This window comes from Salvelinus namaycush, chromosome 19 (assembly GCF_016432855.1).
Source record: "Salvelinus namaycush isolate Seneca chromosome 19, SaNama_1.0, whole genome shotgun sequence".
Taxonomy (NCBI): Eukaryota; Metazoa; Chordata; class Actinopteri; order Salmoniformes; family Salmonidae; genus Salvelinus; species Salvelinus namaycush.
In genome coordinates this window covers 40,477,486-40,549,574 of record NC_052325.1, presented here as the reverse complement: position 1 = coordinate 40,549,574, position 72,089 = coordinate 40,477,486, and the positions used below count along the sequence as shown (strand labels likewise).

The window sequence follows — 72,089 nt, the reverse complement described above, 5'->3', positions numbered from 1 at the left end:
CTAACTTAGCTAGTTAGCTAACTAATGTAAACTAGCTAGCTAGGTAATTCGACACTGTCAAAAAACTAACAGTTTACTGAATACATTTTTTTTTTTTACTATAAGTAGTATTGTATGACTTACTTACCCGTTAGCAGTCTGGTGGTCTCAACTCAATTCTGCAGGCAGCTGCCAGCTAGGCTAGCTTCTGATGATGCCACCAGAGACACGAGGCTGAGCTACGAAGCTGCTGTCCATGAGGCAGACTGTCTTCTGGCAGTGCACTGTGCAGCAGCAGGCCGGGGGAGGGAGGACAGGGGTCGAAGTGTGACGCAGTGACGGACGGTCAAAAGCGGCTGGCTGGCTATGCATTTATTTTCTTTCACATTAACTATTATGAAAAAGATACATTATTGATTTATATGAATTGTACCTAATGTAAAATATCAGATAGAAGCATATTATGCATACTCGGAAGCATATTATGCATATGCGACTCGCGAGGGGGGACAAGTTGGGAGGCCAGCAATTGTATCAGGGTGGCCGTGGTCCTCCCCGGCCACCCCATGGCAGTGCCACTGTAAACAATAACCAACTCACCAAGGAGCCCTATGGCTGCATTGATCGCATTTAAGCCCTGAACGATGCCTGACAGGCAGCATTGTCTCCTAGGCTGTGTGCCACAGCCAATCGCATGCAAGGAACAATGCAGCTAACTTGGCTAGTAATTGTGAGCTAGCTAGGTAGTTTTGTTGGCTAGCAAGCTAGCTTGTTATCTATGCTGGTTGTTAGCTTGCATAACTGATATATATATAATTATAAGGGTCACTTCATGTTTTGTGGATAATTTTACAATTGACAGTGGGTGAGCTCCATTGCTGACCAGATTCACCAGTTTCAGAGGCTGGTAAATCAGGATGCTGCCTTGTAGGCTGTTTTATAGTTAAGCCTCTGTGCAGGCAGATTAGCTGTCAAAGCTCTTGATCATATATATAACGGACTGACTGTTAATCTGCCTGCAAGGAGCTTTACAGATGAAACAGCCTACAAGACAGCATGCTGATTTATCGGCCTCTGAGGCTGCTATTGAATCTGATTGCCTGTCAGGAATGGAGCTCATCCACTCTGTACATGTCTATATTATCCATAAGTTTCCCTTACAAATATACACATATCAATTATGCAAACTCACAACCAGCATAGTTAACAACACTACCTAGCTAGCTCGCTCGCTCACAAGATTAGCGTTGTTGCTTGCATGCGATTGGCAGTGGTCTGGGCTGCCTGTCAGGCATCATTCAGGGCTTAAATGCCCCACGAGGGCTTAGCTCAAGGTAAGGGACATTGAGCTTACTAGCATTCCAACTTATAAACTGATAATGAGCTCCAAACACAAATGAAAGCATGATGTTAACATGAAATGTACCATCCCTTAGTGTAGCAATCAATAAAAACATATGCGCTGATCCACCGTGGGCTCTGACGCCTCAGCCATAGTGTCAATCTATCATCAATACGTCCACTCCTATTTATAAAGTTTATCTCGTGATCTCGACAAAACAACTTTTGTTATGACGTGATCATGAGACAATGATCTTGTGATCTCGAAAAAACTACTTTTGTTATATAGTGATCATGAGATAAATAAGTTGTGATGTCGACATAACGAGGGAATAGTTTTTTAAATTCATATGTCCTCTCTGGACATTTCCCTAGTGGCATAGAGCAGTAGAGTAGAGGTGCTTACAGAAGTTGCACACATGGGGAACATTTTTAGTAACGTAGGGTCCGAAAACAATTGGGCCTTTTTATAAATGCATGTCATGCAACTCTACGTAAATTTACATGACTGGAGACTTTGGCAGAATCTTTTTTAATACCGCACAAATGACCAAAATGGCAGGCTACTTTGACACTGACAAACAGAATCTGAGCTCAATAAAAACAACTTTGTCTTGAATCCATCAATAGCCTGGGCCTAGGTGTGTGGAGACACACATATTTACAATATGAGGAGGACATTATAGTCCTAAAAAAGCTTTCCAGTTTCATTGACTCACCCAATGATGCGCCGCTCACTCACCGGCGATGGCTGATGCACTCGTGCCAAAAGCTGATCTCTCTCTTGTAAATAATGTTCGCTCAAATGGCCTATTTGCAAGTTAATAAAATGTCATGGTAGCCTACAGCAGACAGATTCGAGTCTTCTCTTTTCAGCAGGAGCCATTTGCTTTCCGGCCTGTGTTTCCCGCAATTGTATATGCTGTTCACAGACCGCGTTCCTGACTGTAGACTATGCCTTGTGATTGGGCTCCACACAATCCACAGCTAAGCAATTTTTAAAAATTAGCTATTGATCCTTTGTGGCTAAATTATAGGCCTACTCTTGGTGCAGTAGGCTATTCTGAATGATTTCATTTATTTCTGAACAGACAGCAGTAATTCTATTACTTTGACAAATGTATTTCAATTGATCAGGTGTCCTGCAGCACCTCCAGCACCCTTACTGTGGCTATGATTCTATAAGGAAATTAATGATGAAGTGCTGCTGCATATCAGCCAACCAGACCGAATATTGATGATGTAAATCAAGTGATATCAAGTGTTAATCAAATGTTATGCTGCTATGGTTTGTCAGTACTGTTGACATTTAAACTAGATAGCTTGTTACACACACTCGACTGGTGACCCGCATCACAAGCCATGCATGTTTGGATACCGGGCGTGCGCAATATCCGTACAGGGTTGACTGGGTAAAATGCACAACCAGGTGCACATGAGCTCCGTACAGGGCAGACCAACGGATGGGTGGGGGGTGGCGAAACTTGACGACTGGGTTCAGAACAACAACTACAAGAACTTTATACAAAAAAAGAATGAGTGACCACCCAATATTGAGTGGAAGGGCAAAGTCCCAGGGGGTCTGCCATAGGTAGACCCCTATCTGTGCACATGCCTTGTTGTTGGTGATGGGTGCATTAAGAGGATGAAAAAACTCAAAACATTGGAGGTGATACAGAACTCATGTATGGATGCACGTAGCTGCCAAGAAAATCAGTGTGCTTTGCCTCAAAGTCAAGCAGAGTATTTATCACAGAATGCAGTTATTTGTTTTTGACCATTTTTTACATAGAAATCATTTTTCCCCTAAATATTTCTACTGCACTTTATCATTGTTAGCTCCCCAAAACGTTGGATTGTTTATTTGTTCTATTTTATTTGGGATACATTTGTCTGTTTTAAGGTTTCCTTAAACGCATACATCATGTTCATCACTTGTATTATTATAGTTTACTCATCATTAGCACGATACTTTATGACCAATTTTTTGCCCGATCTAAACATAAAGCAGAAATGATCCGTAGACATATAAAGGTAGTGAATTCTTTTAGAATGTTGACTGAATATCAAGTTTCTAGTTGATTGAATTAAGCTATTGTGAAAATGAGTCATATTTAGTCTAAAGATCTCCGAAACATCAAGCATTAGTGAATAAATCAATATGAACGATGTCAACAGTAAAATGGTATATAAACTTCTCATATTATTTAACCACTTTACTGTCCCATTTTGATCATCAGTCAAACAGGTATCCTAAATCGTACCCTATTCCCTATATATCACACTACTATTGGCCAGGTCTCATAGTAGTGCACTAAATAGGTAATAGGGTGTCATTTGGGACGCATACAAAATGGCTTGATATGGTCAACATGTTAGCTCCTTTAAGAAAGTGGAACAACTATTTGTTCTTCAATGGACTGTCGAACTGGAGCAGCTAACATGTGTAGTGTAAATAACTAACGCTGTCAATCATCATAGTAACTGTACATACAGAACCAATTATTTTTCTAAGATGCTGTAAAACTTCAAAGCCCCATTGAAATGTAAAACGTGGCATGGTTATGTATTTTAAGGCATTGCTGTGCGCTGTTCAGAAATATCAATGAAACACTGTTATTGCTTTCTTGGGGTTTATGAGGTTCATCAGCTCTACCATCAACACAAACCCACAAATGACCTAATGGACATTACTGTACATGAGAGAGATATTACTCTGTTTCATTTGTTTTTATGTTGAAACTATATCAATGCTTGAACACTGTCATTTCTATGCCTATTGTTTGTTTGGCATTCAGACTCGAATTGAATGAACTTCATATATATTTATTGTTTATATTTTGACCTACTGTAGGTTATATTTATGTGCATGGTACTACAATAGGAATGTACTATAGATTGTGTTTCAACTTTGAACTGTTACACTGTACATTTATTGGTCTAAAGTGATGTATGTTACCTGTTTGTACATTTTTGTAAAAAAAAAAAAAGAAGCAATAAAAAATGTTTAAAAAAAGGCTAGATGGAATCATGCATTTTGTTACTGGTACAAATAAAACTGTGAACAACAATACATTTGTTGTTGATTAAACCTTTCTGTTGAAACTTTTAAGGCCCCAGTGTGTCTTCCTTCTTATCTCTAATCTACTGGGAATGCATCCAAAATGGCACACTATTCCGTATATAGCGCACCACATTTGACCAGGGCCGATATGACATCTCACAGGGTCTCCGGTCTAAAGTAGTGCACTATATAGGGAATAGGGTGCCATTTGGGACTTAACGCTAATATCTGCTACTAGGAAGCTGGCAGCGCTTTTAACCATGGCTCAATAATAGGCTCATTATACTGTAGGTGTTAGGTCAGGGCTAGGGGTTAGGCTATGGACGAAGTCCAGATAAGACTGGGGCCGGGACAACAAATCTCTTGACAACAAACGATTTCACACTAATTTGGTTTATAGAGGCCGTACATGGCTGTATAACTGTCTCAAAGGCCATTTGCATAATTTGTATGTAACATTTCGATGCCACAACTTAATTGCTTTACTGTATATTTCTATTTTCCCCGCCCACGTCAGAGAAGGGGAGTTTTTTTTTTAAATGAACATTTGTTAACCTCCCCAAGGCAACCACTCCAGTGTAATTAACGACTCCTCATGGGGCCCAATCTGAGTTAGGCTGAGCAACACTTCAGCACCTCTGCACAGCGGTAGGCAGCAAGGCACTCCGAGGCAGGCACACTAAGCCAGCAGCAATCAGCCAGGCTCACACCTTTGGGCAGCTGCAGGGACAGACAGATCTGGACATATGGGGATAAGATAGCCACACAGGGCTGCCAGTGCATTACAGGGTGAGATGGTTTAAAATAATGGCCTAATGGAGACGTTATCTGACTGGGCTTGCTGTGGCTCTAAGAGGTAGAGCATTTTTCATTTAACCTTTATTTAACCAGGCAAGTCAGTTAAGAACAAATTATTATTTTACAATGACGTCCTACCCCGGCCAAACCCTCCCCTAACCCGGACCAATTGTGCACCACCCCATGGGACTCCCGATCACAGCCAGTTATGATACAGCCCAGGATCAAACCAGGGTCTGTAGTGATGCCTCTAGCACTGAGATGCAGTGCCTTAGACCGCTGTGCCACTCGGGAGCCACTGCATGATCAGTGCCCCTCACCATGGAGACAGCCATGGGTTTAATGCTTTTTTTCGTTTGTCTCCTGTATCATCAGGGACACACTGTAACACAGAAAGGATTGCAATTCTGACATTGTTACGGGATTTTTGTGTTTAATGACTAAAATATGTATACATTTGACTTAGAATTATAACTAAACAGAATACTACTATATTACTGTAAGAATGAATCTTATTATAATCATAATGTTGAATGTTATGTGTTCCTTGTTAGAAAGAATGGGTTTATCTTCAGACAGGCTAGAATGATGTCTCTACCCAGGGAGGGGAAAGACCTTGGGTTGGTTGCAGATAGTTTAACAGGTGGCAGACAGTAATGAGAACTCTAACTATACTGCCATTGTATCCGAGAGGAGGATGGACATTAAAACCTATGACATCATCTTTATTATATAACCTGATGTAAAATGTATTATGATCAGTACTCTCGAGAATAAACGCTATTGATTGATTGATTTTAAGACTGGTTTCTGTCTATTTAATGCTGATAATTATCTTACAAATTCTTATGTATGGGCAGAGTGTTTTAATTGAATTGGTTGATAAACATAGGAAATAAAATTCCTTTAACAGACATGCCTGCTTTGGAAAAGCCTCAATACTCACACGATTCATGGACCGTTATACACCAGCTTCCGTGGTTGTGATTATAGAGACATTTCACATCCATTGTCCTGAATCATATCAAAATCAAATCAAACGTTATTTGTCAAATGCTTCATAAACAACAGGTGTAGACGAACTATGAAATGCTTACTTACGGGTCATTTTCCAACAATGCAGAGATAAAGAAAAAAGAAAGTGACACAAGGAATAAATACACATTGAATAACGAATAAAAATAATGATTAAAAATAACATGGGTATATACAGTACAGGAAGTATGTACCAGTACCGAGTCAATGTGCAGGGGTACGAAGAAAGGGCAGTGTATTAGTTACTACAGCACTCGATGTAACGCTCGTCGTTGGAATGAGGTGAGGACCAAAGCGCAGCGTGATAAGTGTTCATCATTATATTTATTAAACAAAGAACACCAAACAAAATAACAAAGGAGAACGAAACGCAACAGTTCTGTAAGGTGACATCCACTACACAGAAAATAATCACCCACAAAACACAATGAAAAACAGGCTACCTAAATATGGCTCCCAATCAGAGACAACGACTGACACCTGCCTCTGATTGAGAACCATACTAGGCCAAACACATAGAAAATGAACAATAGAACTGATAAGGAAATGTGTCTTAATAAATGATTAGAATGTTACACTCCTGAAACCATAAGTCTGAAACCATGTGATTGTATGAAATTGACTAGCCATATGATTGTATGAAATTGATTTGAATCATTAGATTATTATAATGCATTTATGTAAGTGTTAGAATCATTCAATTATTATAATACTGTGTGATGGTTTTAGTCAGGGGAATAATAATATATCCGGGAGTATAGTTCTTAGTCAGAATCAATGTTTTGGGGACAATGTGTCTAGTATTTTGATAACAGACTGTCTGTCTGAGCCAGATTCGGGGCGACCTTGGCTGGGACACTGAGAACTTCCCAGTCCCAGGTCTCTCCCTATCTTAGGGGGGGGGGGGGCAGGAAGTCGCTATTCTCACCCCTAAACTCTATTGGCGGGCGGATTTGATGGTTTGTGTGGAAGTATGTGTGTCACTATAAATTGAAGGTCTTTGTACTGTGCACGTCAGAACGTTCCGTGAATAAACGTTTAACTTTTGTAGAATGGGCCTCGGTCTGTTTTATTTCTATCAGTATCTTACAAATCCTGATAGCGCGGACTGAGTAAACAAATTGAATTGGTTAATGTACAGGAGATCGTAATTCTCTTATCAAGAACAAAACATTGAAAAACCAACATAGAATGCCCACCCCAACTCACGCCCTGACCAAACTAAAATAAAGACATAACATAGGAACTAAGGTCAGAACGTGACACTCGACTACTACATTCACCATCCCCTTTCCCACATAGAAATAACTAGATGCTTGCTTCTTTTTATAACACGTGCCGCTATTCACATGATTAATTTTCTTTTCTTCCAAATATCAAGTGGGTGTAATGACTACTGTATGGCAAGATGAAAACATCCTCACGATTGAATGCATGGGAGGAAGGCCACGGTCCTATACAGTGGCTTGTGAAAGTATTCACCACCCTTGGCATTTTTCCTATTTTTTTTCCTTACAACCTGGAATTAAAATATATTTTTTTTAGGGTTGGGGGGTTTGTATCATTTGATTTACACAACATGCCTAACACTTTGAAGATGCAAAATATGTTTTATTGTGGAACAAACAAGAAATAAGACCCCAAAAAAAGAAAACTTGAGCGTGCATAACTATTCAACCCCCCACCCTACCCCAAGTCAATAGTTTGTAGAGCCACCTTTTGCAGCAATTACAGCTGCAAGTCTCTTGGGGTATGTCTCTATAAGCTTGGCACATCTAGCCGCTGGGATTTTTGCCCATTCTTCAAGGCAAAACTGCTCCAGCTCCTTCAAGTTGGATGGGTTCCACTGGTGTACAGCAATCTTTAAGTCACACCACAAATTCTCAATTGGATTGAGGTCTGGGCTTTGACTAGGCCATTCTAAGACATTTAAATGTTTTCCCTTAAACCACTCGAGTGTTGCTTTAGCAGTATGCTTAGGTTCACTGTCCTGCTGGAAGGTGAACCTCCGCCCCAGTTTCAAATCTCTGGAAGACTGAAACAGGTTTCCCTCAAGAATTTCCCTGTATTTAGCGCCATCCACCATGTTTCACTGTGTGGATGTTGTTCTCGGGGTGATGAGAGGTGTTAGGTTTGCGCCAGACATAGCGTTTCCCTTGATGACCAAAAAGCTCAATTTTAGTCTCATCTGACCAGAGTACCTTCTTCCATATGTTTGGGGAGGTGTTTGGGGAGTCTCACACATGCCTTTTGGCGAACACCAAACGTGTTTGCTTATTTTTTTACTTAAGCAATGGCTTTTTTTCTGACCACTGTTCCGTAAAGCCCACCTCTGTGGAGAGTTCGGCTTAAAGTGGTCCTATGGACAGATACTCCAATCTCCGCTGTGGAGCTTTGCAGCTCCTTCAGGGTTATCTTTGGTCTCTTTTTTGCCTCTCTGATTAATGCCCTCCTTGCCTGGTCCATGAGTTTTGGTGGGCGGCCCTCTCTTGGCAGGTTTGTTGTGGTGCCATATTCTTTCCATTTTTTAATAATGGATTTAATAGTGCTCCGTGGGATGTTCAAAGTTTTGGATATTTTTTTATAACCCAACCCTGATCTGTACTTCTCCACACTTTGTCCTTGACCTGTTTGGAGAGATCATTGGTCTTCATGGTGCCGCTTGCTTGGTGGTGCCCCTTGCTTAGTGGTGTTACAGACTCTGGGGCCTTTCAGAACAGGTGTATATATACTGAGATCATGTAACAGATCATGTGACACTTAGATTGCACACAGGTGGACTTTATTTAACTAATTATGTGACTTCTGAAGGTAATTGGGTGCACCAGATCTTATTCAGGGGCTTCATAGCAAAAGGGGTGAATACATATGCATGCACCACTTTTCAGTTTTAAATGTAAAAAAAATATTTAAACAAGTATTTTTTTCCATTTCACTTCACCAATTTGGACTATTTTGTGTATGTCCATTACATGAAATCCAAATAAAAATGCATTTAAATTACAGGTTGTAATGCAACAAAATAGTTAGAACGCCAAGGGGGATGAATACTTTTGCAAGACACTGTATGTGTTTGTCCTCTCTATCTCCTTGTGTCTGATATATGCTTGATTGTGTGTGGGTCTGCCAGCCTCTCTCTCCCTGCTGGTGCTCGATATATGGGATTCTATTCAGTCAGAGAAGTGAATCCAATAATGGGGAGAGTGGAGGGATAATCAGTGCTCTGGATGGCCCCTTTCTTCTCACAGAGGACCAGAGGAGGACGCCTGCCCTTAATTGTTATGGGGACCTGCGCTTCCACTGTGCCCGGAATGAAAAGTAGCTTTAATTAGAGATGGTGAGGCTAGACTCTGTGGGAGACTGGGGAGACTGATCCATTGCCACAGGAGAGGTGTCTCTTTGTAGTAGTACATCAATTCAAATGTACAGCACTTGGCTGCGTCCCAATTCAAATGGCCTATAGGCCTAGTGCACTGGGCCCTGGTCAAAAGTAGCACGCTATATAGGGGAATAGGGTTGCCATTTGGGACACAGCTGCTAGATAACCTGCAATTTACGTGGTTTTGCAATCCTTGGTGCAATCTGGATATTGGCATGTTGAAGGGAAGTGATCATAACGAGGAGCCTTGTGATAATAGCCATTTAAACAGTAAATCAGTGATGAGGAATAACCTTGTGATAATAGCCATTTAAACAGTAAAACAGTGATTAGGAATAACCTTGTGATAATAGCCATTTAAACAGTAAAACAGTGATTAGGAATAACCTTATGATAATAGCCATTTAAACAGTAAAACAGTATGATAATAGCCATTTAAACAGTAAAACCGTATGATAATAGCCATTTAAACAGTAAAACCGTATGATAATAGCCATTTAAACAGTAAAACAGTGATTAGGAGGAGGAGCCTTGTGATAATAGCATTTAAACAGTAAAACAATGATTAGGCAGAGAAGTTATGCTTCTAACTACAGTTATTGTGTGGTATTCAATCTTCAATCAACAGTGCCCAGTTTTTCAAAAGTTATCTGATCAGATTTTGGCATTCGGATACGATTAAAGTCATAGAAATAAAATGAAAAGAACCAGAGTCCCCATTCAAGAGAATGATGGTATATTCATTTTATTTCTATGCATTTAATCCTATCTGATTGCTGAAAACCGATCAGATAACTATAAAACTGGGCCCAGAGACTGCTGCATTAGCAACAAGCCCTGTGCTGATATTGTAGAGAATGACAAAATCCATATACGACTAGCTGTTCCATATACGACTAGCTGTTCCATATACGACTAGCTGTTCCATATACGACTAGCTGTTCCATATACGACTAGCTGTTCCATATACGACTAGCTGTTCCATATACGACTAGCTGTTCCATATACGACTAGCTGTTCCATATATGACTAGCTGTTCCATATAACACATCCCTGCAAAATGACTGTTTACTAAAGTATGATTTCCTTTAGTATCATCCAGGGTTTTTTATGTCTTAATACAGTATCTTTGTATGAAAACTGATATATGAAATTATTTGAAACGTAAAATGTATCTTATTTCAAGATATTTTTTTAGATATTTTACCTTAATCGTCACATTAAGATAAAATATATTGAAAGTTATTGAAATAAAATAAATGACTTGTAAAAAAAAATCGTCTGCAAATGATGCTAGATAATTTAGCTTTGGTGAGAAAAAACACACAAGAAACTCAAATGTTAAGCTAATTATCACTCAGTATAATATATGTAGTCTTGCTTAGATATCCCTTTTTTTTTTGCAGTACAGTAATTATTTACTGTATTCAACAATGCATACTATATATAGCATATTATGGATTATGTTATGTTAATGAAGGATGGATGTTCTATATAACAAAATCATCCCAGCTCTTGGACAGATGTTATTTGATAACCACAATATGTTGACAGTTTCTTGTCTGTCTCAGTTGCTCTATCTATTTGACCCAGTTGTGATGCTCCATGGAATCACTCAGGGATACTATGGTATCCACCACATGCTCTCATGTTACATGACAGAAGAATGTGCGATGGCCTATTATTGCATCCATATGGAGTGGCCATGGCTGCATCCTAATTGGCACCCTAGCCCTAGGTAGTGAACTACTTTTGACCCGGGTCCACAGGGCTCTGGTCAAAAGTAGTGCGCTAGGGAATAGCGTGACACTCGGGATGGAGATTGTGTCCTAGATAAAGTTAAAACGCCATCTTCGCTGAGAAAATCACAACCCATTTCTTTCATGGATAGAGGATTTTTGATCAACCTTGAGCTCCATTAGGAAATCAATATTGTCCCAACGAAACAAGGTTGTATAGTATTTCAAATAGAGGTAAACAGCATTGGTGAGAAATAGGGCTCCAAATCCATCAACCATCAAATATTAAACCAGCAACACGGCCCATGCAGTATCCCTGATCGGAGAGATTATGGGGTGAGATGGGAAATTAGAGAATGTCTTGTGAAGTGATTGGCTGTTCTTCCCAGCGAATGACCTCAAGTGCCATCTCTGCTGATATAAAGTGCACGATAAGTGCATCTCCCCTACATCTCTCTGATTAGATTATTAAATCAATCCCAGCCCTCCTATCAGGCCTTGCCCAGGCTATTTTTGTTAAATGGGTTACACAAGAACATCAAACTCTCTTCAATCAAACTCTGATGGGAGACGGTATATTGGCAAAAAAAATCGAAGTATCTTCAGTAGCAAGAATAACATACCCTCACAGGATTTCTCAATGATGTGAATCTGAAATACCAACCCTGATATCAATCATCCTTTTATATGTGCGATCACAGCTAGCGAATGTTTTTCTCTGTCCTTCTTGCAATGTGCATTACTCTCAACCCATCACCCATCTAGGATCATCTTGAGACGAGAACAAATCTGCACATCTTACAGTTAAGTGCACAATGTTGCACAGCTCAACAGCCTTTCAGTGTGTTCTGTGAAAAGACTCCGATCAACCTCTAACCCACATGTTCTAAGTACTTTTGAGTGACATGCAATATGAAACTTAAAATTGAAAACTAATCGTGTGTGTGAGTGTGAGGGTTCAAGGGATTGCTCACAATTAAAAGGATTATTCAGACGGCTTTTTCAAATTGTTCCTTGTCACTGATCTAGCCGGGGCCAGGCCATAAATAGCCAATGCAATAGCAGACTCCCTTGCACCACAAAGCCAATGCTAGCTGTGTAATTGACTTGCTTTGATTCTGATGTCTGTGTGGTTAGAGTAAATCCCCATCCACAAGCAGATGTTTTATCCTAACACAGTCTGAATTGGACAGGAACAATAGGACAGACGAGGGTAACACTTTACAGTCTTCTTATTCCTGCTGATGAACATCTTACTGTGTATCTAGTCTTCCACAGTGTAACAAATATCATGATCACTGTTGATCCACTGTACAACAACAGTTACACAGTAATAAGAACACAATAGGGTAATATAGTGACTCAATAAACAAGGACACAAATGTATCCAGTTAGGCCTGTGTAGCATGTTCTCTACTAAAAGTGCAGACTTAGTCAAGACCGTGTAAGGATGTCTGGCCTAATTTTAGCTGTGTCTGAAAATATAGCAATTAAATATCTCTAGCTCACAGCACAGAGCAGACGTTTTCCAGCCAAAGCTAACGCTTTGGTCTTTCCACAGAAAAGTATCTAAGTAGCCTATTCCTCATAATGAGGGGAAGAATATGTCACCCCATAGTCATTATAAAATGACTGAATGCTGCAGTTTGCTTTTCTTCTTCTTCTTCTTCTTCTTCAAATCAAAACAATTCAAATCAAATCAAGCTTTATTTATACAGCATATTTCAGACACGGAATTCAACACAATGTGGTTTACAGGGGAAAAAAACATGAATAAAAAGCAATGAAAATAAAAGCTGAAATATTTACTGCACAACAAACATAAGATAAATAATCTTCTTCATCTTCTTCTTCTACCTTGGTATAATGAAGACATTGGTGGCTGCTGTCTAGCATCCAGAGGCTTGAACTATTGCTTGAGACACATGCTGCTATTGTAGGCACATTAAAAGTGCACTGACATACAGGTCCGACCCAGTGTTAGCTGTTACAAGTGTTACAGTGGCTTGCGAAAGTATTCACCCCACTTAGCATTTTTCCTATTTTGTTGCCTTGCAACCTGGAATTTAAATATATTTTTTTGGGGGGGTTTGTATCATTTGATTTACACAACATGCCTACCACTATGAAGATGCAAAATATTTTTGATTGTGAAACAAACAAGAAATAAGACAAAAAAAACTGAAAACTTGAGCGTGCATAACTATTCACCCCCCCAAAGACAATACTTTGTAGAGTCACCTTTTGCAGCAATTACAGCTGCAAGTCTCTTGGGGTATGTCTCTATAAGCTTGGCACATCTAGCCACTGGGATTTTTGCCCATTCTTCAAGGCAAAACTGCTCCAGCTCCTTCAAGTTGGATGGGTTCCACTGGTGTACAGCAATCTTTAAGTCATACCACAGATTCTCAATTGGATTGAAGTCTGGGCTTTGACTAGGCCATTCCAAGACATTTAAATGTTTTCCCTTAAACCACTCGAGTGTTGCTTTAGCAGTATGCTTAGGGTCATTGTCCTGCTGGAAGGTAAACCTCCATCCCAATCTAAAATCTCTGGAAGACTGAAACAGGTTTCCCTCAAGAAATTCCCTGTATTTAGCGACATTCATCATTCCTTCAATTCTCACCAGTTTCTCGGTCCCTGCCGATGAAAAACATCCCCACAGCATGATGCTGCCACCACCATGCTTCACTGTGGGGATGTTGTTCTCGGGGTGATGAGAGGTGTTGGGTTTGCGCCAGACATAGCGTTTCCCTTGATGGCCCAAAAGCTAAATTTTAGTCTCATCTGACCAGAGTACCTCTCCCACATGCCTTTTGGCGAACACCAAACGTGTTTGCTTATCTTTTTCTTTAAGCAATGGCTTTTTTTCTGGCCATTGTTCTGTAAAGCCCACCCCTGTGGAGTGTACGGCTTAAAGTGGTCCTATGGACAGATACTCCAATCTCCGCTGTGGAGCTTTGCAGCTCCTTCAGGGTTATCTTTGGTCTCTTTGTTGCCTCTGATTAATGCCCTCCTTGCCTGGTCCATGAGTTTTGGTGGGCGGCCCTCTCTTGGCAGGTTTGTTGTGGTGCCATATTCTTTCCATTTTTTAACAATGGATTTAATGGTGCTCCGTGGGATGTTCAAAGTTTCGGATATTTTTTTATAACCCAACCCTGATCTGTACTTCTCCACAACTTTGTCCCTGACCTGTTTGGAGAGCTCCTTGGTCTTCATGGTGCCGCTTGCTTGGTGGTGCCCCTTGCTTCGCGGTGTTGCAGACTCTGGGGCCTTTCAGAACAGGTGTATATATACTGAGATCATGTAACAGATCATGTGACATTTAGATTGCACACAGGGGGGCTTTATTTAACTAATTATGTGACTTCTGAAGGTAATTGGTTGCACCAGATTTTATTTGGGGCCTTCATAGCAAAGGGGGTGAATAGATATTCATGCAACACATAACATGTCCATTACATGAAATCCAAATAAAAATCCATTTAAATTACAGGAACAGGAACAACACCAAGGGGGATGAATACTTTTGCAAGAAACTGTATGTTGGTGTTAGGCAGCCCCAGGCTCTGTGCTGTTTTTAGAATGTGCTAATTTGTACTATAAAGAGGTGTATGGAAAGCCGTGTTAACATACTGTACATTCATAGAATGTTTTATACCAATAATAGTATTTTTTATATAAAAAAGGATTATCGATATCAACACATTAACACATTAATTGCACTATAACGGTGACAAATGGTGCCCACAAACTGTTAGGCCCTACATAAAGCTGTCCCAATAGCAGTCACAACACCTTACCACTGCTACACCTGGCTATCAGCGGAGCCTTGTCTGGCAGCGAAACAGTTTATTCAGACTCGTTTACTGCCTTTAAAAAATATATAGCTGATATGGCTGACTTGCTGAAACAAATGTGGTTTCTACTGACAATTGAGATGTACAAACTATGGCATAAGGGGACGACAAGCGGATAAGAGGGAATCGGTAATTTTGATTAAGACGATGAGCGAGCGACGACGGACGTAGTCAATATAACTATTTGTTCTGCACTTTTGAAATGTACAGCGACAGAAGTCAGAACCGTAGGATAAATAAAGGGGCTATATGAACAGACAATGAAAACTCTTACAATATTCAATGATTACATTTCTCTAAAATAGGTTATAGGCACCACCAAGTTAGAACAGCAGGTAAAATGAATAGTTGAAAATAGACCAAATTATTAGGGTGAGGCACATGGGCTACTAACAGCTTACTACACAACATACACTTAGTATTACTTTCTTAGCTACAGTATACATATCCTCTTGGCATATTACATAATTTATGCAGCAGCATACAAGACATGTTTGTGCTGTGCTCACTTGAACAGGAAGGTGGCGCGGCGGTTTTTCGTCTGAAAATTTTGTCATCATACTTTGTCATCAAAGTCTGGCATTCTCTGGATTTATGGTGCTTTCAAGACAACTGGGAACTCGGGGTAAAAAAAGGTTGAATCATGATGACGTCAGTAATCTTCAGGTTGTAGCTCAAGAAAGAGGCCCGAGTTCCCGATTTACAATTCCGAGTTGGATGAAAGATCAAAACGTCTTTTCCCAGTCGTAGCTTGTTTTTCCAGAGTTCCCAGTTGTCTTGAACTCACTAAAGTCTGATTTTGCAGTTCCGAGTTAACAGTTGTTTTGAGCGCGGCACAAATCATGCTTCATTGACAGCATGGCCAATGTTGAATGTTTATAATTTTAAACCTGGAAAAGAGACCCTTAATCTTAGACTTAGACCCACACAGCCACTCCACTGAATAGCAGGCTAATGATTGCTTTGCAATGCTTGCAGTTAGCCACTGATTCCTTCCAAACCACTCAATGTTGAATTTGAGATTTCCAACTTGTTGTGTAATGTTATTGTCCAATGGCCGATGAGCACCAATACGTTTTATCTGTAATTTCTCTTCATTATTTCTATTCATATTATGACAAGGATTAAAAGCATTCGCCAGTAGATTGTTGACTTGATTCATGATGATGACTGCTAGTTAAGATTTTGAAGGTATGTCCAATCAAAGCTACTGTAGATATAACGTGATTTGATGTCATTTTATCTGTGTCCAATGACCTTGATCCTTCTTGGATGGGCACTTCTAATGTAACTCTATGGCAGCACTCAAGGGGCTAGAATTTTAGAGCTCTACCCTTAGACTTGGCGGTGACGTAGTGTCCCCATGAGTGACAGAACACAGACCCAATCCCAGCTCAACGCTTCATATTTTCTGCTGGCTTACCCCACCACCACAGAAAGTACTGAACTAGGCTGAAACACCTGCATTTCGGAGCTGCCCGACTCAAGAAAACAAAAAAGAGACCCTGTTTGTATGCGGCATTATTAACTCAAATAATCAATTTTTTTTGCAAACTCTCAGAGAAATAAGTATACTGCTAGGTTTTACACAGTATAATGAAACAAATAACTACAGTATTAATAAAGAAATTTACAGATGATACATTTGTGACATCAATATAAAAAACATTTGTATTTTTATTCCTCAATACAGCAATATCAGATCTGTATGTAAAACATTTACATTTCACATTTTAGTCAAGAAGATGCTCTTATCCAGAGCAACTTACCGTAAGTGCATTCATCTTAAGATAGCTAGCTAAGACACATGTCACAGTCAAATATACAGGATATGAACATTCCATTCCAGTTATATATGAACATTCCATTCCACTTTAACATGGTGTCTCTTTTTCTGAATAGCTTTTCTTTTCCAAAGGGTTGTACAGTATATATGGCAGTTTGGCTCTGTGTGTGGGGGTGCCAGTTTGCGATATGAGCAGTGCATCAGTTTTGCATAGTGACTTGTGTTCCCTCTATGTTCTCCGTCTCTGGGGAACAACAGTTTGCAATGAGTTTCAGCAGGTGGTGTTGTCTGCATAACCTGTTACTCTTTTCAGATTATGAAAGATATCTGCAGCTCTTGCGAGGAAGAAAAGCAATCTGGGAATAAAAGTGGAAGGGATGGGGTTGAGGGGGGTGAGGCACTGGCATGTTAGTGGAGGTGACCGAGAGTAATAGAGAGTGGAAGAGATATCAATCATTGTCCCCCAAGACCAAGTACATGTAGAGATCAGGGCCTGTATTTGTCAAGCGCCTCAGAGTATAGTGCTGATCTAGGATCAGGTCCTCCCTGTCCATTATGATCTAAAAGGTTCTGAGTTGCTGAATACACTCCCAGGTCTGCTTTCCAGTTAGCTAATAGCTACAGTGTGACTGGAGAGAAAGAGACATTCCACAGAGTTTTTTCATATCCTAATTTATCCTTGTTAAATCCCAGACATTACAGAGGGTTTGCTTGAATTTAAAATGTAAATGCATTCAGTGTATCGTATGTATTCTATAACACAATTGAGGAATGGGTCCATTTTCTTACATCAGATTGTAACGATAGTCTATGTCGTCCTCCTCATCGGACGAGGAGAGGCGAGAAGGATCGGACCAATATGCAGAGTGGTTAGTTTCCATGGTAATTTAATAACACGAAAACAATATGCGATACAAAATAACAAAATGAAACTACCGTTACAGTCCCGTGTGGCGAAACACTAACAAGGAACAAACACCCACAAAACACGGGTGAAACCCCGGCTGCCTAAGTATGATTCTCAATCAGGGACAACGATTGACAGCTGCCTCTGATTGAGAATCATACCAGGCCGAACACACAAAACCCCAACATAGAAAACAACACATAGACAACCCACCCAACTCACGCCCTGACCATACTAAATAAATACAAAACAAGGGAAAACAGGTCAGGAACGTGACACAGATAGCACATAAATTCCGCCTGCACTGATCTGTCTCGTATCTCGCAAAAGGTAATGAGATAGCTCGAAAGTAGTCCGGCTACAATGGGCTGCCATAACATTTGACATCGCCTTATGAACCAAATTTCATCCTCAAATCGTCCAAATTAATATAAGATAAAACAATAAATCCGTAATTGATTGTGATTTTTGTTGTTGTTCAGGAAGTCGTAGTCGTTCAATTTTACATCTAGCTAAGAAGTTTGGTGCTTGACGGAGCAGTATTTCTGGAGTTTGACAATGAGCATGACAACTAGCTTAAATTTGTCCATTAGCTTGCTAATGTAGCTCTAAACTAGTCACTTTGTATGAAATTAATAGGAAGCTAACCTAGTGCACACACTCTATGCTGAACACCAACTGCTTCCTCCATAAGCTAGCTAGCTAGTACACTGTTTAAGTAACATTATTTTATCACAATGAATGAGTTTTGAAGAAGAGCTAGCCCTGCCTGTTGTGCCGCGAGTCATGTATACAGTCGGTCAGTAGTCTCCTCTCAGCTCAGCTGCTGCTGCCCTTAGCTGCTGCTGTGCTTACGCGCTTATTTGACCCCTACGTTAGCAACGATCACGGAGAAACATGCTGATCTATGGACTGATTTCTGATAACTGTCCCTCTTAATTTTGGGGTAGCATGTCTACAACTTCAGGTCAAGCTACTGTAAGCAAGCGGTTTATTTTTCAGTAAAGGTAGAGCTAGCTAGCTATGTTATAGGGTGCCCACCCACTCTGCACAGAGTTGGTGAAAATGCACATTGTTGATCAAATGTCAATTCCTTATGTTATAAAATACATTTGATCAAGACAAATATTATTAATGCTCTGAATTGTTTAGTGGGGTCTTTCTGTAACACATCATTACCATAATATGTTTTGTTGTCTAACTTCTTATGGCTGCAGCCCGGCGTCGGTACACTTATGACAACAGCCACTTCAAGTGCAGGGCGCGAAATTCAAAAGATATTTTTTTTAAATATTTAACTTTCACACATTAACAAGTCCAATACAGCATATGAAAGGTACACATCTTGTGAATCCAGCCAACATGTCCGATTTTTTAAATGTTTTACAGGGAAGACACAATATGTAAATCTATTAGCTAACCACGTTAGCAAAAGACACCACTTTTTTTACTCCAACAGTTTTTTACTCCATCAGTAGCTATCACAAATTCGACCAAATAAAGATATAAATAGCCACTAACCAAGAAACAACTTCATCAGATGACAGTCTGATAACATATTTATTGTATAGCATATGTTTTGTTAGAAAAATGTGCATATTTCAGGTATAAATCATAGTTTACATTGCAGCTACAGTCAGAAATTGCACCGAAAGCAGCCATAAAACTTACAGACACCAACGTCAAATACCTAATTACTCATCATAAAACATTTCTGAAAAATACATAGTGTACAGCAAATGAAAGACAGGCATCTTGTGATTCCAGCCAATATTTCCGATTTATTAAGTGTTTTACAGCGAAAAAAAAATGTAGCGTTATATTAGCTTAGCACAATAGCCAGAAACACTTGGGCGCCGGCGACTACGACAGATATATGAAATAACATCATAAAATGGGTCTTACTTTTGCTGATCTTTCATCAGAATGTTGGACAAGGTGTCCTTTGTCCAGAACAGTCGTTGTTTGGATTCAGAACGGACACTTTCCCTCTTCATTTAGCAAGCGCGCTAGCCGGGTGGCACGACACTCTCCATGTCAACAAACGGAAGAGAACGGAACACGGCAAAACTCCCGAAAAAATTTCAATAATCTGATGAAACCATATTGAAAAAACATACTTTACGATGATATGGTGACATGTATCAAATAAAATCAAAGCCGGAGATTGTAGTCGCCTATAACAGCAGCTAAACAAAAGGCAATCCCACTGTCCAGCTCGCGCTCTTCAGAGTACCGAAAATGGTGGACACGTCATTCCAAGATGATGTGTTCCATCTCAGACCAAGATAATCACCTCATTTCTTCTCTCACAGCCTCTTGACACCCAGAGGAAGGTGTATGACGTGCATGTATACTAATAGGTCTTGTGCCCATTTATAGGCAGGAAGAAGAACAGAGCATCGATTTCAGACTTTCCACTTCCTGGTCAGGAAATGTGCTGCAGAATGAGTTCTGTTTCACTCAGAGAAATAATTCAAACGGTTTTAGAAACTAGAGAGTGTTTTCTATCCAATAGTAATAATAATATGCATATTGTACGAGCAAGAATTGAGTACGAGGCCGTTTGAAATGGGCACATTTTATCTGGCTACTCAATACTGCCCCTTGCAGCCCAAACAGGCTAATGCATTCAATAGTAAGCACAGAGGTCTATTGACATAGCGATGCAGGTTTCTCGTAACAACTTTTGAGGCTTTTACATTTTGTGGTCGTCGTCTTCAAAGTTGCTTCCCCGGGTCACAAAAAGCAAAGTTAGCATGACACGAGCTAAAATAAATGTAAAAGGCTTTGAAAATGAAAAGCTTGGTATAAGCTCAGTGCTCCATTGACAGTTCACAGATATACGCTTGTTTTTGTGAGAACTCTTCGAAAAATAACAGGAATTTCAAATGAATATGAAAAGCGTATACTAAAATATGAAAATACTACATCTCAAAATCGCTATCTATCTTACCTCTATATTGTTTTATGTCTTGCGGATTCGAGGAGAAAGACCATGAGTTCAATGGGAAAGTGAGCCTGTCAAGTAGATTGTAGCCTTAATTCTTGCACAGAATCCAGCCTTGCTGACACAATGCAATTTTCCTGATTTAGACCACTTTTTTTCTCTTGCCTACATTGAGTGGATTATGATAGAGACAGAGTTTAACCAATGGTTTTCTTAGAGGATTATCTACACAATTAACATTATTTTACCAATTCGTCAAAAGAATTTTGATTGGACACCCTATATTTTAGTAAGCTAGCTAGCTAGAACAAGTTGGCTAAAGGGCTTCACACAGCCTACACAAGGTTTCCGTAATAAGTCTGACGGCGCTTCGTTTGCATAGCGCTCCTCATAGCTCTACGTACTTTTGTGCGAATTCAACATAGTTGAATCAGAGAGGAAGCAGCGAAGTGAGAGGGATAACTGGGCCCAAAATCGGTCTTTTCCAGCAGGTGCCTTAAAAAAATATATACACATTTCCAGCAGGTGGTGTAAAAATAAAATAACGCTCACCAAGCAGGAAGTTTTTTATTGGAAGTCAGTGAGAGTGTCGAATTTGGTAAATAAAAATGTAATGGCTTATTTGCTACATGTGGCTTTTTTGATTGAACATAAGTTTCGTAACAATTAGGTTGTTAACAGTGTACTGATATAAATAGGACACGTGACATCCCAGCAACTTTGAGAAAAAATACAACTTTATATCGGAGTTGAACCTTCCCAGCTAGCAATGAGGATTCGGCCCTCTTCCAGGGAGGCGGAACTGAATGAATCGGCCCGGAATCGGGTGTCGGACTTGGCCCAGAATCAAAATGAATGACTACCCAGAATCGGCCCAAGTACATCGGGACGTGTCCATCTAACGGAATTCAGCCAACTTTGCTGGCATCTTACCAGAATCCCCCCAGAAGCGGCCTGATGCAAATTTTTATTAATGAATGCAAAATTACCCGATTTAATCATTTTAAATATTACTATTATACATTTTATACATACACAGTATACCCATCTACAAAAAAATATTTCTGTTGGAGGAAACACCATACACCTGGTGACCATGTCAGCGTGCATGTGCCTGGCCCGCCACAGGAGTCACTACAGCTCGATGGGACAAGGACATCCCGGCCAGCCAAACCTTCCCCTAAATCGGATGACGCTGGGCCAATTGGGCGTCGCCTCATGGGTCTCGAACCAGCATCTGTAGTAACGCAGTTTGCACTGCGATGCAGGGTCTTAGACCATTGCACCACTTGGGAGTCTCCAACCACAAAGTTGTTAATGCTTATCAATTGCCTTGCACAATGTATCAAAATTCTAATATACTACTTAAACAGGAATCTTAAAGAATTTAATGTAAATGTTAATTGTATTTTTTGATCACAATGAGAAAATATGGAAAAATAAATAAATAATGAAATGTTAATTATATAAAGCAGCCCCAATCGTCCCGAGCCCCAAGTAATACATTTGGGCCAGATAACTCTCACTAGAATCGGTCCGAGCCCCAAGTAATACATTTGGGCCAGATAACTCACACCGGAATCGGCCTGAGCTCAATCCCCGCATCCTAGCCATAAGTAATACTGCCGAACACGACCCAGACTCGGGCCACATGTCGTCCGCCGAGTCTGACTCTCAGCGGAGTGCCCCGACTCTCCGACCGAATCCGCCCAGATCCACTGTGCTAGCTGGGTTGTCGTCACTAGTTACCACAGCCACAAAGTTATAAACCCTGCCTATTTCTACATTGTCTCCTGTTAAAATGTCTCCACACTGCTAACCTTATGTCTAACCCTAACCTTAAACGAAGATTTAAAAGCACATTTTAGTTTTCATGAATTTTTATGATATACTGTTTTGACTTTGTGGCTGTGGTAACTAGTGGAAACCGTTATGACTGTTGTTGGCTTGTTGTTCACACGCGTATCTGCCCTCTTATTGGCTAGAATGGTCCTCCTCCCGACTGTCTTCCATTTTTGAAGACGTTTATTTTCATTGTTAGAGCGGCCACTAGTAAATATAATGGATAATATTTTGTTGAGGGATGAGCATTGCGTGGGAGTGAGGTGATCTGACGTAAGACAATGGAATGGATGAGACTGATGGTGGAGGTATAGCTTGTAAATATCTATCACGATCATTACAAAACGTGTAGCAGATGAAAAACGATTTGTGGTCAAACCAGAAAAAAACATCAGTGATACATTTAGCTTAATGTGTAGTGATTTATACCATGGCGTTGTTGAATACTTGTTTCTGATTGGCTTGAAGGGAATTCTAGAGCATGCGTTATTTCCTTAAAACGCATGGTAGATTTCAATGGCTATAGTTCATTCTTACATGTTATATGTTTGAGCTGCTTTTGAAAACAAAAGTCGAATTGAAAACATTATTGTCATTGTTGAATTCGATTGTCATAATAGCAAGCTAGGACAGATGGTTTGGTTAGCTAAACTGACAAATATGTTTGTTTGGTTACCACAGCAACTACTGTAACTATCTTGTAAACTTGGTAGCTACTTCAGTGGATGTTGAACACATTTCTACCGGCAAATGAACACATTTTGCATAGCCCCTCAGTCATTATTCATTACTTATGCAAAATATTTTCATAACTAACCCAAGATAGTTCATCTGTGTCGTTTACAGTGTTAGCAAATGAAGCATAGTGGACAGAACACGCAAGGAGAAGGGCAAAGCCAAGAACGAGCTTGTAAGATCCTATTGGCACGTTGTAGCATGTATTTGCATATCCCATTAGGGAACACATCCTCTGTGAAGTGCAAGTATGCACAAACTCAATTCGACCTTGCTCTCCTTCTGAACAAGGCAAGTCTATAAACTTAGTGCACCAGGGCTGCCAACTTTTGAAGAAAGCTTGGAGTGAGATTTGCTATGTGAATTTCATTGCCCCCTGGCACTACCCCTAGACACATATTTTACTTTTTTAAAACTAATTTCCTGCAATTCTACGTATGTTGACATGGCTTAGGCCCATGACCAGGGTGGGACATTTTAAAATTAAAACTACACCAAGGCTCTGCACAGGACATTTTAATATTAATGGCTAATGGCAGTTGGTAACCAAATCATATATCCTTGTCCATAGACTGCTTTCAAGGTAAGGTCACAAACATTTTGTATTTTGTAATTTGGGCGAACTATGTCTTTAAAAATAGGGATGGAAGAAATTCAGCTTGTTCTCCTTGAGGGTTGGCCACCCCTAATCTATGTTTCCCAAGTGCTGAGTGTTTGAAAATGTTCTTGTTATAACAATTAATTTCTCAAAAATATAATGATTATCAATATTCAGGTGGTTTATGACTACTAGTTGAAGATCCTTGTCATCATCTTACTCTACATAGACAAAATATGATGCGTTGTGAGTCCCCCTAAAATATCAGAAAAAATATATTTGATTCCTGGAGCATTTAATATCCAATGCCTATTTGTAGGACTTATACAAAACTGTCCATGAATGGCTGCAAATACATAGCGTCATCTAATACATTTTCAAAGGCACAAGTATCAGATTTCAAATACAGTGCATTCGGGAAGTATTCAGACCCCTTCCCCTTTTCCACATTTTGTTACGTTACAGTCTTATTCTAAAATTGTTAAATAAAAACATTTCCCTCATCAATCTACACATGTCACGACTTCCGCCGAAGTCGGCTCCTCTCCTTGTTCGGGCGGCGTTCGGCGGTCGACGTCACCGGCTTTCTAGCCATCACCACTCCATTTTTCATGTATCCATTTGTTTTGTCTTGTTCCCTGCACATCTGGTTTTCATTCCCCAATCAATCCATATGTATTTATTCCTCTCCTCCCCATCATGTCTTTGTGTAAGATTGTTTGTTTTACGTGTATTTTGGAATTGTGGATATTGTTACGCGCATTGCTTTTTGTCTATGTTCCGTGTTTGGCCACATTTTATGTTACTTTGTGCTGTCATTTTGGACCAGAATAAAAAGTGTGCCTGTTCACTACACTCTGCTCTCCTGCACCTGACTTCGCCTCCAATACACACTCCTAACAACACATGATACCCCATAATGACAAAGTGAAAACAGGTTTTTTATTTTTTTATTTAAAATTTTAGCAAATTTATTACAAATAAAAACCAGAAATACCTGAATTACATAAGTATTCAGACCCTTTGCTATGAGACTCTAAATTGAGCTCAAGTGCATCCTGTTTCCATTGATCATCCTTGAGAGGTTTCTACAACTTGATTCGAGTCCACCTGTGGTAAATTCAATTGATTGGAGATGATTTGGAAAGGCACACACCTGTCTATATAAGGTCCCACAGTTCACAGTGCATGTCAGAGCAAAATCCAAGCCACGAGGTCGAAGGAATTGTCCGTAGAGCTCCGAGACAGGATTGTGTCGAGGCACAGATCTGGGGAAGCCCGGCCAAACTGAGCAATCAGGGGAGAGTTGGGACTTGGTCAGGGAGGTGACCAAGAACCCAATGTTCAATCTGACTGAGCTCCAGAGTTCCTCTGTGCCGATGGGAGAACCTTCCAGAAGGACAACCATCTATGCAACACTCTACCAATCAGGCCTTTATGGTGGAGTGTGCAGACGAAAGCCACTCCTTAGTAAAAGGCACATGACAGCCCGTTTGGAGTTTGCCAAAAGGCACCTAAAGGACTCTCAGACCATGAGAAACAAGATTCTCTGGTCTGATGAAACTGTAAGGTTCTGCTTTTCTTTTCTTAGTCAACCTTGTGTTCTTTTTCTTTGTGTTCTGGAACGTAGCCCTGTCTTTCATTTTTGTTAATTGATTTCACCTGTGTTGGTTTCTCACCTGGTCTCATCAGCTTCCTATTTAGTTCAGTTCTGTCTTTCTGTTTGTATGGTTGTGAGGTATTGTTTGTTTTTGACTGCCTACCTGTGTTTGACCATTGCCTGCCTGTGACCACGATTCCTGCCTTGTGCGAAGGCTTACTAAACATCTGCTGCGCACTGCGCGTGTGAATCTACACATTTTTCTCCCTGAGTGTTCATTACAGAAACAAAGATTTCTAAAAACGTGTTTTTGCTTTGTCATTACGGGGTATTGTGTGTGGATTGATAAGTAAACATTTTTATTGCATCCATTTTGGAATAAGGCTGTAACATAACAACATTTGGAAAAAGTCAAGGGGTCTGAATACTTTCCGAAGGCACTGTATGTGATTACATTGGCAAAATTGTGAAGAAGTGGAATAATAAAATAAGTTTGAGGAATAACAGTAGTGTTCTTCCTGACAAGCACGGTAATTACCCTATATTTTAGCCCACTGTTAAGAATGAGAATTGTTCCCCAGATCAGACTAAATAAAGTAAATAGGTAATACAATCTCCTGAAGACAAGATGACATACATTTGCCCCTACACCCTAACCAAATACTTTGTCTATGTATTGTCCCCCCTTTAGAAACAAACTTACACTTTTGGGTTCACAATCTGTTTGACAAAAAAAATTCAGAGTTTCAAATCAGGTCACCCTACTGTACCAAACGTCTCCTGCTAAAACAGTCTGTAGGTCTGTCTGCTGCCTTTTCGTTGTCACAGCCTACATGCCAATCACCAAACGAGGGGACTAATGCAAGTGTGGATTAAATCGACTTTAGTACATGCAGTCAATAGGCTGCATTCTACAATAGGGATGAGAGTAATAGCAACCTAATTGTGTTGACAACATTGTACATGAAACAGCGCTAACGTGCTGCTCTTTGTACAGTTTTATACACTCAGCAGAGAACGTTCTCTCTCCATTCAACGCAAAGCTAATCTTAAGGGGCGTTTCTTTAAAACATGCATCCAATTTTCTTGATCCCTTACATATCTAGACCAATCATATGCTTCAATTGGTCGCGGTTCTCAGTGCTGTGGCAAGACAGGACAGTGATAGAGGTTCCGCTCGTGATGTTAAATTGCAGGCGCATATGCTCCGATTTCAAAACGATTTGGAACACAGTTGAAAAGTTAACGCGCTGACTATACAATGGACTAATTAGAAAAATAAAAACAGTACTTTTCAATGTGTGAGATATAGGAGGTTTGCCATGAGAGAAGAGGGTCAAATGCGTGTGTCTCACGGTCAATGCATAAATTGCCTGCTTTGGTGAACTGTGTTCGTAACAGATTCTAGTTTTTCGAACAGAAAAATGAATAGAGATCAGATGTTTCATCAATGAGAAAAATAGAAGAATATCGGCCCAGTTTCACCTAGTTCCATCCTCTCCCACTACTGGACTTCCTCTCACTACCATATTTGGTGGTGAGAAAACGTTTTCAATGGATGCTTCAGCTTTATAGACCCTGTGATATGTCTGGGTTACCCCTTCTGTCTGTGCTTATACATGTCATTGTTGAATACTCGTTTCTGATTGGCTTGAAGTGGATTCTAGAGTGCATTATTTCCCTATAAGGCACGGTATATCAGCATGATATAATTCAATGGCTATTGCTTATGAAAGCAAAAGTGATTTGAACACATTTGAAAACATTTCTAGGCACACATTTGTAAATGCATAGCTCTTGTATAAAAGGGATAATCATCTCCACTACTATCATCTCCACTATCAGGCTCTAATAGCTCTATGTGTTCTCTGGAAAATAATGCAACTTTGTGGAGGATTACACCACCCCGCAAGTGCGTCATGGAACACATCTTTCACGTCGTTCATTATTTTTCATAGAACGCATAGCCCCTCCTTGATTATCCCTTACATAATTGTCTATCTCACCATCAATGTACCACTAAAGAATATTCAGAACTGGTTAAAAAAAATCAATGGCACTGTAGCCTGCTCTAAAACGCATTAATAAATGGTAGGCTGATTTGAATTAATTACATTATATCTTAGCAAATTGTGTTAAAGTAAATTAACTGCATACCTCTTCCCCCCCTCTTCTTCCAAACTGTATGTCTATGTAGTACCGGTAGGCAATAGTGAATGTATCATAGCATACGGAACGTGCAGTGCGCAGGAGCGGTGAAGTGGAAAATCGAGGGGAAAGAACGAAGCAGCCGCTGTCGGATTCTTATTGCATGCGTCCATAAGAACACCAGTAAAATTCCACCAGAAGAGGAAAAGGGGGACAGGAAAGACAGCTTGCAGGCATCATCGTTAAGAGGGAACCACATAAGTATGACCGGACAGTAAATTGTTCCACGAATCCATTATTTCCCTTCATATTCCACTGTCATAGATCTGAATGCAGATCCTATGTGCGCACGCAGGAGCACAAAGCGGAGGTTTGGGAACCAAATTGTGTCCAACACCAACACTGACATCGGATGTGCAGTATGTATGGAGCGGTTTCATCTTGACCACGGCTTATAATCACAGTAACCAACGATTCATTAATAATTACCTACAACATCTTAATTGCTTGATGGGGCGTGGAAACAATTTAAACTTTTAACCCAATGTGTGGACTTCACAGATGAGGACAGTGTTGAGCCAACCTGCATTGATTGCTCTAGCCTGGGAGGGCGATGATCAGCAGCGACGCACCAAATAATAAACTGTTCAAAACCTGAACTGCGACGGACGCGTTTGGTTAGAAGATGATCCTGTGCGTAATTGTTTTTTAGCAGACTGCTTTTCGGATGAAGATCTGTTTGTAGTGATTGAAGTGACATTATTCCTCTCTATTTACATGGATTTGAAGTGCAGTAGTAGTAACAGTATGTGGCGAGAGGGGACAGTGCATGATTAGTTCGTTACAGAACGTACTTTCCACGCCTTATTTCCAATTCCGAGATATTGCCCACAACATTAGGCCAATTACTGCAACTACAACGAAGTCCTGTACAGAAATAGACTTTATATTGAACCCTTCAGATTATTTCTCTCGCGGCTGTCATCGTAGTATGTCTGCACTTCGAAAGAAATTTGGGGACGATTATCAGGTAGTGACCACCTCATCCAGCGGGTCTGGATTCAACCAGCCGGCACCAGAGAAGAAGAAGAAGAGGCAACGCTTTGTGGACAAGAACGGGCGATGTAACGTCCAGCATGGAAACCTGGGTGGTGAAACCAGTAGATACCTTTCCGATTTATTCACTACGCTGGTCGATTTGAAATGGCGCTGGAATTTATTTATCTTCATCCTAACATACACGGTGGCATGGCTCTTCATGGCATTCATGTGGTGGATCATAGCCTACATCAGAGGAGACCTCCATCGAACCCACGATGACAAGTATACGCCATGCGTTGCCAATGTCTACAACTTTCCCTCCGCGTTTTTATTCTTCATAGAAACGGAAGCCACAATAGGATATGGCTATAGGTATATCACGGACAAATGTCCCGAGGGGATCATTCTCTTTCTTTTCCAGTCAATCCTGGGATCAATCGTTGATGCTTTTTTGATTGGCTGCATGTTCATTAAGATGTCCCAGCCCAAAAAAAGGGCAGAGACTTTGATGTTTAGTGAACATGCAGCTATTTCGATGCGAGATGGAAAACTAACTCTCATGTTCAGAGTCGGCAACCTGCGTAATAGCCATATGGTCTCCGCACAGATCCGCTGCAAATTGCTGAAAGTAAGTGGCACTTCTACGGCCCTATGCACAACAATATTTGTGTATCTAAACGTTAGTACCCCATTTACTTCTGTCATGTGAGTGTAAGTTATTCGTTTTCTTATTGTTTAATTACGCCATAATTACACATAAAATACTTAGGGGATTATTATTAAGTTTATTATTCTCTGCTGATATGACATTTCAATACCAGTATTGCTCTTTTATCGCTTTAGAGACATTTCTATTGATATGACTGTAGGCCGATTTCTAGAGCCTACTTTTATGAACAGTCGTTTTTTCACTTTCTTTGCAAATAGGCCTGCCAATGTGAATTAACACATAAAGCAATTGATTCCAGGGAAGTTTAGTGACAATGCTATTCATATAGAAATACACATTTTACCATTATACAGGCCCCCTGAAGTAGAAGAGAGTCACTGGGTCATTATTAACATCTTAAGATGTGCCTTTGATGTGGCATGATGTGCCTGATTAGCTATAGCCAGAGCTATATATATGGCTCTGGCTATAGACATTGATTTACTAACTCTGTATATTTACTGATGATTGGTTTCTTTAATTGTTCACAAAATGTGGATAGCTTTCAGTATGGCTCACTGGGTTGCAGTAGTTAAACTGTTTGTCCCCCCCGCCTCTCTCTCTCTCTCTCTCTCTCTCCGCCTCTCTCTCTGTATACTTCCATAGTCTCGTCAGACGCCCGAAGGTGAGTTTCTTCCACTGGATCAGTTGGAATTGGACGTGGGCTTCAGTACCGGGGCGGATCAGCTCTTCCTGGTCTCACCACTCACAATCTGCCATGTGATTGACACTAAAAGTCCATTCTACGAACTCTCCCAGAGATCCATGCAAACAGAGCAGTTTGAAATTGTGGTCATATTGGAAGGAATAGTGGAAACCACTGGTAAGTTATCACAAATACCTTGTTTTTCTTTCTTGCAGTATTATTAAAAACAATAGGCCGATATATCTATGCCCTGAGATAAACTAGTGGAGAATGTTTGGCTCTGGCTAAAGTATATGACAGCAAAATAAATGCACCAGTATGAGTGTTATAATGATGTGAATCTGTATAACGTGAAGTTGCAGGTGTATACTGTAAGTTGACCCAGATGGGCCTCTCCATTGACCCCTGGATGTTAGTGGATGTCATTGATTGCATGCTATTGATGTTCTGTTGCACAACTGGATAGGTTTATAAATCATATATGTTCTGATTGATTTTATGTTAGCAGTGGAAATGGCAAAAAAACAAATTGCAGTTGGATATGCTCAATCTCTTTTGAATTTGGTTGGCCTGTGTTTAATACAGTAAGTACATCAACATGGCATGGTATTCAATTATGTTTAGTTTATCTAAAGAGCCAGTCCCTTGATAGATTTGTATAAATCATTTTCAATTTTTTTTATGAGATCTCCTAAAATAGTTGCTGTCTAGGGAACAGTTTTGCTGTTTTACAATACAACTTCATACTCTTCTGGGGTTATACTTTGCTTTCCCAATTGCTTTTTGAAATTGAAACTTCAATTCAATAAAAACAGGAATGACACTTGAGAAACATTTTGGTTGCTGTGATCATATTTCAATTTCAACTGTTTCATTTGAGACAGTTAATACAGGGCTGCAGGGAGTCCTTTAAGATTGTGGAATGACATACCAGTCCTGTCCGATGCCATACAGACCACTGCAGAAAACAGTTATGTTGATCATGAAAAAGTTGGTCCTGTACTGTACTGTACGTATGTGGCAGTGGCATATGGTTCACGTCATGTCATTATATATCCACAAAAAAAGTTGTATCTCAAATCTGAAATCTTTTCGGTCCTCAGAGTTCTTAAAAATCCCTGTTTTCAATGTAGATTTGTGTTGATGAAAAATATAGTGTCGATGAAAAATCAGTAGCAACTGACATGCAACTTACTGACACAACTCATATAGTATATAAACATTTAATTGGACTATTTTATTTATGAGGGGTTACATATTGATGTGATATAGAAAAAAAGGTGCAGAGAAATGACTGTATGATATAATGGTGCTGCCTTGTAGAATATATCCTTACAACTAGTTATGTCATCATCTTTTCCCAAAGTTTTGATTAATTGGTCAGTCGTCCACACAGAAAATTCTAGAATGCGGATAAGAATTTCAAAACATACACTTTGGAGGTAAAGGTTCACATGTATCATATGCATTGGGCACAACAACAAAATTAGACAGCAAACACATTTTGTAATTGTAATTTAACATATTTTAGATATTTTCTCAATGTCAAGATTAATTCTAGATACAGTAGTAGTGTAATCTCGACCGTGTCAATGCGAACATATGTGGTCGGGTTAGGTTAAAAAGCAAGAAGAGAGATGTCAATGTGAAAACAATATGTGGTTAAAAATGTATGTACAGTGGAAGTCTAATCGTCAGACACTTTCATTTCGGTCCAATGTAACTCTGTTTCCATGGCAACCTCTCTTTGAGCGTTCCGGATTTCAGCACTGCACCTGAACTTAGATTTTATGCCTATGGTATGGGGAAAGCTGTAATGCAATGCAATTTTCAGTAATACACCAGTGAACATGTGGTAACCGTACACAAAACAAAAGAGGTCTACTGACAAAATAACCTGATATTAAGATAACTACTTTTCTGAGATCAAATTAGGAGGTGGACTCGTGAGAGCTACCGTGAGGTGTTACAGGGCTTAATGGGTGCCAGAACAAGTGAATCAAGTCTGAGCCAGATAGAATGTTTATAAAATATTAATTCAGAGACTTGGCATTTACTGGTGTTAGCTAACATCAGCATTTTTTTTGTTGACATGTTCATAGAAAATCAGCTCTCTTCATATTCACACAATGAGCTTATCAAATGACATCATCATCACAATCTCTCATGATATCATAAACTCAAAGTCAGCTCCACATGGCTTCCCGTCTGTTATGTTATCAGAGATTTGAACATAGTCACTGCATGCATGAAAGTATTATATGAGAGTATTAAAATATAGTCATATAAAGAACTAGAAAAAATACACTTTTCATATTATTTAAATTCCTTTGTTATGATGGCATGTTCAGTAGAACAACATTTTTTAAAAACATACGTTTCTACATATCCTTCATTAGGGAGTACTGATTCAAGTGTTATAACATTGTCATTTACATATTTGAAATTGACATAACAGATAGGATTGTTTAATCCAAATTGTTAAGGTTTAGTTAACTGTCCCTTCTATAAATGTAAAAAAAAACAACAACATTCCTGCGAACACTATACTGAATCACTGAGTTGCAATAACATTTTCTTTGTGATATGCAGAAGTCAAATTGCTCAGACTGCAATTGCTTTACCACTCGTCTGTTCAAATGGTATGCCAATTATACACAGTACATCTAACATGCAATTTTGTACTTTAGTCCCATTCTCTATCTTTGATCAGCTCAGTTACATGACAAACAGGCTCGGATTTTAATTTCATGGCAAGCTGACTTTGAATGTGTGATTGACTAGAGGAAGAATGCTGTCACCAACACGTTTCTCCCTGAAAAGTTGTGTCGTTCTTTATTAACAAGACGCTTCACAGTTCAGCAAAAAAATACTTTTTTGAAGCACTTAATTTAAGTTTCGTGTTCACTCATCAATTATGTTTAGAAACACAGTGGCTGGCACATCAGCAGAAAATGAACTCTGTGAGAAGACTGCGATGTGACTATCATGCAAATGCTAATGATTGATGGGCTATTGGGAACATGCTGTGGCATTTACATGACGCTAACAAGGCGTTTACAAATATTTTCCGAACAACTCCAGCCGAAAGCTACAGTGGAACATTTTGTTAGACTATTTGAAAAGAGCAATCCCCATATTGCCTTGGTCAAAAGTCGTGCACTACATAGGGAATAGGGTGCAATTTGGGACAAAGTCCATAACTAGTTAGCTGTGCATTGACGTGGCTTGTTGTCTTGGCTTCCTCTCTGCCCCCTCCATGACAGCCTGAGCCTTTTTCACGATTCACTGGTATTGGAGAAAAATAGAATCTCCCTTGTTATTGTTTTTCTGCTATTTGTTCATGCTAAGACGTGTGGGTGGCATGAGACTGTTGTGGACTTGAATTGATTTAAAGTGCATTTGATGTTTATTCATATGTATCTGTGAGCATATAAATACAGTATGTTTGTCTGTGGAAATTCTAGTATTGGATAAATAAAGTGTTTTTAGAGTTACACGAAGTCTCAGTTTGGCTTATCCTGTACCAAATATTTTGCCAGTTGAATCACTTCACTAGTATAATGCATTGGATATGGAAACCTTGGGAATTATGTTATTATCATGTTTCAATGTACATCATGATTTATGAGCCTCTTGAATTATATTATATGTGTAATGCATAACTAAGACAGAGTGGGAATATTGCTTGCTGCTCTGTCCCGAGAGAGCCCGCTTCCCCGATCTATCCAGACTGACTTGCTGCAGTCTGGTAGAAGCGATGACCAGTTCTATGAGGGCCCAGGGAGACCTCATCCCAAAACACGGTGACCACGCCATTTAGGGTGGAAGAGCTAACATACCCAGGAAAAATTGGGAGATGCCATATGCTTTCCCTCATCATCTTCGAGCCCCTCGATGACAAGTGATTTTCCAAACGGCAGTTACAAACCTGCTTACGACCAGTCCTGGCAGCTGTCGTCATGCAGGGCTTATACCCCACCGAACAAAGCAATTTTCTATCCTCACCCGGATGCATAGAATCAAAAGGAAAGAGCCAGGCCTGCGACTCTTGAAAAACAGTGCCAACCCCTTATGCATGCTCTCTGTTTTACAGTTGGCAAGTCTTTTTTCGTGGAGAAGTGGTGTGAATCTGTTTTTCCATGGTCCTATGCTCCTTGCAGGATCTTCCTCTACTAGCCACTGTCCGCGCCCTCAGCCTGCCCAGGTTTTTTTTCAGGTTAATGTGCCTATGGCTTTTCACCTGTCACCTTCCCTAGAAGGGCGTCCCCGTCGTTGTCCAGTATGCGCGGTGGGCGTCTACCTGGAATGTAGGAGAGCTCGGGCAAGAGTGTCATGCTCTTCCCTCATTGGGCAACCACCCTCAGAAGATATCCGACGATATCCTGCCGGATCATGGGGACTATTATATTGATTTATAATGGCGAGGGTGACAACCTTCGGGCCCTCTCCCACATAGGAGTTTACCTCTTGGGCATTGTTTTGGGGACATGTCTTATTAAACTAAGATTGTATGCGCTTTGTATTGGGCTTCCCCTCACTTTGTAATTCGTTTTTTTCCCGAGTGGTTGTCTCTGCACCTTTTTTGGTGCATACTCCCTTAGTTTCGGGACTTCTGTGGGTTGAAAATTTTGAGAATACTCTGGTTTCGGAGGGCATGTTTTGCGACATGGGAGTTGGCCATATCTACACATTTGAGATATCGAAATTAGTAATTGAACTTATGGTTACTTGCGTAACCCCGCTTCTCTGATATTATGAGTGAGATGTCTCACACGTTCCCCTGCTCACAAGAGCGTGAGGAAAATAAGCATGCTTGAGAATAACCAGAGGGCCGGAGAGTGGCTCCTTTTAAGGGAGGTGAGGGTCTCACCTCATTCGCCACTCTACCAGTCTGTCCCCAACAGAAGCTTTTGATAGGTCCTTCCGAGAGTTGGCGATCCTTAGCGAATCCGCCACGTGAGAACCGGGGCTATGCAAGTTTAGCGAGGGCATGGCCTAAAAGCAAACAAAGTTGTGTGTCTCTTTTTTTATATTTTAATTGTTGTATTAATAGTATCCACATACTGCATTATGAATAAACTTTTCCGTTATAATCTTGAAAGTAAACCAAGCAAAGAGGAGTTTGTCGTGCACAAAGAGTAGCAGCAGAATAATGAATTCAGAGAAATGGATACATCTCGTGTAGCAGATTTGCTGAGAAGTCAGAGGCATGCGTTGGTCTGAGGTAAATAGCGTCAGAATGGAGCTTGTGATTACACATCACTGTGAAAGGATAGACGGGCCCCTGGAGTAAGTGACCATAATTCATTCCGACTGATCACACTCAGAGCATGTCCGTGATGATCCCCGCTCTCCATTCCGCTCCGCACTCAAGCACTCTGCGGTTCAAGGGTTAATGTGGGTTCAGCCGGGGGAAGTCGGCCTTCTGAGCAGGTGAGAGCAGGAGTCTCCGATTAAATCTAATGTGCCCAGGGTCAGAGCACGGCAGAGTCACGGCCCTCCCCACGGGTGCGCTGATAAGACGCTTATTTAATAGCTTTCTGTTCTCCAGTGGGTTACAGTGTTTTTTATTAATTTGTTTCATTTAACTAGTTTTTTTTAACAACCCCTCTCACGCATTTCATTGCATTAAGAAGCCGCGTTGAAGCTTCATGTTTTTCCAACGCAAATGTTAATTGTGATCAGCGACCAAATTTAGTGCGAGAATCTTTTTGGAATGTCATTTTTTTCTCAGTTTATAGTATAGCACATACACTTGGTAGTACATACAGTACTGTACGTCTCATGCTGGAATTGTTTTTTCTAATGCAGTTGAGGTACTGTACTTTTTGTAATAGACTAAATGTATATTGTGTTGAATTGCACATGACCAGTTTGCATTAAGAGATATCCACTTAGTGACAGCCTACTTTTGTCTATATTTGTCCCACTGTGAGAGAAAGTGTCGATTCAGACAACACACTGGAGAGCTTTACTGTTCCTGAAGATATAGTAATTGCACCAGGAATGGACTCCACGTAATGGGCATTGGGTTGAACCAGCTATGACATGGAGGATTCTTTATCCCCTTTCCCAAGGGGAAACAAGCTTACATTGTGTCTTTGGGGATTTGTCCGGTCTCTGTTGGACTGTAATAAATCCAGGGAGGGAGGAAGGGGTGTGGCGTGGCAGACATGGGCTGAACACATTTGGTGACGCTACTAGATCCAAGGTAACAATCAGGCCATGATGTGGAGAGCCGTCACTCTACTTAAGAGTTGGAAATGATTGTCTCTTTCTCTCCAAGGACTTGCATGTGTTTTGGAATTAACATGCACGTCTAATAATAATGTATTGTGTATAGTAATATTGCCAATGATACTGTTTAGTGCCTACCCCCCAAGAAAAAAAGGTTCCAAAAGGGATATTTGGCTGTCCCCGTAGGGTAACCCTTTTTGGTTCCAGGTAGAATCCTCTCTGGAAAGGGTTATACCTAGAACCCAAAAAATTGTTATTTAAAGGGTTACCCTATGGGACAGCCCAATAACCATTTTAGGTTCTAGATAGCACCTTTTATTTCTAAGTGTATAAAGGGTCAGTTAAATTGTTGATCATTGTCACGTTCCTGACCTGTTTTCTGTTATTTTTGTATGTGTTTTGTTGGTCAGGACGTGAGTTGGGGTGGGCATTCTATGTTATGTGTTTCTATGTTTAGGTCGTTTGTAATTAGCCTTATATGGTTCTCAATCAGGGACAGGTGTTTGACGTTTTCCTCTGATTGAGAACCATATAAAGGTAGGCTGTTCACACTGTTTGTTTGTGGGTGGTTGTCTTCTGTGTCTGTGTATTTGTTGCACCACACGGGACTGTTTCGGTTTGTTCGTTAGTTTGATGTAGTCTGTTCCTGTTCGTGAGTTCTTCGTGTATTTATGTAAGTTCCATGTTCAGGTCTGTCTACGTCGTTTTGTTATTTTGTAGTTTGTTGAAGTGTTTTCGGTTTTTCGTCTTTACTTTAATAAACTTCGTTATGTCAAATTATCACGCTGCGCTTTGGTTCAATCCCTACTCCTCCTCTTCTTCCGAAGAGGAGGAGGACACCCGTTACAGAACCACCCACCTACCATGGATCAAGCAGCGTGAGAGGAACCAGCAGCAGCGACCTAAAAACCAGGACTCGTGGACTTGGGAGGAAATATTGGCTGGAAAAGGACCCTGGGCTCAGACAGGAGAGAATCGCCGCTCTCGGGAAGAGAGGGAGGCAGCTAAAGCCCAGGAGCGGTGGTATGAGGAGGCAGCAAGGAGACGTGGCTGGAAACCCGAAAAGAAACCCCAAAAATGTCTTGGGGGGGGGGGCTGAAAGGGAGAGTGGCGAAGTCAGGTAGGAGACCTGCGCCTACTCCCTGTACTTACCGTGGAGAGCGAGAGTACGGGCAGACACCGTGTTACGCAGTAGAGCGCAGGGTGTCTCCTGTACGTGTGCATAGCCCGGTGCGGTACATACCAGCTCCTCGTATCGGCCGGGCCAGATTGAGCATTGAGCCAAGTGCCATGAAGCCGGCTCTACATATCTGGCCACCAGTGCGTCTCCTCGGGCCGGCTTACATGGCACCAGCCTTACGCATGGTGTCCCCGGTTCGCCTACATAGCCCGGTGCGGGTTATTCCACCTCCCCGCACTGGTCGGGCGACGGGGAGCATACAACCAGGTAAGGTTGGGCAGGCTCAGTGCTCAAGGGAGCCAGTACGCCTGCACGGTCCGGTATTTCCGGCGCCACCTCCCCGCTCCAGCCCAGTACCACCAGTGCCTACACCACGCACCAGGCTTCCAGTGCGTCTCCAGAGCCCTGTTCCTCCTCCACGCACTCTCCCTGTGGTGCGTGTCTCCAGTCCAGTGCCTCCAGTTCCGGCACCACGCATCAAGCCTCCTGTGCGTCTCCAGAGCCCTGTACGCACTGTTCCTTCTCCCCGTACTCGCCCTGATGTGCGTGCCCACAGCCCGGTACCACCAGTGCCGGTACCACGCACCAGGCCTATAGTACGCCTTGAGAGTCCAGTGTGCCCTGTTGTTGTTCCCCGCACTAGCCTGAAGGTGCGTGTCTTTAGCCCGGTACCTCCAGTTCCGGTACCACGCACCAGGCCTACAGTGCGTCTCAGCCGGCCAGAATCTGCCGTCTGCCCAGCGGCGCCTGAACGGCCCGTCTGCCCAACGGCGCTTGAACTGCCCGTCTGCCAAGCGGCGCCTGAACTGCCCGTCTGCCCAACGCCGTCTGAACTGTCCGTCTGCCAAGCGCCGCATGAACTGCCCGTCGATACTGAGCCTTCAAAGCCGCCCGTCTGCCATGAGCCTGCAAAGCCGCCCGTCTGCCATGAGCCTTCAGAGCCGTCCGCCAGACAGGAGCCGCTAGAGCCTTCCGCCAGACAGGAGCCGCTAGAGCCTTCCGCCAGACAGGAGCAGCCAAAGCCTTCCGCCAGACAGGATCAGCCAGAGCCTTCCGCCAGACAGGATCAGCCAGAGCCGTCATCCAGCCATGACCAGCCAGAGCCGTCATCCAGCCATGACCAGCCAGAGCCGTCATCCAGCCATGACCAGCCAGAGCCGTCATCCAGCCATGACCAGCCAGAGCCGTCATCCAGCCATGACCAGCCAGAGCCGTCATCCAGCCATGACCAGCCAGAGCCGTCATCCAGCCATGACCAGCCAGAGCCGTCATCCAGCCAGGATCCGCCAGAGCCAGCCAGCCAGGATCCGCCAGAGCCAGCCAGCCAGGATCCGCCAGAGCCAGCCAGTCAGGATCCGCCATCCAGTCCGGTGCTGCCGTCCCTCAGTCCGGAGCTGCCGTCCCTCAGTCCGGAGCTGCCGTCCCTCAGTCCGGAGCTGCCCCTTATCCCGGTGCTGCTCCTTATCCCGGTGATGCCCCTTAATTTAGGTGGGGTTATTTGGAGGGTGGTCATTGAGGGGGGGATACGGAAGCAGGGAGTGATTATGGTGGGATGGGGACCACGCCCAGAGCCTGAGCCGCCACCGTGGACAGATGCCCACCCAGACCCTCCCCTAGACTTTTGGTGGTGCGTCCGGAGTTCGCACCTTGAGGGGGGGGGGTTCTGTCATGTTCCTGACCTGTTTTCTGTTATTTTTGTATGTGTTTAGTTGGTCAGGACGTGAGTTGGGGTGGGCATTCTATGTTATGTGTTTCTATGTTTAGGTCGTTTGTAATTAGCCTTATATGGTTCTCAATCAGGGACAGGTGTTTGACGTTTTCCTCTGATTGAGAACCATATAAAGGTAGGCTGTTCACACTGTTTGTTTGTGGGTGGTTGTCTTCTGTGTCTGTGTATTTGTTGCACCACACGGGACTGTTTCGGTTTGTTCGTTAGTTTGATGTAGTCTGTTCCTGTTCGTGAGTTCTTCGTGTATTTATGTAAGTTCCATGTTCAGGTCTGTCTACGTCGTTTTGTTATTTTGTAGTTTGTTGAAGTGTTTTCGGTTTTTCGTCTTTACTTTAATAAACTTCGTTATGTCAAATTATCACGCTGCGCTTTGGTCCAATCCCTACTCCTCCTCTTCTTCCGAAGAGGAGGAGGACACGCGTTACAATCATGGTATCATGTTGCCAAAGATCTTGGTTATATGAAAGACTCACAAAGGATGGGTAGGCTAGAGCTTGGTCAAAACTGATTAAAGATGGTGGCTCCTCAATAACCATATGTTATCGTTAAGTGATAAAGGTTGTGCTCTGCTTTAAAATATATATATATCATTTTTGTATCATACGCTGGATAGGTGTAGTGAAATGCATTGTTTTACAGGGTCAGCCATAGTAGTACGGCACCCCTGGAGTAAATTATGTTTAAGTGCCTTGCTCAAGAGCACCTCGGCAGATTTCCACCTTGTCAGCTTGGGTATTCGAACCAGCGACCTTTCTGTTACTGGCCCAATGCTCTAATTGCTAGCCTAGCTCTCAGTGTTTTGGTCACTGTGCAGTATTGATTGATAGTGTCTGAGTGTCCCTGAAGTGCACGTTAATCGATCTAGGTCTAAACAGACACAGCCACATTGACATTTTGTCTTTTGGATGCGCTTCTAGCGAGACAATCCTTAGGGAGATGCGTGCTTTCTATTTCAGTCCCATTGACATGCTGTGGGGTATTGGACCTCACTCAAACCATAGTGAGAAAACACAAGCTTAACTGAACATGCGATATCCCTTTTTAAATGGCCACACTCCGAGTGTGATTTGTCTGCCCACCATTAGTTGGTGTTTGGCTTCAAGGCTATCGATCGTTTGCCCCTCCTCCTCCCCCTCCATCACCACCAACACCCTCTTTCCTTCATAATGTCTGTTTTTTCCCCTGCTGCTTGTTAATGGTCTTGCTGTTGTGTAGAGCCGTATGTTCCTGTGCCTGGTCTGTCACCTCACCCTGTGTAGAGGCTTGGCAGGCAATGACACTCTCCTCTCTCTCACACACACAGCCTCTGCTCTGCTCCTCTCTGCTCTACTCTGTCTACCTCCACACTGATGTTATTGCCCGAGTATTATGGCTCCCTCAACACCCATCCCCCATAGCAGTACATTTCTACACCATTTTTTCTCCGCCAGTATATTTCCTTCTCTGTGTTTTTTTTGTGCACACATTTTGCCTACCGCATGTCGTATAATGTGGAATAAACTCGGGATGCAATAAGCTCGGGATGCAACCGTAACAAATTGATTGAATACTTAAATAGTATTACAGCTGAGAGATTTTGTATTCATCTACGACGAATCAAAGAGGAAAAAGCAGGCCTCTAAAAGAATACTGGGCTTCTTCTCAGTGTACCGTTTGATGGTGGTCACCATAGCAACAGATTATCTGTCTTAGAGAGGACTTGTGCCCATAACAGATGTATCTGTATCAAAATGAGCTAAACATTTCTCATATCCTCTAATAGACACAATTTGTTGTGTCCTTTCAGGCGTTTCATGGAAAAACGTGTATATTCAGTTGTTAGGAACCCAAAGTACTGTACTCAGCACAGTATTATTGCTGTACTGTATGTCCTGTGAATTCAAATGTTCCTTCTCCATTAAAGAGGACATCTCTTGGATGCTTATTCCCTCTCTCTTTTGTCAGTTGTCCTCCATGCTGCTCAAGCTCAGTGCGTCTCTTTAATATTTGATACCACTGGGCCAAAAAGCAGTCAAGCAGGGATGTATTCTTCTGCTTTTCAGCAACAACCTTCCACATGATGCATTGTTAGCTGTTGCTGCTCACCGTTTGGTAAATAATTAAACCATTCATATGTTAATGTGATTTATCACAGAAAATAATCTTAACGGTGCAAGCATTAGGGGGTCGACTCATGATTCACTGTCCAGAGCGCAGATTCACAGTCTTGCTTCCGCCACTGTTTTCTCCACAGATAATGCCTCAGTTGCTTCTAAAGCCTGTATACTGTGTTGATAGCCATATTCTGGTGAGTGAGGTTGCATGGATGAGTGTTTGTTGTATGCGTAAAGGACATTATGCTGCTTTTAGCGATTACCATTTCCTCCTGATTCGGCTCACACCGAGGCGCGAACCCAGGACCTCTGCCTTGCTGGAACACCTGACCGCCCTCCTGCGTCTTACCAGTTGGCGCCACAAGAAAAGCTAGCCACTTGCTGACACAAGTGGGGAAACGTCAGGCTGAGGAGTAAGTTTCACACATCCCCATGTGCTACACTTGCGTGCTTGCATGTGTGTGTGAGTGTTTGTGAGAGGATGTCTTACATCTGCAGATCCTTGTCTGTGAGAGAATTGAGAGGTCGGGGAGGACTCTTTACGCCCACCTTTCTCCCAGTGACTTGGACTGTGGGAGTCGGAAGTGCAGAGAAAGGCTAATCTGAATAACGGGCAATCAATCATTTGCATAAATATGTAAATTCGTTGCTCAATGTGCATTGCTCTATTTTCCAAAGAGTGCAGGTGGTTGTGAGTGTTTTGTAAAATAAACTGTTTTTTGAAGTCAAATGATGTGTATGGATTTGTTGATATGTAAGATCTGGGTTGAATAAATCGGGTGTCTATCTAAAGCCAGGATGCAGGACTCTGGTCCTTGAGGTGTGGAGACAGTGGAGTTGTGCCTGATCTCCAGTATACGACTGAGCCATGCAGCAAACAGATATAATCCTCTGCTCCTGTGGCTTCTATATCCTGGATAAGCTTATGTTAGAGACTCTCTGCTCCATGAATGCCAGTAAGTTTAGTGAGCCACCATTGTTGTTTCTGTCGCACTGCTTTGCTTTATCTTGGCCAGGTCGCAGTTGTAAATGAGAACTCACATCCAATTTATGGCGCAACATCCAATTCATACAGAGAAGGCATGATATAAAATAATGTTACCAATCCCCTGAGATGTCTCTAAAACAAACTGACACCACTATAAGTGTTGTTTCTTTCTCTAAGACTTGTTTGGATCTGGTATCACCGGAAGTTGGTGGCACCTTAATTGGGGAAGACAAGCTCAAGGGAAAGGCTGGAGCGGAATTGGTGGAATGGTATCAAATACATCAAACACAAGTTTCTATTTGTTTGGTTCCATTCTATTCGCTCCGTTCCAGCCATTATTATGAGCCGTCCTCTCCCCAGCAGCCTCCTCTGTCTGGGATAGACCGTGCTCATCACGCAGTACACACTACAGGGTATACATTAGAACATCAAAGAGAGGTCTGTACACAAAGCACAGTCTGTGTCCGGGAGGATGAAAGAGCCAGACAGACGGTAATAAAGGTACCTTTCACTGTGCTTATTAAATATGGTATTTGTAATATGACCTCACGTTAATGATTAGGTACGACATAGGATTCGATCAAAACAAATACACTTGTAGGAGCAGTGATGTGCTGGAAAAGGTCAGGGGCATACAGGCATTCAAACCAGTTTACTGTGGTCAGGAACTAGGGGTATAATGTATCATCCAGTATTGAGTGATAAAACAAGTGGTTTTATGGATGGTTGTTTCGATTGGGATGGTCAAAGACAAGAAATATCCTTTTGTGTTTACTGTAAGTCCGGCACATTTGCCTCGAGTTGCACTCAAAGGTGACAATCCAAATAAACTTCATATGGTGTGTTTATGCTCACGTACCATTGGTTGATTTGGTTTCCATAGGAACACACCATTCCAGGCAGGTATGGCGATTACGCGATGTTTTATGCCTGTTGGTACACTACGTGACCAAAAGTATGTGGACACCTACTCGTCGAACATCTCATTCCAAAATCATGGGTATTATTATGGGGTTGGTCCCCCCTTTCCTGCCTTAACAGCCTCCACTCTTCTGGGAAGGCTTTCCACTAGGGACTCGCTTCCATTCAGCCACAAGAGCAACAGTGAGGTCGGGCACTGATGTTGGGTGATTAGGCCTGGCTCGCAGTCGGCGGTCCAATTCATCCCAAAGTTGTTAGATGGGGTTGAAGTCAGGGCTCTGTGCAGGCCAGTCAAGTTCTTCCACACTGATCTCGACAAACCATTTCTGTATGGACCTCGCTTTGTGCCCAAACTGTTGCCACAAAGTTGGAAGCATAGGATCACCTAGAATGTCATTATATGCTGTAGCGTTAAGATTTCCCTTCACTGAAACTAAGGGGCCTAGCCCGAAACCATGAAAAACAGCCCAAGACCGTTATTCCACCTCCACCGAACTTTACAGTTGGCATTATGCCTTCGTGCAGGTAGCGTTCTCCTGACATCCGCCAAACCCAGATTCGTCCGTTGGACTGCCAGATAAGTGTGATTCATCACTCCAGAGAACACGTTTCCACTGCTCCAGAGTCCAATGGCGGCGAGCTTTACATCACTCCAGCCAATGCATGGCATTGAACATGGTGATCTTAGTCTTGTGTGCGGCTGCTCGGCCTTGGAAACCCATTTCATGAAGCTCCCGACGAACAGTTATTGTGCTGACGTGCTTCCAGAGGCAGTTTGGAACTCGATAGTGAGTGTTTCAGCACTCGGCGGTCCCGTTCTGTGAGCTTGTGTGGCCTACCACTTCGCTGCTGAGCCGTTGTTGCTCCTAGACGTTTCCACTTCACAATAACACCACTTACAGTTGACTGAGGCAGCTCTAGCAGGGCAGAAATTTGAGGAACTGACTTGTTGGAAAGGTGGCGTCCTATGACCGTGCCACATTGAAAGTCACTGAGCTCTTCAGTAAGGCCATTCTACTGCCAATGTCTGTCTATGGAGATTGCATGGCTGTGTGCTCGATTTTATACACCTATCAGCAACTAATTTGAAGGGGTGTCCACATACTTTTGTATACAGTGCATTAGGAAAGTATTCAGACCCCTTTACTTTTCCACTTTTTGTTACATAGCCTTATTCTAAAATGGATTAAATAGTTTTTTCTTCTTCTCATAAATCTACACACAATAAGCCATAATGACAAATGTATATAAAAGAAAAATATGAAATATCACATTTACATAAGTATTCAGACCCTTTACTCAGTACTTTGTTGAAGCACCTTTGGCAGGGATTACAGCCTCGAGTCTTCTTGTGTATAACGCTACAAGCTTGGCACACCTGTATTTGAGGATTTTCTCCCATTTTTCTCTGCAGATCCTCTGAAACTCTGTCATGTTGGATGAGGAGCGTCGCCGCACAGCTACTTTTAGTTATTTTCAGAGATGTTCGAGTCTGGCCCAGACAGTCTGGCTCTGTCTGGGCCACTCAAGGACATTGAGACTTGTCCCGAAGCCACTCCTGCGTTACCTCACTATGTCCTGAGATCCTGAGCGCTCTGGAGGAGGTTTTCATCAAGGGTCTCTCTGTACTTGCTCCGTTCATCTTTCCCTCATTCCTGACTAGTTTTCCAGTCCCTGCCGCTAAAAACATCCCCACAACATGATGCTGCCACCACAATGCTTCACTGTAGGGATGGTTTCAGGAATTCAGGCCAAAGACTTCAATCTTGGTTTCATCAGACCAGAGAATCTTGTTTCTCATGGTCTGAGAGTTCTTTTGGTGCCTTTTGGGAAACTCCAAGTGGGCTGTCATGTGCCTTTTACTGTGGAGTGGCTTCCGCCTGGCCACTCTAACATAAAAGCCTGATTGTTGGGAGTGCTGCAGAGATGGTCGTCCTTCTTGAAGGTTCACCCATCTCCACAGAGGAACTCTGGAGCTCTGTCAGAGTGACCATCAGGTTTTTGATTACCTCCCTGACCAAGGCCCTTCTCTTTCGATTGCTCAGTTTGGCCGAGTGGCCAGCTCTAGGAAGAGTCTTGGTGGTTCCAAACTTCTTCCATTTAAGAATGATGGAGGCCACTGTGTTCTTGGGGACCTTCAATTCTGCAGACATTTTTTGGTAGCCTACCCAGATCTGTGCATCGACACAATCCTGTTTCTTAGCTTTATGGACAATTTCTTCAACCTCATGGCTTGGTTTTTGCCCTGACATGCACTGTCAACTGTGGGACCTTATATAGACAGGTGTTTGCCTTTCCAAATCATGTCCAATCAATTGAATTTACCACAGGTGGATTCCAGTCAAGGTGTAGAAACATCTCAAGGACGATCAATGGAAACAGTATGCACCTGAGCTCAATTTCGTGTCTCATAGCAAAGGGTCTGAATACTTATGTAAATAAGATATTTCGGTTTTCAATTTATAATGAATTTGCAAACATTTCTAAAAACCTGTTTTCGCTTTGTCTTTGTGGGGTATTGCGTGTAGATTGATGAGGAAAAACATGTATTTAATAAATGTTAGAATAAGGCTGTAATGTAAAAGGGAAAATGGGAAAGGGTCTGAATACTTTCCGAATGCACTGTACAGTATATAGTGCAGCTTATTATACTCATCTAAAACGCACAGCAAAGCTGTTTGTCTGTGTTTAGTTGTAGTCATATCACCTCCAAGTTTCCAAATGGTTATGATAGCAATTTGTCTGTAATTGTGGCTTGTCCCTATGGGTGAAAAGGAAAGCACAGAGCAGCCTCTTCAGTGAGACTGTTGATGGCCATTAGTGTATGGATGCAGGAATGTACCCACTTACAAGTCACCACTTTATCTTTTTGCCATGCTGTCGATGGTGCTATTACAAAATTGCTGGGCTTTTCTCCAATACGAGGCCGCTCAATAGGATGCAGATCAGAAAATAGAGAGTTACCCAACAGGGAATCAGAAGTTGATTATCTGATTTCAGATTAACTGTGCGATTATCCTTATGTGTGCCAATTTCTATAGATCACTGAAAATGATTATGTTGCAGAGTTAATGGAGGAAAGTTATATTTTTTGTAAATTTGTGGTAGAATTCTCCTCCATTTCTATTTGTGTTCATTTGTGCTAGAATTAATGGAGGAAATGTCTGTTTCTTTGCTTTAATAATCTCCTGTCATGCTCCGGGCCAGTTCTGTTGAACTTTGTCACAATATTGGAATATCCTCTACTGATTATTTTCCATTGAGTGGTGTTTGATATTGACTTTTAATATGTTCTGTGTGTCTCTGGCAGTCTTTGGGATGTGACTCTTAGCCCACTGCTGACTAAAATAGCAGAGAGGCTCAGTTGGTAGAGCATGGCGTTTCCTACACCAGGGATGTGGAGTCGATTCCTGCTACCACCCATACGAAAATGTATGTACTCACTGCTGTATTTCGCTTTGGTTAACGGCGTCTGCTAAATGCCATATAATATAGTTTTTATATTGGGGAAAAGTACCATATCTAGATCATATCAAATCAAATCACATTTCATTCGTCACATGCGCCGAATACAACAGGTGTAGACCTTACTGTGAAATGCTTACTTACAAGCCCTTAACCAACAATGCAGTTTTAAGAAAATACCAACAAAAAAAAGGTAAGAGATAAGAATAACAAATAATTAAAAAGCAGCAGTAAATAGCAAGAGCGGGGCTATATACAGAGGGTACCAGTACAGAGTCAATGTGTGGGGGCACCAGTGTCGAGGTAATTGAGGTAATATGTACGTATAGGCAGAGTTATGTGTGACTATGCATAGATAATAACAGAGAGTAGCAACAGAGTAAAAAAAGGGGGGGCAATGCAAATAGTTGCATTGCCGGGTTGCCATTTGATTAGATGTTCAGGAGTCTTATGGCTTGGGGGTAGAAGCTGTTTAGAAAGTTCTTGGACCTAGACTTGGCGCTCCAGTACCACTTGCCGTGCGGTAGCAGAGAGAACAGTCTATGACTAGGGTGGCTGGAGTCTTTGACCATTTTTAGGGCCTTCTTCTTACACCGCCTGGTATAGAGGTCCTGGATGGCAGGAAGCTTGGCCCCAGTGATGTACTGGGCCGTATGCACTACCCTCTGTAGTGCCTTGCGGTTGGAGGCCAAGCAGTTACCATACCAGGCAGTGATGCAACGCGTCAGGATGCTCTCAATGGTGCAGATGTAAAACCTTTTGAGGATCTGAGGACCCATGCCAAATCGTCTCCTGAGGGTGAATAGGTCTTGTCGTGCCCTCTTCACGACTCTCTTAGTGTGGTTGTACCATGTTAGTTTGTTGGTGATGTGGACGCCAAGGAACTTGAAACTCTCAACCTGCTCCACTACAGCCCCGTTGATGAGAATGGGGGCGTGCTCAGTCCTTCTTTTCCTGTAGTAATCTCCTTTGTCTGATCACGTTGAGGGAGAGGTTGTTGTCCTGGCACCACACGGTCAGGTCTCCGACCTCCTCTCTATAGGCTGTCTCGTCGTTGTTGGTGATCAGGCCTACCACTGCTGTGTCATCGGCAAACTTAATGATGGTGTTGGAGTCGTTCCTGGCCGTGCAGTCATGAGTGAACAGGAAGTAGAGGAGGGGACTGAGGACGGACCCCTGAGCGGCCCCCGTGTTGAGGATCAGCGTGGCGGATGTGTTGTTTCCTACCCTTACCACCTGGGGGCGGCCCGTCAGGAAGTCCACGATCCAGTTGCAGAGGGAGGTGTTTCGTCCCAGGGTCCTTAGTTTATTGATGAGATTTGAGGGCACTATGGTGTTGAACGCTGAGTTGTAGTCAATGAATAGCATTCTCACATAGGTGTTCCTTTTGTCCAGGTGTGAAGGGCAGTGTGGAGTGCAATATAGATTGCATCATCTTTGGATCTCTTGGTGCGGTATGCAAATTGGAGTGAGCGCATGCTCGGAGTACACGTCCTTGGTAATCCGTCTGGCCCTGCGGCCTTGTGAATGTTGACCTGTTTAAAGGTCTTACTCACATCGGCTGCAGAGAGCATGATCACACAGTCATCCGGAACAGCTGATGCTCTCATGCAAGTTTCAGTGTTACTTGCCTCGAAGCGAGCATAGAATTTATTTAGCTTGTCTGGTAGGCTCGTGTCACTGGGCAGCTCTTGGCTGTGCTTCCCTTTGTAGTCTGTAATGGTTTGCAAGCCCTGCCACATCCGATGAGTGTCGGAGCGGGTGTAGTACCATTCCAGCTTAGTCCTGTATTGATGCTTTTCCTGTTTGATGGTTCGTCGGAGGGCATAGCGGAATTTCTTATGAGCCTCCGGGTTAGAGTCCCGCTCCTTGAAAGCGGCAGCTCTAGCCTTTAGCCCAGTGCGGATGTTGCCTGTAATCCATGGCTTCTGGTTTGGGTATGTATGCACAGTCACTGTGGGGACGACGTCCTCGATGCACTTATTGATAAAGCCAGTAAAGCCATGTGGTGTACTCCTCAATTCCATCGGAGGAATCCCGGAACATATTCCAGTCTGTGATAGCAAAACAGTCCTGTAGTTTAGCATCTGCTTCATCTGACCACTTTTTTATAGACCGAGTCAATGGTGCTTCCTGCTTTAAGTTTTGCTTGTAAGCAGGAATCAGGAGGATAGAATTATGGTCAGATTTGCCAAATGGAGGGCAAGGGAGAGCTTTGTACGCGTCTTTGTGTGTGGAGTGAAGGTGGTGTAGAGTTTTTTGCCCTCTGGTTTAACATGCTGATAGAAATTAGGTAAAACTTATTTAAGTTTCCCTGCATTAAAGTCCCCGGCCACTAGGAGCGCCGCCTCTGGATGAGCGTTTTCCTGTTTGCTTATGGCGGTATATACAGCTCATTTAGTGCAGTTTTAGTGCCAGCATCGGTCTGTGGTGGTATGTATACAGCTACGACAACAGGCACGCTGTTATTGGTGGTAAAATGAAACAAGAATTACTGCGGGTTTAAGCAAAATACCAGTGTAGAAGAAGTGTGCTTTTGCATGTGTACACCAATACTAGACCTTTGAGCTTACAGTATATGCCTGTTGGTCAACATGTCGTGTGACTATTCTTTGGAAGATTATTGCAGTGTGACAAGTACATGATACAAATGACTACAAGATTCCCTGCACTTAGCCTCAATTGGCTTCTCAACCTCAAGTCCCTATTATTACTGTGGACCCCAGTCATTGAAGCATATTTCCATATGCCGAGAGCACTCAGAAGCTCAGAGCGATAGGGCAGACATAATGCCCAGAAAACCCTGATCGTACTCAATGTTAATAACTCTGGCACATCTGTGACTTGACTGTGACTGTTAAAAACTGTTATCAGTGCATTATTGCATGGACCTTGGAAACTGTGGCAGAAACAAAGATGATCAGAGCTTCAATTAAGATCAGCAATACCTAGTGTACCATGATCTTTCATCTCTTTGAATGCTTATGCTTCTCATTCATTTATTGCTGCCAGGGCATTATTACGCTAGCAACTAGTATATGTGGTATTTATATCAGGGCAACCACTCAGCTTTTAATTGACTTCAACAGACCTTCAAGAACACGAGTGCCTCCAGCTTTGTAACAGCTTGGATACTTAGTTAAAAGGAATAGGAAGACGTGGCTCAGTTCAATGTTCTGGACTGGCAGATGATAAGCTGTGCATCTCATCTCTGTTAGAATTTGTTTCTATTCATGAATTGTGGGGCGGCAGTGCAAAATACTGCTTTCAGCAGCCATGTTTTCCGAGACATTCCAAAGAACAAAAGGTTTGCATGGAGCTCCGCGCAGGGTGAATTGATACAATGCAAGTATTCAGATCATGTAATAGTAATTACGATAGCATCTGCCGAATAACAGTGACGAGAGGGTTATCACTGAAGATGAACCTGTAACTTTATGTAAAACAAATTAATGTTGTTGCTCATTAATTCAATCCTCATCATTTGACTAATTGTATTAATTTGTTTATGGGGATACGGGTGGAGTGTTTGTTAAGCATTCATTTAATTCAACGTCTCCAGTAACAAAAAAAATGAATGCCTGGTGCTCATGATCGAGTGTATCTTGTTTAATCTATGGAAACAAACCTTGAACTTTGAACTTTCCTTCACAGACCTTGACGGGCAATATGGCTGATCACACTGACCTTGCTAAAAGAGTATCCCACAAAGCTCTCTTATTTTAACTCTATCTTATCTTTGTTATCGTATCTTCTTTTCTTAAAAGCAACTTTTAAGGAAAAAATAAATAATGCATGAAATCTGCTTTGGTCAGGCAAAAATTCTTCAGGCAGCACTATGATTAACCACTTGTCATAGGCACATTAACATTTTGAGACCAAACATGTTATATAACAGGCTTTGAATTGGAAGTCCCATACATGGTGATGAATATTTGTTTCTCAAAAATATATATGAGTTGTCAGGAAAGCCCATTGGACCCACTGCACCCTTATCTTTGCTAAGCCTCCTGTGGTCCGTCACTTAAGTAATTTGATTATCTTAATCTGCTCTTTTGTAGTTCCTAACCAAGGTTACGATGTGGACTAAATTGCCAAGTAGCTAAAGACCCCGGGTGGCTTAGATAAAAGACATCTACTTATTTAGGAAATTGTTTTTAAAGTGTCTTAACATGATGCAGTGCCTCTGAAATAGCAATTGTTTCCCTGTCAATGCAATACAAAATGAAAACAGTATTTTAGGAATAAAGATGTCGAGGCATTTGTTTATGTTGTACTCCGCCAAAGAATCCCACTCGTGTGCACTGTACTGTATGCATTTTGTATTAGATGAATGCTTGTAGTTTCTTATTTTCATGCTCCCGGTATTGTTGCTCATACATTGATGAGAACAAGGAGCTAGATTGCTACCTGTTGCAGAATGTGCATAAAAGTGGCACCTTTAGTAGTTGACTATTTTGAGCACTGACATAGTGAATGTTTTACCAATAACAGAGGTAAATTCAGATCATGTTTGCCCAGAAAACCTCAAATTACTGAGGAACTTGCTCATTAGTGTTGTATGGAATCTGAAAATCAATTAAGTGTTTTTTGAGGCAACTTTCTGTGTTCTATGTACTTATTTATCATGCCAGTTTGTGAGTGATATTGTTTGTTGAATGAAAATAATCTTTGAGGAACACTTCACTCTTGTGACTGAGCTGAGGGCACTGCGTCAGCCATGTAATTGAATCAGGGTTGCTCTTTGATTCTGAAGTGTTTGTTTATATATTTGACTAGCATAGCATTAATCTCCATAGCATTAGCCTTGTCTGCCTTGTCCACAGATAATTGTGTATAATTCCCTGCATAGAGTCAAAGTCGTCAAGTAAATTTCCTGAAATAAAGACATGGAGACAATCAAGCCAATCATACATGATCTTTATTTGTTTTTGTTGTTTTGTCTGTGTTCGACAGGGATGACTTGCCAAGCGAGGACTTCTTACACTGAGGACGAGGTTCTATGGGGACATCGTTTCTTCCCAGTCATCTCCCTGGAGGAGGGGTTCTTCAAGGTGGACTACTCCCAGTTCCACGCCACGTTTGAGGTCAACACTCCCCCGTACAGCGTGAAGGAGCAGGAGGAAAACCTGCTCATATCCTCTCCTCTCATGGCCCCATCCCTGTGCAACAGCGGCGAGGGGGGGAGGAACAGCTCCATGGACTGCCTGGAGACCCTGGAGGACAAGGAGAGCACCACCACCAAGCTGCCGTCCAAGCTGCAGAAGATGCAAGGGGGCGGCTGTGGCCGGGACGGGCTGCCCATGCCTAGGAAGCTGCTGAGGATGAGCTCCACCACATCGGAGATGATCTACCCTGGGAGCATGGGGGAGCTGCCCATGAAGCTGCAGCGCATCAGCTCCGTCCCCGGCGTCTCTGATGAGAAACAGGTGAACAAGATGGCCTCCAAGATCAGCTCCGATCACATCAGCCAATCCGTGGCAGACTTGCCCCCCAAGCTGCTAAGGATGCAGGGGGGAGGGGGAGTAGGGGGCCGAATGGACGGACACCTGCCCCCGAAACTCAGAAAGATGAATTCTGACCGCTTCACGTAGAATGGGCGACCAGTTTTAACTTATTACACCCCAACCCTTTATTATTTATTATTTATTAAAGGACATGATTCTTATATTCAAGAAAATGTAGTATATAAATACGTACAGATAAAGTATACCTTGATAGAATACCGCAGATTTGTTCCTGGATATAAATATACATGCTATGATGAAAGACAATGTATGATAAGCACAATCTGGCACGTACGATACACTCAGTGCATGTTAAACATAGTTTCTTTCATTTCTGGCATGACATTTATAGATATATTATTTTACAGAGATGATTTGAGCAGGGATGTCACTTCCAATGGATCTGAACAGTTGCACAAAGCCATATGGTTTACAAAATGGAAAACCTACACAACATGGGACTAATTTGCGGTGAAGAAGGGTACATACATTCAATTTGAGTTGGCTGCTTTTGTTGTTTAATGTAAAATTGTGTGGCAATGTTCTGTTAAATGCATGCTACTTTTATTGACTTAGCTATACAAAGGTAATAGACACAGATGTTTAGCCTTAACTATATTACCTTGTTTCCATTTCCACGATTGTTCACAGCTGTATTTTTGGCATTTTCATGTATAGGATGATATTTTACCATGTGCAATTTGAAGAACTTCTTAGTTCAGCAAGCATACTGTATGTTGCTGGATGATGCAATCTATATTTGAAAATGCATGCTCCATATCATATGTTATATTGGAACTGGGCACAAACTTATTAAGCAACCTGAACTCACTTTTCAAGGTAACACTTATGTTGAAAGGGCCAGTACTATCAATCAAATTCAATCAAATGTATTTATAAAGCCCTTCTTACATCAGCTGATGTCACAAAGTGCTGTACAGAAACTACAGCCTTATAAGCACAACACAGAACACTGTTTATGACACTCTTTATGGCAGTAAGCATTTATGGCTTTTCGACATACATGTCCTGAACAGTACTGTAAATTACTCTTTTACATGGAAGGAAAACAACTAAATCCATGGTCACGCATGCCTTATTGAACAGTACTGTAGTTTGGAAGTTCAAATTATTATTCATTCTACATTTAATTTAACGATACATGTGCACCAAAATTTCAACTTAAGTGTTACTGCAGAAATATAGATTTAGAGGTGGACCTACAGCATATTTAGGAAAAAGTCACCACCTTTGTCTTAAGAGTCCATATGCTCCCTGTTTAACTAAAGCAATAATGTTATAATGACTATAATCTTTATATAGCCACAGGGTCTGCAGCAGCCCAATAACCATTATATTTACTGACTCCATGGAATCTGGTTCAACTAAAAGCACCAATGATATTGTATGATCCTCAAACTCTTCAGGAATAAAGATCTAAGATCAATTCTTGACACGTTGACTTAATGGGACACGGGTAGCTAGCTTTTTGTGGACACTACAAAGAAATAAAAAGGCTTGTTATGGATATTACATATGGTGCATTCGGAAAGTATTCAGAACCCGTAACTTTTTCCAAATTTTGTTACGTTACAGCCTTAATCTAAAATTGATTAAATACATTTGTTCCCCTCGTCTAGACACAATACCCCATAATGACAAAGTGAAAACAGATAAAACATTTTGGGGGTAAATTTAGAAACAGAAATACTTTATTTACATAAGTATTCAGACCCTTTGCTATGAGTCTCGAAATTGAGCTCAGGTGCATCCTGTTTCCATTGATCATCCTTGAGAGGTTTCTACAACTTGATTGGAGTCCACCTGTGGTAAATTCAATTGATTGGAGATGATTTGGAAAGGCACACACCTGTCTATATAAGGTCCCACAGTTGACAGTGCATGTCAGAGCAAAAACCAAGCCATTAGGTTGAAGGAATCTGTGCCTCGACACAGGAATGTCTGCAGGATTGAAGGTCCCCAAGAACACAGTGGCCTCCATCATTCTTAAATGGAAGAAGTTTGTAACCACTAAAACTCTTCCTAGAGCTGGCCGCCCGGCCAAACTGAGCAATCGGGGGAGAAGGGCCCTGGTCAGGGAGGTGATCAAGAAACCAATGGTCACTCTGACAGAGCTCCAAACTTCCTTTGTGGAGATGGGAGAACCTTCCAGAAGAACAACCATCTCTGCAGCACTCCACCAATCAGGCCTTTATGGTAGAGTGGCCAGACAGAAGCCACTCCTCAGTAAAAGGCACATGACAGCCCGCTTGGAGTTTTCCAAAAGGCACCAAAAGGACTTTCAGACCATGAGAAAGAAGATTCTCAGGGCTGATGAAACAAAGATTGAACTCCAATTTAATCAATACTGGAATAAGGCTGTAATGTATCAAACATTTTGAAAAAGTCAAGGGGTCTGAATACTTTTCGGATGCACTGTAATAATATCTAAAGGTATGTATTGAATGTATGGATAAGCACGACTGGCTTTATTTGATAAAGTTACCTAAAATGGTTTATTATATACAGTAAGTCAATGCAGTATCATATCAAGCTTGCCATTGGATTTAAGTCTGTTCTCTATCCAGAGATAAGCTTTAGTTCAGAATCTTAAATAAGCCTATGTGACATGGATCATAGTATCAGAGCTCCTGGTGCCATTATCCTCAGTGCTCCTGAAGTATAGACTAAATCCTCATAATGCACCTTAAATCACTTACCTCAGCTGAGCCAATTTCCCTTTATCATCAAGGAAATCTTTGCACCAGGTGCCATTTGCCTTTATCATCTGCCCTCAGAACGTCAGTGTCGCTGAGATCTCTATCCAGTAATGGTTTCATAACTGCACCCAGAAAAACTGCACCCATACTGTATTCCTTGACTTACTGTATGTGAACTTTAAAGACGTACATCTTTGTCATATGTTCTCTTTTCCTACTGTAGGAGAGGCAGGTAATAGCAGAAACTCTGATTTATAATTCTGCTCAGATGTGTTGGTGGAATTAGAATTAGCAGAGCAATATGAATTGAATGGCTCTGCTGATGTGTCTCCTTGTTTCATTGACATTGCCTGTATCTGTTGGTACTAACTGTAAAGAGGGTACTACAATAAAATGCAAAATGCTTGTTGATATCTGAAGAGTTAAACATGTGAAGGCGTTATGGAAATGCCTTCTCATACTATATCCTGTAAAGTGAGGCTGCCTATTGCAAGGACATTGCCGTTATTAGCAGCTGATTATCCAAATAAAATAAATGTAGAACTGGCTGGTAATGCACTTAAAATGACTAAATTCTCCAGTTGCATCCATCAGCGGTTCCATAGAATCCAACCGGAACTAAAATAAACACCCTTTCTCCATCTATTTGTTTGCTAAATAACATAAATGTTCTTGCATTCAGCCATTTGCAATTAAAATCCCACTTTGTTTTCATACCACAACAACAGTGGCACTGAGTTGAATATTCCATGCTAAATATAGTCTGTTGACTTATGACGACTGACTGCTTGCACAGCTCTCTCTCTCTCTCTCTCTCTCTCGCTCTCTCTCTCTCTCACTCTCTTTCTCTCTCGTGAGTGACAGGCAAACAGACACTATGAATTTTAAATATACAGTACCAGTCAAAAGTTTGGACACACCTAATAATTCAAGGGTTTTTCTATATTTTACTATTTTCTACATTGTAGAATAATAGTGAAGACATCAGAACTATGAAATAACACATATGGAATCATGTAGTAACCACAAAATGTAAAACAAATATATTTTATATTTGAGATTCTTCAAAGTAGCCACCCTTTGCCTTGATGACAGCATTGCACACTCTTGACATTCTCTCAACCAGCTTCACTTGAAACGCTTTTCCAACAGTCTTGAAGGAGTTCCCACATATGCTGAGCACTTGTTGGCTGCTTTTCCTTCCCTCTGCGGTCCAACTCATCCCAAACCATCTCAATTGGGTTGAGGTCGGGTGATTGTGGAGGCCAGGTCATCTGATGCAGCACTCCATCACTCTCCTTCTTGGTCAGATAGCCCATACACAGCCTGGAGGTGTGTTGGGTCATTGTCCTGTTGAAAAACAAATGATAGTCCCACTAAACGCAAACCAGATGGGATGGCGTATCGCTGCAGAATGCTGTGGTAGCCATGCTGGTTAAGTGTGCCTTGAATTCTAAATAAATCACTGACAGTGTCTCCAGCAAAGCACCCCCACACCATCACACCTCCTCCATACTTCATGGTGGGAACCCGAGCCATACTTATGATTCAGTACTACACAAATTGATTTAATTATTTATTTACTAGCTAATTAAATGGTAACACAGAATAAACATACACACTATGTTAAAAACAGGTCCCTAGCAGAATGACAACAATATGGCTGTTACTCTCACATACAGTAATCATATACTTTGCACACGAACCGCCGCCGTCTTTGAGTAAGAAATCATGAATGTATTTACGTGAAATGCCAAATCTCTCTTGGTGGACAGGGCCTTGGAAATGGGGTTGGGGCTTTTCGCGGCAAGCTTGTAAGGCTCTGAATGTCCCAAAATGGTTCCAACAAGCCTTCTACTGTTGTTCTTCTCTGTAGTTGTCCTGTATCCAGTGACTTGTCGTGTAGTCCTGAACAGAACTACAGAGTTTATTTTCCTTCCATTCGCTCCTGAAGATGCCTCTTTGAAGATAGGCTAGCCACCCGGGTTGATGGTTCCCAGTGGGGTGATGAGAGTAGCTTAATACGATGGGTTGAGCAGAGTAGTAGAATGGTCCCACTTAAATTTGCTTTTCTAGATACTTTACTTAGGACAGCTAATCAGCCATACCAGTGATTGTCCGGGAGGTGAGTTTATCGTTTCTCTACCTCGTGTTGATATTCAAAGTTCAGACCACTTTAAACGTGCAGCTGCAGCTCAATGCTTCCTGATCTGGTATGTAATTCTTAACCCATAATTCTATACAGTTTGTTCGAAACGGCGGTTCATCAGGCTGACACACTCTCTGACCTCACTCAGGGGCGTGACTTGTCAATGTGCAAAGTGTATGTAAAGCAATTATCTCGAATGGCTCCTAAAATCACATCCCTTTCTTAACAACTACTCTTTCATAATTTTTCATATTACATGCACTACACGCAGGATGGAAACTTTGTACATGTAGTGAGTATACTTTCCAAGTTACAGTATTTCCTTTCTAATATTTTTATGACATCACAAAATAACAAACAATATGACATTAGTGTTCTATAGATCGCCTCTGACTATTCCCCATGTTCTATGCTAGAAATATTGTTCCAGTATTCGCTTTTGAATGTGTTAGAGTTTCGGCGGGAAAAAGTATCTTGAAACAAAGCACATTCCTTTGGTGAATTTGGAGAGGGAGAACATAATCTTCTCCGTTTGATTTACAACAGTAGTTGTTAACAACTTGAGTTGTTAATCCCTCCAAGTTTTTTCCTCCCCCCTTCTACGGGTGAGAGGGGGTCTGGTTGAAGTTATTCATTGCAAACCTGATCTGACCTATTTGGATCCTCACAGGACATCATGACAAGACCAAAGGACAGATTTCCACCGGTCTAATGTCCATTGCTCGTGTGTCTTGGCCCAATCAAGTCTCTTCTTCTTATTGGTGTCCTTTAGTAGTGGTTTCTTTGCAGCAATTTGACCATAAAGGCCTGATTCACGCAGTCTCATCTGAACAGTTGATATCTATTACTTGAACTCTGTGAAGCAGTTATTTGGCCTGCAATTTCTGAGGCTGGTAACTCTAATGAACTCTCACTACTTGATTCCTTACAGTTTAAGACAGAAGTTTACATACACTTAAGTTGGAGTCATTAAAACTCGTTTTTCAACCACTCCACAAATTTCTTGTTAACAAACTATAGTTTTGGCAAGTCGGTTAAGACATCTACTTTGTGCATGACACAAGTAATTTTTCCAACAATTGTTTACAGACAGATTATTTCACTTATAATTCACTGTATCACAATTCAGAAGTTTACATACACTAAGTTGACTGTGCCTTTAAACAGCTTGGAAAATTCCAGAAAATGATGTCATGGCTTTAGAAGCTTCAGATAGGCTAATTGACATCATTTCAGTCAATTGGAGGTGTACCTGTGGATGTATTTCAAGGCCTACCTTCAAACTCAGTGCCTCTTTGCTTGACATCATGGGAAATCAAAAGAAATCAGCCAAAACCTCAGAAAAACAATTGTCTGGTTCTGGTTCAGTCTGGTTCATCCTTGGGAGCAATTTCCAAACGCCTGAAGGTACCTTGTTCAAACAATACAAACAATAGTACACAAGTATAAACACCATGGGACCACGCAGCCGTCATACTACTCAGGAAGGAGATGCGTTCTGTCTCCTAGAGATGAACGTACTTTGGTGCGAAAAGTGCAAATCAATCCCAGAACAACAGCAAACGATCTTGTGAAGATGCTGGAGGAAACAGGTACAAAAGTATCTTTATCCACAGAAAAACTAGTCCTATATCGACATATCCTGAAAGGCCGCTCAGCAAGGAAGAAGCCACTGCTCCAAAACCGCCATAAAAAAAGCCAGACTACGGTTTTCACCTGCACATGGGGACAAAGATCGTACTTTTTGGAGAAATGTCCTCTGGTCTGATGAAATAAAAATAGAACTGTTTGGCCATAATGACCATCGTTATGTTTGGAGGGAAAAGGGGGAGGCTTGCAAGCCGAAGAACACCATCCCAACCGTGAAGCACAGGGGTGGCAGCATCATGTTGTGGGGGTGCTCTGCTGCAGGAGGGACCGGTGCACTTCACAAAATAGATGGCATCATGAGGCAGGAAAATTATGTGGATATATTGAAGCAACATCTCAAGACATCAGTCAGGAAGTTAAAGCTTGATCGTAAATGGGTCTTCCAAGTGGACAATGACCATACTTCCAAAGTTGTGGCAAAATGGCTTAAGAACAACAAAGTCAAGGTATTGGAGTGGCCATCACAAAGCCCTGACCTATATCCTATAGAACATTTGTGGGCAGAACTGAAAAAGCGTGTGCGAGCAAGAAGGTCTACAAACCTGACCAGCTCTGTCAGGAGGAATGGGCCAAAAATCACCCAATCTATTGTGGGAAGCTTGTGGAAGGCTACCCGAAACGTTTGACCCAAGTTAAACAATTTAAAGGCAAAGCTACCAAATACTAATTGAGTGTATGTAAACTTCTGACTCACTGGGAACGTGATGAAAGAAATAAAAGCTGAAATAAATCATTATCTCTACTATTATTCTGACATTTCACATTCTTAAAATAAAGTGGTGATCCTAGCTGACCTAAGACAGGGAATTTTTACTCTGATTAATTGTCAGGAATTGTGAAAGACTGAGTTTAAATGTATTTGGCTAAGGTGTATGTATACTTCTGACTTAAAATGTATGTGTTATTTAATAGTTTTGAGGTCTTCACTATTATTCTATAATGTAGAAAATAGTAAAAATAAAGAAAATCCCTTGAATGAGTTGGTGTGTCCAAGCTGTTGACTGGTACTGTAAATCAACTTCCCTATAGTTATGTTATTCCCAGTGGCGTGTATTCATGGAGGCAAAGGGAAGCCATGCTTCCCCCCAAAAATGATAAATAAAAAACATATAAAATAATATATCTTTCATCTTTCTGTGTTTAATAATTGTCCTTCAATTTGCAAGAGGCTGAATGTATCTCACCGGAGAAAGCATCCGAGTTAGCGAAACAGCACCCATCTGTCTCTGTGTATTTAGCCCAGCTAACTGATGCTGTCTGGTCAAAAAGAGTATGATAATGATTATCGTTGCCGCCCGTAGCATTGAATGCAAGGGAAGCCAGCGAGCATTTGGCCTCCCTTGATATTTTATTTTACAATTATAGCCAATCAGCATTGAGCTAAACTGAGTTAGCTCAACTGTGAATGGTCCCGGAGCACCAAAAAAAGTGTCAACGGAAGACAGTTTGGATTTGGCTTCAGACCAATCACATAACATGAAGCCAAACATCATTGACAGAAAAAATGGAATTGTTGCATCTTGTTGTGTTGTCCTCCGGTGGCTGGCTAGCTGTCCCTTCCATAAATTAGCCGTGGATGGAGATAGAGATTTACTTAAATCTCCGTTCTGGCCAATGATTATAATGGCGATTCTGATTCAACCATAATTTCATACATTGTGCCTCTGGCCTGAGAGAATGGAAGTTCAATATGTAGCTAGACGTAGTAGGCTAACGTTAACTAGCCGCTAGTTGTTGCCCATGAAAGGAAGTTAGGCTATCGAGCAAGCATTTTAGCCTGGTAGCCTAGTACAACAAAATCTAAAAGCGTGTACTGTATGACAGAGTCATAGATCGTTTCGGCAACATGAAAAAGAGGAGGATGGCATTGTGTGAGTAGGGTGAGTCAACATGTTTTTTCTACTTACTTACGCACACACACACACACACACACACACACACACACACACACACACAGAAATCAATACCATGGACAGCCACATGATACATTGATTGGACTAAATTGTTTTTGGAATCTTTTAGTTGTAGTCTTTTAGTTGTCACTGTATTAAGGCGTCAGCATGCTTCAGTTCGACTAGTGGCTAGCTGAAGTCGGCTAGGCGAACCGAACGAGTGTGCTGGCATACTCCCTTAAAAGACCATCCCTTGAAAAACGAGAAAAGCGACAATAGTTTTGCCATTTTGAGACACTTCCTCAAAAGAGTCTGAATTAATCTAAGACAGGGGGACGTGCAATGCCATCGGGGGTACGCTCCAAAACAATGCGATTCACATTTAAAAATATAAATAAAGAAATACCTTTTATTACATTTTTCTTTTCTTCACATTTTCAAACAGTCCATTTAGATTTTCCAACGGGGCTATACATTTGGGTGAGTTTTTTCTCTCGCCCGAGTAGCCTCGTTTCACTGACAAAAAATGTCATTAAACCATCTAGTGTTCAACGAAACAACAACACAATGTCAAATACAGGTAGCCTAGTCAAATAATTAACATCCAATCACATTAACCGTTACTCTCTCGGGGGAATTCCACGAATGGTCCGTATGTAGCCAAACGTAGCTGCTGCTCATTCTGTTTGCTCGAAAATTGATTAATGGTTAAAAAAAGTAAGGCTTGCGTCCATAGAGACACACTACTACCAGCAGTACTACACCTGCACCTGTCGACGACACAAGTTGTTCTGCTTCCACGAGCACATCCAATGCTAGCGTCAGTCATTCTACATTTGTAGAAGAGGCACAAATATGATGAGAACTACATTGATTTGGGGTTCACTTATATTGAGAGTAGTGCCTTTCCTCAGCCACAGTGTGTTATATGTGCAAAAGTACTCACAACTCGATGAAACCTCCACTCTTACGCAGACATTTAGAAACAAAACATGTTTTTTGAGTGAGAATTAAGACAACTTTTGAGTAATAAGACATGCATTAAAGGAACAAATACCATTAATAAGAAGCCACTAGAAGCGTCTTATATGGTGAGCTACCGAGTGGCTAGGACAGGCAAGCCCCATACTATTGTGGAGGACTTTATTCTTCCTGCTGCCGTGGATATGGCTGGGACAATGCTGGGGGAAAAGGCTCAAAAAACTATATAGACAATGCCTTCATCAAACAACACTGTTTCATGACGCATAAGTGACATGGCAGGAGATGTTCTGAAACAATTACTGCTTCACATACAAGCCAGTGAATTCTATGCGTTATAGCTGGATGTCAACAGACGTGTTGGGCCTGGCACAGCTCCTGGTATATGTCTGTTACGTTTATGGGGGGTCAATTAAGGAAGACATCCTCTTCTGCAAACCACTGGAAACCAGGACAACAGGAGAGGATATTTTTAAAGTACTGGACAGCTTTGTAACATCAAATGGACTTTGGTGGTCAAGATGTGTTGGTATCTGTACTGATGGTGCAAAAGCCATGACAGGGAGACATAGTGGAGTGGTAACACGCGTGCAAGCAGTTGCTCCCGACGCCACTTGGGTACTCTGCAGCATCCACCGAGAGGCTCTTGCTGCCAAGGGAATGCCTGACAGCTTGAAAGATGTTTTGGACACTACAGTGAAAATTGTTAACTTTGTTAAAGCAAGGCCCCTGAACTCTCGTGTATTTTCTGCATTATGCAATGATATGGGCAGTGACCATGTAACGCTTTTACAACATACAGAAGTGTGCTGGTTATCAAGTGGCAAAGTACTGACACGTTATTTTGAATTGAGAGACAAGCTTAAAGTTTTCTTTATTGACCATAATTTTCACTTGTCTGACCACTTGCATGATGGCGAGTTTCTCACATGACTGGCCTATCTACATGATGTTTTTTCTCACCTGAATGATCCGAATCTAGGATTACAGGGACTCTCCGCAATTATATTCAATGTGCAGGATAAAATTGAGACTATGATTAAGAAGTTGGAGCTCTTCTCTGTCTGCATTAACATGGACAACACACAGGTCTTTCCATCATTGTATGATTTTTTTGTGTGCACATGAACTCAAGCTTACGGACAATGTCAAATGTGATATAGCGAAGCACCTGAGTGAGTTGGGTGCGCAATTACGCAGGTACTTTCCCGAAACGGATGACACAAACAACTAGATTCGTTATCCCTTTCATGCCCTGCCTCCAGTCCACTTAACCATATCTGAACAAGAGAGCCTCATCAAAATTGAAACAAGCGGTTCTGTGAAAATGTTATTTAATCAGAAGCTACTGCCAGATTTCTGGATTGGACTGAGCTCAGAGTAACCTGCCTTGGCAAATCGCACTGTTAAGACACTGATGCCCTTTGCAACCACGTACTGTACCTATGTGAGAGTGGATTCTCGGCCCTCACTAGCATGAAAATTAAATACAGGCACAGACTGTGTGTGGAAAATGATTTAAGACTGAGACTCTCCCCAACACAACCCAACATTGCAGAGTTATCTGCATCCTTTCAAGCACACACCCTTCTCATTAACCCGTGGTGAGTTATTCACCATTTATGATGAACAAATAAGGTTTTATATGTAAGATGGCTAATTTATTTATTATTATGATATTATTATTTGTGCCCTGGTCCTATAAGAGCTCTTTGTCACTTCCCACGGGGTACGCAGCTGGAGGTTGAATGTTTGAAGGGATTTGAGACTGTAAAAGGTTTGGGAACCACTGATCTAAGATAACTCAAGAAATCTTTCATCAATTTTGACATTTTTGCTGAAGACAGCTTAGTCACACAATTTTACTTTTAACTAAGATGTTTGGTACAGTATTTCGCAATTAAAAAATGTGCATGAATACGAGTCGTCCCTTGTTGAATGACATCAAAGACTTTATTGAAGAATCCCTACTGTTGAGCAATCAGCAACGAGGGGCTTGGACTGCGGCTCCGAGCTTAGGTTTGCCTCTAGAAAAAATCTTGTGTGCCCGAACAGCTGAAAAACCCCCACCGAAGTCCAAAACGAACAAAAACGTCACAAAATGTTGTCATAATATATGCACAAACTCTTCCGAACTGTTTCGGCTGTGAAGCATGCGGACGCCATTAGACTAAACATAGGTGATTTGATGATGTTGACATGTTTATGTTCGAAATGGTGCTGAAATAGTGGATGCTTTTTCTTTTTTCTTTGCGACTTGCGGTAACTTTCCGGTATTCTAAGTCAATAGTTTTGTAGTAGTCCGAAAATCTTGGAAACATTAACATGGTGCTGTAGGTCAAGTAACGGTTTGTTACATGCAGGAAATTAGCTTTAAAACAAACATAAAAATCTCTCCACCCCATGGCAAAATGGGTAGAATTGCAGGACATTAGCTGTAAAACTGCAAAACATTTCTCTCTGCCCCATGGCAAAATGAGGATCAGTGGAAGCAAAATAGCCCCATAACATCAAACATCCACCACCAGATTTTACAGTAGGTATGGGGTCATTTTCTGCTCATTTTGATGCCAAACCCATCACTGGTGTGCATGGCCAAAGAGCTATTTTTATGTCATCTGACTAAAGCACCGGTTCGAATCCAAATGCCAATGCCGTTTAACAAACTCCAGGCATTTACATTTGTTGGATGGCATGAAAATAGAGCTCCTTGACACCAGTGCTGGGTTAGGTGTTGAAATGAGAATGCAAGAGCACAAAATAATATTATTGTAAAATATGGTGGTGGATCGTTGATGTTATGGGACTATTTTGCTTCCATTGGTCCTGGGGCCCTTGTTAAGGTCATCAGCATCATGAAACTTTACCCAGTACCAGGATATTTGAGTCAAAAACATGGTTTCCTCTGTCAGGAGGCTGAAACTTGTCCACAAGTAGATTTTCCAACAAGACAATAACCCCAAGCACACATCAAAATCCACAAAGAAACGGTTTATTGGCCACAAAAATCAACATTTTGCAACGCCATCAAAGTCTCCGGACTTGAAACCCATTGAAAACCTGTGGTTTGAATTAAAGAGGGCAGTCCATAAGCGCAGGCGACAGATATCAAGGATCTGGAAGGATTCTGTATGGAGGAATAGTCTCGGATCCCTCTCAATGTGTTCTCCAACTCATAAAACATTTTAGAAAAAGAGTCAGTGCTGTTATCCTTTCAAGGTGAGCTATTGAGAGGTAATGAAAACAGGGGAGTCAATCATTTTTACCCCTACCTTTTTGAGAAAACAATTCTAACTTGTTAAACAAAATCTATTTCTCTGAGCAATTGTATTAGTATAAAATAATACAATTATTATGCCCTTGAATTGCGTTCCCATGCAAAACTAGACAGATAGCTAACAACTAAGTCTTCAATAAAACTCCCAAGGCGTGACTTTTCTTGAATGAATATATTGAAAATGTTTATGTTGTGAAACTGCAAAATCCATAAAATAATATTTTTTTGTATTCAATTCAAATCGACATATTGTAGCTGTACATTATACCTTTCAAGTTGAAGTGGCATGAAAATACAAAGCACGTGCCAAGGTACCATGCATCTGGCATGACGCCAAACCATATAGCTAATTGTTACTCATATGGTAATTGGCTAACTCCTTTCATTACTCTAATAATGTACAACCATCTCTGTAGAATAACAAAGCATATTATACTAGAAACAGTAACAAAACTACAGTATTGTATATTTTACAATTCGTTTGCATGACGCACGAGCAAAGTAATACAGCTGACGGCATACATGAAAGGCAAGACAATTTGTGTGAGTAAATGCAACCAACCAACATTGATATGTAAGCAACTCTATCAATAACAAGATTATCATCACTAGCTAAATGCTTGAATCGAACTTACAAACAAATATTTTCCGAGGCTGAAGCGTGACAAGAAATAACTACACTGAAAGAACTGCATCGTAGCGTTGTTTTTAGCTGCTTCTATGCGTGCAGAACGAATTCTCTACTTCCTGTTTGCATACAGTCTTTCTAAGTACTAGAAAGCTCCACTAGGGGGCGAATAACACCGTGGAACACAATGAAAATACATTTTAACCATTGTAATAAAATGATCTGTTACCTTCTAACAGGATGGCAGCACAATAATTTCCCCATGTTTTTGAGTATACAGTATAGCTCAGCATTCATCTTCATCAATGGAGTCAATCATTTCTAACCCCACTGTACATACAGGTAACTGCCAAAATAAAGGAAACACCAACATACTGTAAAGTGTCTTAATCGGGCGATGGGCCACCACGAGCCAGAACAGCTTCGATGCACCTTGGCATAGATTCTACAAGTGTCTGGAACTCTATTGGAGGGATGTGACACCATTCTTCCACAAGAAATTCAATTTTTATGTTGGTGGATAACGCCGTCTGAGGGGCCTCTCCAGAATTTCGCATAAGTGTTCAATTTGGTTAAGATCTGGTGACTAAGACAGCCATGGCATATGGTTTACAATACATCATTTTCATGCTAATAAACCATTCAGTGGCCACTCGTGCTTTGTGGACGGAGGCATTGTCATCCTATGGGGGCATAGCCACGGTAGCCAAAATAATGGGCAAAATAATGGCCTGCCCAGCATTTTTATACATGACCCATGTAATGGAATGCTTTGAGGTCAGAATGGAAATGCCAGTCATGTTATTGGAACGATACTCTCTGATTCACTGATCGATAATTTAATGGGGTTCCACTATTATAGGAAAACATGCTATTGTAGTACTATACTTGTATTTATGTTACATCTGTAAGTAAGTCTGAGGTGCCATAGAACTCAAAACCGACCTTTACCAACATGGTATGGCTAATAGGGGAAGTTGGAACTTAGGTCCTGGACACATAATACTGTGGGAAATCACACACTATGTACGGTCATGACCTGCTTCTATCCAGGGACATATTACTGAAATCCATTTGCCTTGAGAATGAGTTTAGAGGACTTTTCCATTCATTTTGACATTTATGCAGTACCTCTGCATTTAGACTCTTAACTCATCATATCTGAATGTGAAGACAAAAGTGGTAGTTGGGGGCCTCCCGGGTGGCGCAGTGGTCTAGAGCACTGCATCGCAGTGCTAGCTGCGCCACCAGAGTCTCTGGGTTCGCGCCCAGGCTCTGTCGCAGCCGGCCGCGACCGGGAGGTCCGTGGGGCGACGCACAATTGGCATAGCGTCGTCCGGGTTAGGGAGGGTTTGGCCGGTAGGGATATCCTTGTCTCATCGTGCTCCAGCGACTCCTGTGGCGGGCCGGGCGCAGTGCGTGCTAACCAAGGGGGCCAGGTACACGGTGTTTCCTCCGACACATTGGTGCGGCTGGCTTCCGGGTTGGAGGCTCGCTGTGTTAAGAAGCAGTGCGGCTTGGTTGGGTTGTGCTTCGGAGGACGCATGGCTTTCGACCTTCGTCTCTCCCGAGCCTGTACGGGAGTTGTAGCGATGAGACAAGATAGTAATTACTAGCGATTGGATACCACGAAAATTGGGGAGAAAACGGGATAAAAATATTTTTTTTTAAAGAAAAAAAAAAGTGCTAGTTGGGCCAACAAAGCTAGCATTTGGGTGTGATCAAGGCATCACCGAATAGCATACAGGTTCATGCTATTGTACATCTAGACCTAAAACAATGTTGATCTGCTGCAATGCTAGTGTGAGTGAATAAGCATTTCACGGTAAAGTCTACACTTGTTGTATTCGGCGCATGTGACAACTAAAATTTGATTTCAATTTTATTCAAATTTCATCCATTTTATTCTGCTGCTGGAACATGACAGTCACGACAATCAAGTCTTAATTACATAATTGAAACAGATGTTTTCTTGCCTCTGGATTGAACTCAGACTTACCCTTCTAAATCCATATGACTTCATTCAACAAAAGCCAAGACCGACAGGAGAGATACAATAATTTCATTACAGACAGCGGAAGCTGAGGAATAAACTGTTGTGTAGGATGAATAATGTTTTTGTCACAATCCCTACAATCCAGTAAATTTGCAATGTCAGTGATCAAAGTGATAAAAATGGAGTTAGCAATGCAGGGTATAACTGTGAGGGAAAGATTACAATGGTTGGAGGGTGTGAGAAGAAAGACAGAGGGGGGGGGGGGGGGGGGGGGGAACACACACGACTCCAACATTTCCTCAGTGAAAACAATGTCCTGAGCAAATATCAAATTGTCTTCTTACCAAAATATCGCATGACAGACCACGTATACACCCTGCACACCTTTATTGACACACAAACAAAACAGAACAAAAGCAAAGTCTTCTCAGGGTTTGTTGATTCAAAAAAAGCTTTTGACTCAATTTGGCATCAGGGTCTGCTATACAAATTGATGGAAAGCGGTGTTGGGGGAAAAATATATGACATTATAAAATCACTGTACACCCTGCTGGACTCGCAAATCAAATGTCTACTGTTTGCAGAGGATCTGGTGCTTCTGTCCCTAACCAAGGAGGGCCTACAGCAGCACCTAGATCTTCTGCACAGATTCTTTCAGACTTTGGCCCTGACAGTGAATCTCAGTTGGACAAAAATAATGGTGTTCCAAAAAAGGTCCAGTAGCCAGGATGTAACGCTCGAAGAGGATGGGTGTGGAGTCAGGCGCAGAGAGCAGAAGTATCTGGGAAAAAATGCTTTAATGTCCAAAACAGGAACACGTACAATGGGTGACGCCGAACACAGGCGTAACATACCAAACCCAAGTGCAACTGGTAAATCCGGACAGCGAAAACCCAACAATAATCAGAGTACACCTCTAACATAAACAGTAACAAGCCCGCACAAACACAAGCGGGCTAACCGAACTTAAATAACCCCAACCCAAAAACCCCAACAAGGAACAGGTGAAAACAATTAGACAAAACCAAACGAAAAGGGAAAAGAGGGATCGGTGGCAGCTAATAGACCGGCAACGACGACCGCCGAGCGCCGCCCAAACGGGAAGGGGGGCCACCTTCGGTGATATTCGTGACACAGGACAACAAATACAAATTCTATCTAGACACCATTGTCCTAGAGGACACAAAAAACTATACCTACCTCTGCCTAAACATCAACATCACAGGTAACTCCATAAGGGTGCGAACAATTTAAGAGACAAGGCAAGAAGGGCCTTCTACGCCATCAAAATGAACATAAAACTCGACATCCCAACTAGGATCTGGCTAAAAATACTTCAATCAGTTATAGAATCCATTGCCCAAGAATTTACAAAATGTGACAAACACCCAATAGAGATTCTGCCTGCAGAATTCCACAAAAATATACTTTCTATACAATGCAAGCAGAGCAGAAATAGGACTATACCCGCTAGATATCCATATCCAGAAAATAACTGTTCAATTCTACAACCTCCTAAAAGGAAGCGATGCCCACACATTCCATCACAAAGGCCTCACCTACAGAGAGATTAACCTAGAGAAGAGTACCCTCAGCCAGCTGGTTCTGGGGCTCTGTTCACAAACACAAACAGACCCCACAGAGCCCCAGGACAACACTACAATTAGACCCTAACAAATTATGAGAAAGCAAAAAGATAACTATTTGACCCACTGGAAAGAATCAACCAAAAAACAGAGCAAATTGGAATGCCATCTGGCCCTAAACATAGAGTTCATAGCGGCAGAATACCTAACCACTGTTACTGACCCCAAATCAGTGAGCATAGCCTTGCTATTGAGACAGGCGGCCATAGTCAGACCTGGCTCCCGAGAGAAGACAGGCTATGCGCACACTGCCCACAAAATGAGGTGGAAACTGAGCTGCACTTCCTATCCTCCTGCCAAATGTATGACCACATTTTAAATACCACCAATATTTATCTGTTTATTTATCTTCCCCTAGTATTCGTACTACAACTATTTGCACATTGCTAAAACACTGTACATAGCTGATACATTTCTTTTTACCTTTGTGAGAGAGAAAGAGAGAGAGAGAGACTTTCCTGTCTTCTTGTCTGATTCTGTCAAGACTTGTTTCACAGATTCACACTTCTCCAAATTCCCATAACACAAACAAAGCCATCGAGGCTGAATTGCTATTTTAAGTTTATTGATGAACAAAACCTTAAAGTTCCAATGCAGCCATTTCTAATTCAATATCAAATCAATAATGTGATTTAAAAAAGAAAAAATGTTGTCAAAAAGAAACAAAAATGTTTCTTTTTGCTTCTTAGCAAAGAGCAATTTCTCAAGCAAGAATTTTGCTAGGACTGTCTGGGAGTGGTTTGAGTAGGGAGGCAAATACCGAAAATGAGCTATTGTTGGCAGACAGGTTTCTACTGGGAAAGCACGTCATTTCATCATGGATGATTGGGTAATATTTGGTTGAGACGTTGATCAATGAGATTACAACCTATATTCACCCACTCAAAAAGACAGCCAAAAGTTTATTGAAATTCCATGGTTTTATCACTATGCTTTCAACCATCTAAAAGCACGACAAAATTCCAATGGAAAAATAATGTCTGATATTTGGTTAAGTTGTCACCCAAATGTCTATCACTGCTTTCAACCATTTAAGAAAAGTTAAAATGGGAACACTGTGGGAACACTATCACTGTGCTTCATCTAATAGCAGAACCAAATGACCTGGATTGCAGTTGAGATTACATTAAAAGTACATAGTGCAAGTGATCAATGCCGTTCAAGATTCTGTGCAGATTACAGCAATTGTGAAGATCTCCACAGACCTGCAACGATGTCACACCCTGATCTGTTTCACCTGTCTTGTGCTTGTCTCCACCCCCACCAGGTGTCTCCTATTTTCCCCATTATCCCCTGTGTATTTTTTATACCTGCTGTGTTTCCTGTTTCTCTAGTTCTTGTTTTCTAGTCTTCCCGGTTCTGTCCTTTCTGCCTGCCCTGACCCTGAGCTTGCCTGCCGTTCTGTCCCTTTTTGACTCTGCCTTGGACTACGAACCTCTAACTGCCCTCGACCTGCCCTCGACCTGCCCTCGACCTGCCCTCGACCTGCCCTTTTGCTATAATTAATATTCTGAGCACCAAACCATCTGCCTCCTGTGTCTGCATCTGCGTCATATCCTGAGACGTGATAAACAACCTATGCATGCTACCTTGAACATGCACACTTGATATGATTACATAAGAAGAACTATATGGTTACAGTAATCTCAAAATGTGAACCATGGATGTGTTACTCATTTTAAGGCTGGATGTTACATTAGTTTGTAAGATAGTCTTAAATTTAGGCTTATTACAATATTACAAAGTAATTTTGAATTGTGCTTGATTAACAATGCATATAAATATCAACATTTATTAAAAGAGATGTATCAATTGCTTGGATAGTTCCATGTAAACCATGGCTTAATCCCATACCTTAATTTTTATTTTTGGTTGAATTGGAGATGTGAATCAAAAATATAATTTGTTAATTAACTTGTAGTTAAGTTAATAGGCTATTTATTGTATTTCAAAAGTGATATCGAATTGTGTTTGCTTGTCAACGCAACCCAATTCTCCAGTCTGAGTTCCTGAGCGCTCTGGAGCAGGTTTTAATCAAGGATCTCTCTGTACTTTGCTCCGTTCATCTTTCCCTCAATCCTGACTAGTCTCCCAGTCCTTGCTGCTGAAAAACATCCCCACAGCATGATGCTGCCACCCCCATGCTTCACTGTAGGGATGGTGCCAGGTTTCCTCCAGACATGAAGCTTGGCATTCAGGCCAAAGAGTTAAATCTTGGTTTAATCAGATCAGAGAATCTTGTTTCTCATGGTCTGAGAGTCCTTTAGGTGCCTTTTGGCAAACTCCAAGCGGGCTGTCATGTGCCTTTTACTGAGGAGTGGCTTCCGTCTGGCCACTCTACCATAAAGGCCTGATTGGTAAAGTGCTACGGAGATGATTGTCCTTCTGGAAGGTTCTCTCATCTCCACAGAGGAACTCTAGAGCTTTGTCAGCGTGACCATTGGGTCCTTGGTCCCCTCCCTGACCAAGGCCCTTCTCCCCCGATCGCTCAAGCTCTAGGAAGAGTCTTGGTGGTTCCAAACTTCTTCCATTTTAGAATGATGGTGGCCACTGTGTTCTTGGGGACCTTCAATGCTGCAGAAATGTTTTGGTACCCTTCCCAAGATCTGTGCCTTGACATAATCTTGTCTCTGAGCTCTACGGACAATTCCTTTGACCTCATGGCTGGGTTTTTGCTCTGACATGCACTGTAAACTGTGGTACCTTATATAGACAGGTGTGTGCCTTTCCAAATCATGTCCAATCAATTGAGTTTACCACAGGTGGACTCCAATCAAGTTGTAGATACATCTCAAGGATGATCAATGGAAACAGGATGCACCTGAGCTCAATTTCTAGTGTCATAGCAAAGGGTCTGAATACTTATGTAA

General features: G+C 41.7%; 1 protein-coding gene across 1 annotated transcript; it reads left to right on the top strand.

The window, feature by feature from the left end:
• The first annotated feature begins 28,752 nt into the window (after window positions 1-28,752).
• On the top strand, window positions 28,753-52,392 carry LOC120063845 (G protein-activated inward rectifier potassium channel 1-like). The gene is made up of 3 exons (XM_039014159.1): window positions 28,753-29,430; window positions 30,118-30,334; window positions 51,730-52,392. The coding sequence occupies exons 1-3, from the start codon at window positions 28,753-28,755 to the stop codon at window positions 52,365-52,367; spliced, it is 1,533 nt and encodes a 510-aa protein (XP_038870087.1). The 3' UTR covers window positions 52,368-52,392.
• The last annotated feature ends 19,697 nt before the right edge of the window (window positions 52,393-72,089 follow it).

What these genes read in the sequence shown, in the direction of transcription:
- LOC120063845 (XM_039014159.1), top strand. Translation starts at nt 28,753, where the DNA reads ATGTCTGCACTTCGAAAGAAATTTGGGGACGATTATCAGGTAGTGACC. An exon ending in TCCGCTGCAAATTGCTGAAA is followed by an intron (nt 29,431 to 30,117) that starts GTAAGTGGCACT and finishes ATACTTCCATAG; the next exon opens with TCTCGTCAGACGCCCGAAGG. An exon ending in AGGAATAGTGGAAACCACTG is followed by an intron (nt 30,335 to 51,729) that starts GTAAGTTATCAC and finishes TGTGTTCGACAG; the next exon opens with GGATGACTTGCCAAGCGAGG.